The sequence below is a fragment of the Bufo bufo genome, chromosome 7 (assembly GCF_905171765.1).
Source record: "Bufo bufo chromosome 7, aBufBuf1.1, whole genome shotgun sequence".
Classification (NCBI taxonomy): domain Eukaryota; kingdom Metazoa; phylum Chordata; class Amphibia; order Anura; family Bufonidae; genus Bufo; species Bufo bufo.
The window spans coordinates 9,499,167-9,557,137 of NC_053395.1; the positions used below are offsets into that span (position 1 = coordinate 9,499,167).

The 57,971-nt window shown below is 46.7% G+C and overlaps 3 protein-coding genes across 3 annotated transcripts; 1 reads left to right on the plus strand and 2 right to left on the minus strand.

Annotated features, from left to right (window-relative positions):
- Positions 1–416: 416 nt before the first annotated feature.
- ZNF668 (zinc finger protein 668) lies at positions 417–4,248 on the minus strand. The gene is made up of 2 exons (XM_040441616.1): positions 3,948–4,248; positions 417–2,498 (listed from the first exon to the last, which is right to left on the minus strand). The coding sequence occupies exon 2, from the start codon at positions 2,483–2,485 to the stop codon at positions 815–817; it is 1,671 nt and encodes a 556-aa protein (XP_040297550.1). The 5' UTR covers positions 2,486–2,498; positions 3,948–4,248; the 3' UTR covers positions 417–814.
- A 224-nt stretch (positions 4,249–4,472) lies between these two features.
- Positions 4,473–20,121, plus strand: LOC121008879 (zinc finger protein 646-like). The gene is made up of 2 exons (XM_040441615.1): positions 4,473–4,742; positions 13,855–20,121. Exon 2 carries the CDS (start codon positions 14,026–14,028, stop codon positions 20,038–20,040), a length of 6,015 nt encoding a protein of 2,004 aa, XP_040297549.1. The 5' UTR covers positions 4,473–4,742; positions 13,855–14,025; the 3' UTR covers positions 20,041–20,121.
- A 13,624-nt stretch (positions 20,122–33,745) lies between these two features.
- On the minus strand, positions 33,746–39,279 carry LOC121007900. The gene is made up of 5 exons (XM_040440174.1): positions 39,252–39,279; positions 38,018–38,325; positions 36,849–36,998; positions 35,618–35,743; positions 33,746–34,430 (listed from the first exon to the last, which is right to left on the minus strand). Exons 2-5 carry the CDS (start codon positions 38,301–38,303, stop codon positions 34,147–34,149), a joined length of 846 nt encoding a protein of 281 aa, XP_040296108.1. The 5' UTR covers positions 38,304–38,325; positions 39,252–39,279; the 3' UTR covers positions 33,746–34,146.
- Between the last annotated feature and the right edge of the window lie 18,692 nt (positions 39,280–57,971).

Genomic DNA, 57,971 nt, shown 5'->3' on the forward strand with positions numbered 1-57,971 from the left:
CTGATATAACGATCCAGAGACATTACATCATATGTGACTGGTATCAGCCGCTCCTCTTATAACGCTCCAGCACTGATATAACCTCCAGAGACATTACATCATATGTGACTGATGTCAGCCGCTCCTCTTATAACGCTCCAGCACTGATATAACCTCCAGAGACATTACATCCTATGTGACTGATGTCAGCCGCTCCAGCACTGAGTGCTGGGAAGCTGAGTGACTAATATGGCCGCCGGGTCATCCAGCATGACTATTGAGTAACTGATCTAATATTCAGAAGCCTGGGAAGTGACAGCCCCTGGGAGCTGTAATGGCGGCCATATTGCCGCTCATCCAACTTTCTTGGAATCAGAGAAAAGTCAGAACCGGATCTACGGAATTAACGACTCTTACAACATGGCGGCTTCGCTGAGGGTAGATGAAGGCAAAATCTTTATTACTTTCACGAAAAAATACTGAATCTCATATTGCGGTCACACGACCTCTAGATGTGTGCAAATCTCCGCTTCACGTTCCTCTCTGAACACCCTGAAGACACGCGCCACGCCAGAGGCAAGCAGATACTGGTTTTACAAAATGGCCGACGACCTGCCGGTAGTACCTGGCAGTACTCATCATTTACACCTTCTTCAGCTTCAGGTGGACGTTCTGCTGACACACACAGGAGGCGGCCATTGTGGGAGATGATCACCCAACAGTTAGATCTGTTTGCTCTATGAACACCACTAAGGCCCCCTTCAAGATGGCCGCCTGTATTCTGTGTAGGAGACGTAGGGTCCATAATGTCTCGTTTGGTCACATTGGAGAACTTTCAGCTCGATGTAGGTGAGGGCTCTATCACCTCCATGTTTCCTTCAGCTACCTTCTCTAAGAAGGAGACCAAGGGGTCGAAGAGAGGCTGTGGCTCTACGGAGGCCGGATGGAGTGTCAGTGTGGTGATCTCCTCTTCATCCTCCTCTTCTTTGCCCTTGACCTCTTTGGCATGTGTCCTCTGGTGCTTCCGAAGGTCTGAGGGGACGTGGAAGCCCTTGCCGCACTGCTGGCACATGTGGGGGCGCACGTCACTGTGTATCCTTTGGTGCTTCTTCAGTCCGGCCTTGTCTACAAAACCCTTGTCACACTGGTCACAGCGGAACGGCCGGAGCTCGGGGTGTGTTCTCTGATGGTTCCTGAGGTCCATCACACTTTGGAAGGTGAGCGAGCACTTGTCGCAGGTGGTGGACTCTTCCTTCTTCTTGGTGGCTTCCTGCTCTGTCTTCACGTGGGTCCGTTCGTGTTTCCGAAGGCTGGAGGAGACGATGAACGTCTTCCCACACTCCTCACACTTGTAGGGTCTCTCTCCGCTGTGGGAACGTTGGTGTTTGCTTAGCCCTGAACGTTCGGCGAAGCCTTTGCCGCACTCCATGCACTGGAATGGCCGCTCGGTGCTGTGCGACAGCCGGTGCCTCTTCAAGTCCCAAGATGCCACAAACGTCTTATCACAGTCCGAGCATCGGAAGGGCCTCTCGCCCGTATGGATACGCTGGTGCATGGCCAGGTCAGCCGGCTGTCGAAATGGTTTGCCGCACTTGTCGCATCGGTACGGTTTGACGCCCTGGTGAGCTCGCTGGTGTCTCCGGAAGCTAGAGGGGTCGGAGAACATGCGGCCGCACTGAGGGCACAGGTAAGGCTTCTCACCGGAGTGTGTGCGTTGGTGGCTCTGGTAGGAAGACAGCTGGGTAAAGTCTTTGCTACATATGGGGCACTTGTATGGTTTCTGGGCAGCGTGGATGCGCTGATGACACGTGAGAGAAGACGCGCGGGAGAACGCCTTACCACAGTCTGAACACAGGAAGGGCTTCTCCCCTGTGTGGCTTCGTTCATGGTTCTTCAGGTCCTTCAGTTCGCTATACGACTTCTGGCACAGCTGGCACTGGTAAGGCCGCAGCCCGGCATGGCTCCGCCTGTGCTTCCGAAACACAGACGGGTCTGCAAACCCTTTTCCACAGTCGGAGCATGAGAACGGGCGCTCCCCAGTGTGCAGCCGCTCGTGGATCCGCAATTTAGAGGGCGTGGCGTAAGCTTTTCCACACTGTCCGCACTGGAAAGGGAGCTGCCCGTTGTGCGTGGCCATGTGCACCCGCAGGCATATGGGCTGCATGAAGGAGCGGCCGCACTCCTTGCAGACGAAGGGCTTCTCCCCCGTGTGGCTGCGCACGTGGCCCTTCAGCAATGAGGCGGTTTTGTAGGACTTGTCGCACTGCATGCACTTGTGCCGCTGCTCGTTCTTTGGTCCCGGAGTCTTGGGTGGCTGAGGCTGGGGGTCATTCACAAAGAGGTGCCCCAGACAGTGGCGCTTGGCGCGGGGCTTGTTGGGGAAGGTCTTGCGGCAGGACAGACAGCGGAAGCGACGTCCACATTGCACAAATCTGGGCGAGTCATTAGGCTCTTGTTCGATGGCGACCTCGATCTCTCCGACAGGATCCTCCTGCTCTGAAGACATCGTGGTGGGGGGCCTGGAGGAAGAAGAAGAGGCGGGATTAATACACGGAACCGCCGCACAGAGCGATCTGTGGACCGCCGTAATGATAAGCCCCTCCAAGTGCGGGAGTTCAGAGCGTGCCCACATCATCAATAACGAAGGTCAGAGGTCGACGCCTAATAATCCGGCATCCACCGCTGCGCCAGGCGGTCACATATTCAAAACCACAGGTCGCCTTGCTGCACACACTGGGATAGGATCGTAATGGCGGCCCTGACACAAGCAGCGGTATGGGGAGAAGGCTGCGGGGAGTCGCCAGGCACCGGACTATCGGGTAAATGACGCTTATTATACCGGATTATCGGGTAAATACCCGGTAATGCTGCGTGTGGCGATTCTTACACCGGATTATCAGGTAAATACCCAGTAATGCTGCATGTGGCGATTATTACACTGGTTTTCAGGTAAATACCCGGTAATGCTGCGTGTGGCAGTTCTTACACCGGATTATCAGGTAAATACCCGGTAATACTGCGTGTGGCGATTATTACACTGGATTATCAGGTAAATACCCAGTAATGCTGCCTTTGGCGATTATTATACAGGATTATCAGGTAAATACCCGGTAATGCTGCGTGTGGCGATTATTACACTGGATTATCAGGTAAATACCCGGTAACGCAGCGTGTGGTGATTATTACACAAGATTATCAGGTAAATACCCGGTAATACTGCGTGTGGCGATTATTACACTGGATTATCAAGTAAACACCCGGTAACGCAGCGTGTGGTGATTATTACACCAGATTATCAGGTAAATACCCGGTAATACTGCGTGTGGCGATTCTTACACCGGATTATCAGGTAAATACCCAGTAATGCTGCATGTGGCGATTATTACACCGGTTTTCAGGTAAATACCCGGTAATGCTGCCTGTGGCGATCATTATACCGGATTATCAGGTAAATACCCGGTAACGCAGCGTGTGGCGATTATTACACCGGATTATCAGGTAAATACCCGGTAACGCAGCGTGTGGTGATTATTATACCGGATTATCAGGTAAATACCCGGTAACGCAGCGTGTGGCGATTATTACACCAGATTATCAGGTAAATACCCGGTAACACAGCGTGTGGCGATTATTATACCGGATTATCAGGTAAATACCCGGTAACGCAGCGCGTGGCGATTATTATACCGGATTATCAGGTAAATACCCGGTAACGCAGCGCGTGGCGATTATTACACCGGATTATCAGGTAAATACCCGGTAACGCAGCGTGTGGTGATTATTATACCGGATTATCAGGTAAATACCCGGTAACGCAGCGCGTGGCGATTATTATACCGGATTATCAGGATAACATACTATAAAGTGCCGGACTACAGGAATCTGATGTGTATGTGATGATATAACCTCATAAGACACAGTTTATTACCGCCCAGTGTGCACAGACATGTAGAGGACAGGGCACCTACCTGAGGGCTGCTGACGGTAGTTACACCCTCTGCTCCCCACACTCAGCCTCAGCTCTCAGGCAGCAGACAAAGCTGAACATAACCGGACCTAGGACCCTGGGGGCTGGAGGAGGAGCCGACTCCGGAAGTCGCTGGTGCTTCACTAGAAGCCTCCCCTGTACGACCCCGAGACTCGGATTGAAGATGCAACTTGTGATCCGTACGAGAGGCCGAGAGGCAGCGCGACCACCGCGGCTCATCTACCGCCGACCCCTCACTGTCACCGGCTCAGGCTGAACGGAACTCTTTGTATCGACTTTTATTTCCAGTGGGTAGACAGAAGATGGCGCACAAGAAGAGAGGTAACCTTTCCTCTTCCCCGATTGGTCCGTCCGAGGTCATGCGCCCTTAACGTCATCTAACAGCCAATCCGGAGTCTAGGCGCTCCATTCCTGCTGGCTGTCGCGCCGCCATGTTTAGACCTGGAAACCCATCTACCGCCATTTTACAGCCGGGCACCCGAGGGAGGAAGACATTGAACGGCGCACTCTTCCTGTTTCCTAGTAACAAAAGGAAGTGTTTGTTGTGCAGGGAGATGAGATAAATGATCCTGGATTGATTCCTCGGGCCGGGCCTCTCACCCGAAGGCCCCGGGGGAATCACCTAGGAAGAGAGGAGAGTATCAACCGGGGCCCCTGGGTGTCCTGAGGGCCCCATTTAATGGCATCACGGATCAGGCTGGCACTGACTGACTGAGACCTCACACAAGGACTGGGAGCCCCAGACATTACTGTCACTGCTGTCACCGGACCCATGGTGAGTGCAGCTGTCATTATAAGTGTTATAGGAGGATGAGAGTGCTGAGGAGAGAGGATGAGAGTGCTGGGGGGAGAGGATGAGAGTGCTGGGGAGAGAGGATGAGAGTGCTGGGGAGGGAGGATGAGAGTGCTGAGGAGAGAGGATGAGAGTGCTGGGGGGAGAGAGGGATGAGAGTGCTGGGGGGAGAGAGGGATGAGAGTGCTGGGGGGAGAGAGGGATGAGAGTGCTGGGGGGAGAGAGGGATGAGCGTGCGGGGGGGAGAGAGGGATGAGAGTGCTGGGGGGAGAGAGGGATGAGAGTGCTGGGGGGAGAGAGGGATGAGAGTGCTGGGGGGAGAGAGGGATGAGAGTGCTGGGGGGAGAGAGGGATGAGAGTGCTGGGGGGAGAGAGGGATGAGAGTGCTGGGGGGAGAGAGGGATGAGAGTGCTGGGGGGAGAGAGGGATGAGAGTGCTGGGGGGAGAGAGGGGTGAGAGTGCTGGGGGGAGAGAGGGATGAGAGTGCTGGGGGGAGAGAGGGATGAGAGTGCTGGGGGGAGAGAGGGATGAGAGTGCTGGGGGGAGAGAGGGATGAGAGTGCTGGGGGGAGAGAGGGATGAGAGTGCTGGGGGGAGAGAGGGATGAGAGTGCTGGGGGGAGAGAGGGATGAGAGTGCTGGGGGGAGAGAGGGATGAGAGTGCTGGGGGGAGAGAGGGATGAGAGTGCTGGGGGGAGAGAGGGATGAGAGTGCTGGGGGGAGAGAGGGATGAGAGTGCTGGGGGGAGAGAGGGATGAGAGTGCTGGGGGGAGAGAGGGATGAGAGTGCTGGGGGGAGAGAGGGATGAGAGTGCTGGGGGGAGAGAGGGATGAGAGTGCTGGGGGGAGAGAGGGATGAGAGTGCTGGGGGGAGAGAGGGATGAGAGTGCTGGGGGGAGAGAGGGATGAGAGTGCTGGGGGGAGAGAGGGATGAGAGTGCTGGGGGGAGAGAGGGATGAGAGTGCTGGGGGGAGAGAGGGATGAGAGTGCTGGGGGGAGAGAGGGATGAGAGTGCTGGGGGGAGAGAGGGATGAGAGTGCTGGGGGGAGAGAGGGATGAGAGTGCTGGGGGGAGAGAGGGATGAGAGTGCTGGGGGGAGAGAGGGATGAGAGTGCTGGGGGGAGAGAGGGATGAGAGTGCTGGGGGGAGAGAGGGATGAGAGTGCTGGGGGGAGAGAGGGATGAGAGTGCTGGGGGGGGAGAGGGATGAGAGTGCTGGGGGGAGAGAGGGATGAGAGTGCTGGGGGGAGAGAGGGATGAGAGGGCTGGGGGGAGAGAGGGATGAGAGTGCTGGGGGGAGAGAGGGATGAGAGTGCTGGGGGGAGAGAGGGATGAGAGTGCTGGGGGGAGAGAGGGATGAGAGTGCTGGGGGGAGAGAGGGATGAGAGTGCTGGGGGGAGAGAGGGATGAGAGTGCTGGGGGGAGAGAGGGATGAGAGTGCTGGGGGGAGAGAGGGATGAGAGTGCTGGGGGGAGAGAGGGATGAGAGTGCTGGGGGGAGAGAGGGATGAGAGTGCTGGGGGGAGAGAGGGATGAGAGTGCTGGGGGGAGAGAGGGATGAGAGTGCTGGGGGGAGAGAGGGATGAGAGTGCTGGGGGGAGAGGGGGATGAGAGTGCTGGGGGGAGAGAGGGATGAGAGTGCTGGGGGGGAGAGGGGGATGAGAGTGCTGGGGGGGAGAGGGGATGAGAGTGCTGGGGGGGAGGGGATGAGAGTGCTGGGGGGGAGGGGATGAGAGTGCTGGGGGGAGAGGGGGATGAGAGTGCTGGGGGGGAGGGGATGAGAGTGCTGGGGGGGGGGGATGAGAGGGGATGAGAGTGCTGGGGGGGGGGATGAGAGTGCTGGGGGGGGGGATGAGAGTGCTGGGGGGAGAGGGGATGAGAGTGCTGGGGGGAGAGGGGATGAGAGTGCTGGGGGGGAGGGGATGAGAGTGCTGGGGGGGGGGGGGATGAGAGGGGATGAGAGTGCTGGGGGGGGGGGGGGATGAGAGTGCTGGGGGGAGGGATGAGAGTGCTGGGGGGGGGGGGATGAGAGTGCTGGGGGGAGAGAAGGATGAGAGTGCTGACCTCAGCACAGAACATTATCATAACCGCCCTCCTGTACCGCTATATAATCGTCCTCCTGTACTGATATAAGGCTATAACTTACTGCGTACTCTCGTCATGTTCCTAGACATCCCTGTGCGGTGTGGCGCCATCTTGGCGGATGTAGAACATTATAATACGTGTGCGTTGGGTGCAGCAAGGGGCGGGGCTTGTCTTGTAGGTGTAGAATAGCGTCGGGATCACGGGAGTATTTATAATGGTGTCAATAGATGTGTGAATGTGTCCTAAGAGGGGACTGAGGGCTCAGGCACACGGCCGTATGTATTGTGCGGTCCGCAAAAAATACGGATGACGTCCATATTGCATCTTTTTTGCCGATCTGTTGTAACACTGCCTATCCTTGTCCACAAAACAGACAACAATAGGACCAGTTCCATTTTTTTTTTTGTAGAAAAACGCAACGCACACGGAGTCATTTCCGTTTTTATTTTTTTGCAGATCTATTGCAGTGAATGGTTCCACATACGGGCCGCAAAAAAAACGGTGCAGACACATAAAATAGTACGTTCATGTGCATGATCCCTAGGAGCAAAGCTCTGCAACATAATAATTGACTTTTTGGGTCACCTATTTTCAAGATCTCTGCTTGCTGTCGGTGACTGGGAACATCCTTGTTTACATCCAGAGACTAAAAACCTGTCCTGACCTAATACTTCCCACAGATGAGGGTCTGTTACAGTGTGCCAGCCTCGGCAGTCCTCTGTGAGGTAAACCCATCAGCAGCACAAATCTGTTTCCTGTCCTGTGGGTTTGTTACAATGTATCAGTCTGGAGTTCAGTAACAGACAGTTGTGTAGCCTGGATACATTGTAACGAACCCTCAGCTGGGTGTAAAGTATGTGCCATCCCCCACAGGCCCACGTTTATTAAATGGTGTTTTATGCGCCCAGCAGAAAATAAAAAATGGTGAATTGCGCCAAATGTATTGATCGCCACACCGCTTTATAAATCTGACGCATTTTGGACTGTAGTAAAGCCAGAAAACGAGATCTGCCGGTGGCGGGAAGAGATTTGTGCTGAACTGCCGACCACGCCCCCTACCAGTAAGCCACACCCCATTTCCTTGGAGTGGTCGGAGAAGTTGCGCTCTCTTTCTGGGGTGCCCCATCACTTAGTAATGAATGTGGGCCATAGGGAGGGGCGGCCTCCTCCAGGGCGGGGGTCACCATATTAAAGTCCCCGTGAAGCGGGTGACAGGAGCGCTGCAGTCCTCGCCACACCCACACATGAGAGCAGATTTTTTAGGAGACCAAAAAAAACCCATTGTTGTCAGCAGCACATCGGCCATGTGCTCATGAGATGTGTAGACATCATGGAAGCTATGGGGGGCGGTCATTGCCGTGCGTCCTCTGACGGTCTACACCGAGCACCCGCCCGCTTGTTATACCGTCGGCACTCGTTATGACCGGGTCGACCCTGAGGTCACCTGGAGTCCTGAGCCTTCAGCCTCATCGTCTGTGGTGGGGATGAAACGACCTGCAGAAGAGACTCCTCTGGTTTCATGTATCCGCTGCACAGAGTAACACGCCGTCACTGGCCGTGGTCAGACCTGCGCCCACTTACTAGAAGGAGAACTGCACCCTTGGGTGTTGGCACCAGCTGCACCAACATCTCAACGATCTCCAGAATTCATCACCAGTGTGTTTGAGGCCTCGAAGACGAGGAAGACGTTTCCTCCGACTCGTAAATACCTTACAGCCCCACCAAAGAAAAGCTTCTTCCATCAAAATTGCAAAAATATATATATACTTTATTGAATTCATACAAAACATATAGATAAAATAGCAGCGAGACCCCAAGAGAGGGCAAAGAGGGAACTGCAGAGTCCGTCCGCCTCAGAATGGGATCCAGCAATGATAACACCATCACAATATGCCAAACATCACTAGCACCCGGGGCGCGGTGGCCACATATGGGGCGCTCTCAATATACGCCTATATGAGGGCAGGATAGAAAGGTAATTCATGTCTGGACCATCTGAAGCACGCCGACTCTGCAGTCGCCTCCTCCCAACGTAGTTTCGCCACACAGGCTTCTTCCGGGGATAAGGAATCAATCGAAAACCTCCTCAAAAATGATACAAAGCTGTTACCAGTTGTAATCACTCAAGGCATCTGTGGCGTATCACGTAATCGGGATCGGGTTGAACAGTGGTCAGTGCGTGCGCCGAGCTGAAAAGGAGGGCCATGACGTTTTGGCTCGGCGTGCGCACGCACTGACCACCGTCGTTCATCCCGATTATGTGATACGCCACAGATGCCTTGAGTGATTACAACTGGTAACAGCTTTGTATAATTTTTGAGGAGGTTTTCGATTGATTCCTTATCCCCGGAAGAAGCCTGTGTGGCGAAACGATGTTGGGAGGAGGCGACTGCAGAGTCGGCGTGCTTCAGATGGTCCAGACATCATATAGGCGTATATTGAGAGCGCCCCATATGTGGCCACCGCGCCCCGGGTGCTAGTGATGTTTTTGCAATCTTTGATTGATTTCTTCCCATTTATGTATTCAGTGACGCCCTGGCTCATAATTTGGTGTGTCTTAAAGAGATCTTAGAAGAAGGAGGTGGTGGAGACCAGATGACCCTAAACAATGTTCTCATCAGATTTTTTTGGGAAATTCAGTAGATTGTGGGCCACATGATCTGGAGTCTCCTGTGTGCGGGGGAGGTGTCGCTCCATCGGCTTTTGTTACGTAATATTACTCTGGTGAAGTTTAAGGCCGATCCTGTCTGTGTGCAGCCGGCGCCCGAGGGCAGGAGAACTCCACAGCCGGGAATGTGCTTGGTGAGAAGACGCTGCTGAGTGATCTCTTCTCCGCACCATTGACCTTGTTTACGTCAGTTTTATGTAGTTGTGTTTTCGCTGAGGCACCCGGCAGACATGACTGCACTGCTCGTGGGTTGGGTCACCCGTTATACGCGTTCTCCTCAGTCCTTCCAAAGGAACGTAAAACCAATTGCCACAGAGAAGACAACCCACCCACCAGTGATCAGACAGATCGCTGGATCTGCGGTAATGGAGGGTCTGCAACCTCTAGCACTCCAGCTTTGTGCAACTACAACTCCCAGCATGCTCTGATTTTCTGTGGGAATTCTGAGACCAACCAAACAAGTGTGCTCGCTGGGAGTTGTAGTTTCACCACAGCTGGAGTGCTAGAGGTTGCTGTCCCCCTGCAGAAGTGGGATGTCATGGAGCTGGGGGGGGCGTCATTAATATGGGCGTGCTTACTCATCGGCAGGAACGACCACTGACAACCCTTCAGGAAGGTGACCTGTCCGTCCATTGTTGGTTCCTGCCTCGCTGCTCTCACTGAAGTGAATGCTGCAGGGGTGCGGAGCATCCGATCTGTGGAAGCTTGGACCACCCCTTTAAGAGAAGGCTCAGAGTGAGCAGCGGCGGATATCGCCGTTCTGAGGATTTTGTGGGTGCTGTGACTGTACCCACAAGATGGATGGCGGGGGTACGGTTATTGTATTCGGCCTGGCTTCTGCTGCATCTGCCAGGATGGGGGGGGGAGCAGATGCCGGCTGTTAACCCTGTCAGTGCTGCCGTAGCGTGGAGACGTTGCCTGACCCGTAGATTCTCTTTTAGAGGATTCGTGTTTTTTTTATTTAAAACCTTTTGAATATTGATTTTTGACTTGTCAGACATTTTGATTGGTGGGGTCCGGGAGCCGTGACGCCTAACATTTCGTAAACCAACATTTGCATTCCTGGCTGCGTACAACCCTGATGTCTTCCGTTTTATATGTATAGATTGTGCGCTCGGATCAAGTGTCCTCCTGTCAGCCAGCAGTCACCAGGGCTCTCAACATCTGCGGTCTCTTGTCCCAGTATTGCAGTTTGCTGTGAACTGGATCCCAGTTCAATCTGTTTGCATTGAGTTCACAGGCGGCCTCATAGCAGGGTGCCACATTATGTGTATCCCCCCCCCCCCGGGGGTAGAGGGCGGTCATAGACCGGGCAGATGTGTCACAGACTTTCTAGAAACGCCCTGTACACCAAGCGCTGGCCATCGGAGGTGCTTCATTCCCTAATAGCTTCTTATCTTAATATTTTTCTAGTACCGGAACAAAACCTGGAATTACAAGAATGTGAAATACTTCAGGGGAGATGAGAACTTCCTTACAAGTCGCAGGAGAGTCTCGCCTTGTAGTCAACTAAATCCTGCCATGACGCGAGCCGGGGCTTCCGACTGGCTGTCTTCTCCTGCATGCCAGCTCTTGAAGGCCTTTAAGTGTGTTCACCAGGAATGCAGGCGGCTTCGTGCTGGATTTTATACGTTGGGTGTGTTCTCCATGCGGGGATGTGTTCCGGCTAGCAGAGGGCTATAATGCAGTGGAGGTGTATAGATCGGGTAGGGTCCAGACTTGCAGAACTAATCCTGTAATCTCTAAGATCACACAAAACCCGTACAGATGAGAAAGTGCTCGAAAAGCGTGTTAACGGGAAATGGGTAGTTCTGCTGTCACTTGTAGAGGTCAGCCATGCTTCCTGAATGGTTAGGCTCCTTCCCGATAGCTGAAGGTCTGAAAATGGAGCAGGAGAACCAAAAATCCTGACCTTCTACTATGCATTCTGTATTAAAGAATTCTATTATTTCCCCTTATAACCATGTTATAAGGGAAAATAATAAAATGATCGAATACTGAACCCAAACTTCTGTGTAGAAGTCCGGGTTCGGTTCTGGGTACCAAACATGCCGATTTTTCTCGCGCGCGTGCAAAACGCATTAAAACGCTTTGCACTCGCTGGTAAAATTGTGCATGTTCCCGCAACGCACCCGCATCTTTTCCCCCAACGCCCATGTGAACCCAGCCTTAGGGCCCTATTATACTGATCTATGTTTGATGGATCGAGTGATGACCCCTTTAACTTGGACCTTCCTGGTGAGGATTAGTTTTTTGGTCCTTAACCCCTTAAGGACACGGCCATATTTCACCTTAAGGACAAGGCCATTTTTTGCAAATCTGACCAGTGTCACTTTGTGTGAATTTTGACTTATCCAGGCCATTCTGAGATTATTTCGTCACATATTGTACTTCATGACACTGGTGAAATGGAGTCAAAAAAATTCTTTTTTATTTTATAAAAAAATACCAAATTTACCCAAAACTTGGAAAGATTTGCAAATTTCAATTTCTCTACTTCTATAATACATAGTAATACCTCCAAAAATAGTTATTATTTTACATTCCCCATATGTCTACTTCATGTTTGGATCATTTTGGGAATGCCATTTTATTTTTTGGGGACGTTACAAGGCTTAGAAGTTTAGAAGCAAATCTTGAAATTTTTCAGAAAATTTCTAAAACCCACTTTTTCAGGACCAGTTCAGGTCGGAAGTCACTTTGTGAGGCTTACATGATAGAAATCACCCAAAAATGACCATATTTTAGAAAACTACACCCCTCAAGGTATTCAAAACAAATTTTACAAACTTTGATAACCCTTTAGGTGTTCCACAAGAAATAATGGAAAATAGAGAATTTCTAAATTTCACTTTTTTGGCAGATTTTTCCATTTGAATCCATTTTTTCCAGTTACAAAGCAAGGGTTAACAGTCAAACAAAACTCAATATTTATATCCCTGATTCTGTAGTTTACAGAAACACCCCATATGTGGTTGTGAACTGCTGTACGGGCACACGGCAGGGCGCAGAAGGAAAGGAACGCCATTCGGTTTTTGGAAGGCAGATTTTGCTGGACAGTTTTGGTTTTTTTTGACACTATGTCCCATTTGAAGTCCCCCTGATGCACCCCTAGAGTAGAAACTCCATAAAAGTGACTCCATTTTAGAAACTACGGGATAGGGTGGAAGTTTTGTTGGTACTAGTTTAGGGTACATATGATTTTTGGTTGCTCTATATTACACTTTTTGTAAAAGTGTAATACGCTGTTTTGGCACCGTTTTTATTTTTTGTTATTTACAACATTCATCTGACAGGTTAGATCATGTGGTATTTTAAAAAAGATTCTTTAGTGTCTCCACATTCTGAAAGCCATTTTTTTTTTTTTTTTTTGGGCGACTGTCTTGAGTAGGGGCTCATTTTTTTTTCGGGATGAAATGACGGTTTGATTGGCACTATTTTGGGGTGCGTATGACTTTTTGATCTCTTGCTAGAACACTTTTTGTGATGTAAGATTGACAAAAAATGGCTTTTTTGACACCTTTTTTATTTTTTATGGTATTTATCGGACAGGGTGGATCATGTCATATATTTATAGAGGCGGTCATTACGGACGCGGCCATACCTAATGTGTGTGTGTGTGTGTGTGTGTGTGTGTGTGTGTTTTTTTTTTTTTTTTTTCTGTTTTGTATTATAAAACAAGGGGAAAGGGGCTTTTTTTTTTAACTTTATTAATTGTATTACTTTATTTTATTAAAAGCACAAACTTTTTTTTTTTTTTTTTTTTTTTTTTTCTTTACTTTATTTCTGATCACTTTTGGGGGTCTGATCCCCTCTGCAAAGCATTACAATACATTTGTATTGTAATGCATTACCTGTTCGTGTACTACACTGAGTCATACACTAATAGGTTGCCTAGGAGACGGCCCTGAGGCTGGATCTTCTCGGCTCCCGTAGAAGGCAGGTCCCGATGCCGTGCAAGGGATTGGGCAGCCTCTGCACGGCATCGGGTTGCCTTCTGAGACATCGAGTCTCTGCCACTGCAGCGCGGGGACTCGATGGGCTCCCTCAAACACAAACCCCTTCTATGCCACGGTCAGCGGCATAGAAGGGGTTAATCCGCAGCAATTGATTGATTTCAGCAGGCACCCAGTTCCGATCACCGTGCGAAGACTTTTATTCCATGTTCTGTACCCGTCTGATAGACTATTTATTCACGTTCAGGAAACTAGTGCAGTACGTTGAAGGACACAAATAGTTGTCCTGCAGACAAACAAGAGTACTTGTCTAGAGTCCATTTTCAATTTGTTTTAGACCTTGTTGTGTATTGATTCACACCATTAACCACGTTTTTTTTTTCTTTACAGGATGAAGATTTAAGAAGTGCAACGGACCCTGCCAATGATTGGGCCTGCGAGAGACGCATCAACCTTGAAACAATGCCACAGCTTGAAGTGATCTCTTGAAAATGTAGCTTCATCCCTGCTGATTGTGGGAGATTCCATGTTTTGGAAGACCTCCTACATTCCAGAACAAACATGGATGATGGGTCTGACCAAGCTGAGGGTTCTTCAGACCAAAATCTGATCTCTGACCAGAGCACCATGGCTTTCTGTGGTATGAAAGCGTTGGAAAGTCACCATGAAGATAGACCATATAAATGTAATCAATGTGACAAGAGCTATCGGCACGCAGGAAGTTTAGTCAACCATAAGAAGACTCATCAAATTGGTCTCTACACGTGTTTGATATGTCAGAAGGAGTACTCCAACCCCATGGGCTTGAAAAGTCACTTGCGCACTCACTCAGAGGAGAAACGTTTTAAGTGTGAACAGTGTGGAGAAGCTTTTCGGATGTCACAGCAGCTGTACAATCATCGGAGGTCTTTACATGGTTGTCAATCTACCCCCAGTGGGAACAAAATTTTAAGAAGCTCCAAATTTGAAGTGCAGTCCTCAGTACTGGTGGACAGTAATAATCTAATAAGTAACTTGGAGAACTACATTGCTGAATCCATGTTGCCTGTGGACTTTCCTCAGCTTGTCTCAAAATATTACCCAGATGAAAAAGCAGGAGATGAAAGCCCTGCAAAAGAGGACACAGAAGAACATGAAGTTTTTACAGATGAGAAAGATCAGCCAAATGACAGTAACGTAGAGGAATATCGGTACAAGTGTACTCAGTGTGGGAAATCTTATAAACATGCAGGAAGTCTAGCCAACCACAGGCAAAGCCATATGGTTGGTATATACCAGTGTGCAGTCTGCTATAAGGAGTTCTCAAACCTTATGGCAATGAAAAACCATTGTCGTCTCCATTCAGACTCTAGAGCTCGACGAAGTTGTAAATCCCCTCGATCTTCTGGAACAAGTGCTGGTGTCCATATAGACAGATCTGCGCCACCACAGATTGAGAAGACAGATAATCCACCTAGTTTACCTGATTCATCCGAGAACATCAAATCTGAAGATGATAAAGAAGCCATCCTCAGACCTCACACCTGCCAAGAAGATTTTGCATCTTCGTTAAGCCCTCTTGCAAAGCCTAACAGTGATGTGACCTATTCTACCTTCTGTTCAGACTCAATGATTGAGAGTAGAAATGAAGATGAATCCAAAGAAATGGCAAAAGACTTTCTAGTTGAACAACCAGACTATGAAGATGCACATGAAGAAGATACAGGTTTTGGAGATAGACCTTTTAAGTGTCAGGAATGTGGAAAGACCTACAGGCATGCGGGGAGCCTCATAAATCACAAAAAAACTCATCAAACTGGTGTGTACAGCTGTTCCTTGTGTTCCAAACAGATGTTCAATATGGCTGCCTTAAAAAATCATCTTCGGGCTCACTTTAAGTCTAGAGCAGGAAAGAGGCTAGGAGATGCCTACTTCTCTTCTGCTAGCTTGTCTGAGTTCTATCAAAACCAAGAAGATTTCTATCAGGGAAGAATCCGTGAGATTTCTGCCAATGAGAGCGACTTCTTACAACATCAGTTACTTCACCAGAAGCCAGAAATAGATAAAATATCGAACGAGAAACATGTAGAGAAGGTTCCTGAATCAGGTGTTTGGCAAGAAACTCTTCAAGGTAGCAGTGAAGATTCTGCATATTCAAGTGGACCTGGCTTTCCAGATGTCATCAAGATAGAGAAGGACAACTTAGATGATTCCTTAGCATCTCCACATGAAATAAAGCTGGAAAACAGAGATGATGGTGTCCAAAACACTGATGACAGTTTCGAGCAGCCTCAACCTGATCCGATCACCTCGAAAGAGCCTGAATCTTTGCCATTGGAAGAGCACCCCCAATCAACAGACGATCGTCCACATAAGTGTGAAATTTGTGGCAGAACGTATCGGCACAAAAGCAGCTTAATAAATCACAAGCTAACACACAAGACTGGAGTGTATCAGTGCTCTCTTTGTCCAAAGCAATACTCTAATCTAATGGCCCTAAGAAATCATGTCCGTTTCCATCGTAGATCATATACGGGAAGAAGAGGCAGAGCATCCAGACGAGGCCGACAGTTTTTTAGGACCAAGCCCAGATTTTTGCAGAATAAGAACAGCCACTTCCTGGCTGCCTCTTTAAAGGTAAATGATGATGTACCCCATGTAGCCACCACAATTAATAGAGCTGTTGAAGAACCTTTGAATGAGTCCCAAAGTCATTGCCCATGTGGAAAGTCATTTGACTGTTTAGAGCATTTCCAAACACATAGAAAGAACTGTCCAAGTGCAATAACTATATCTCCTGCAACGACCCTCACAAACATTCAGTGTGCACTTTCTATATCAACTACAGAAAAAGATCTTTCCAAAGTAAATGGACCTGTAAGACATCACGAGAAGGTTCCAAAAAGCTCAGAAAACCACAGAAGGAGAGTGTATGAATGTAACCTGTGCAATAAGTCATATAGACATTCAGGAAGCCTAATCAACCACAAAAGAACACATCAGACTGGTGACTACATGTGCCCGTATTGCTCCAAGCATGTACATAACATGGCTGCCTTAAAAAATCATATTCGAATTCACCACAAAGTTAAAAAAGCCCAGCAAGGAGAACTGCATGTCGACCATGCACTTCTATATTCCAATTTTTCCTATCCATCTGATGGTAAAGGCCTATACAGTTGTATCAGCTGTGAAAAAAGGTTCCACACTGAAAATGATTTGCTGGCGCACCAAATGGAACACACAGAGGAAAATCCGTGGGATCATCAGGGCCACCGGTCCAGCTCACCAGAGGTTAATAAAGATACAGCTTTTGGAGACTACAGCTGGGACCACTCCAATAACCTGAATTTCCAAGATGATGAACATAAACATCTGGGCTCTGCAGAAGACGAACAGCCCGAATACACCTGTGTAGAATGTGGAGAAGTATATGACCATATAGATGATTTAAATGACCATAAACGTAGCCATCAGGCGGGTATATACCAGTGCTCCTTTTGCCCCAAAGAATACCCTAACCTTCTTGCTCTGAGAAGTCATTTTGAGACCCACACTAAGCCTCAACCCCTCAGGAATACAAGCTTAGATGGACCTGAAGGGAGTGAATTTGTGGACAACCAGCTCCCATCCGATAACCACTATGACTGTGGTCACTGTGGTTTGATTTTTTCAAATGAAGTTGACTTCCACCAACACCAGGTTGCTCACGAGAAACATCAGGCCATGGAGGAATCTCTTCCAGAACTGCACAGCGAAGAACAAGAGGCAGAATTCTCCTTCTCCATGCATTCATCGGAAAGGGAACTATTAAGCAGAATAAAAAGTGAGATAGAGGAAACAGAGCACAGTGAAGCCAACGACGGGGGATCCCTGCTGTCCCACATCTGTGGTTTTTGTGGGAAAACCTATGATGATTTAGAGAGCTTACAGGCTCACAGCTTTAGTCACAGCCATGAGGAATCCTCTGCCAATGAAAAAATCCACCCTGAAGCAATTCAAGAAATCGATGAGAATCAACAGCAACACAGTCCAATATTAAAGAATAGTGAAGGCTCTGGCTCAACTGCTAAAAACGAAGACAGTCCAGAAAGCCGGCCTTATACGTGCGAACAGTGTGGAAAGACTTATCGACATGGCGGAAGTTTAGTAAATCATAAAAAGACTCACTTAGTTGGAAACTTCAAGTGTGTAGGCTGTTCTAGGCATTACCCCAACCTGGCTGCTTATACAACCCATTTGAGGCATCACCCAAAGTGTAAGCAGCCGGCAGCTTTGAGCAATCGCCATCAGCTACAATCCTCTGCTGTAAATGAGCGTATATACCGCAGTGGGGGCGAGAAACCGTTTTCTCCTCCTTCCAGTTTACCTTTGCCTTCTGACTTTGCTAGTCGAGGCAATGGCATTAAAAAAACAACTAAAGATGGTAGCTTGCAAGGTCATCCCACTTCCCAGTATTACAACCAAACACCAAAAAGTAAGACTTCAAGGAGACGGTTTTCTAGACGGATAGTCAGACTAAATGTAGCCCAGAACAGTAAGAAGATTTCTTCAGAGAGTCCATTAGTGAGCGAAGCTCTTAATGTGTCTGACGTAGAAGAGAAAAAGCTTCAAGTCTGCAATTTCTGTGGTATGAGATTTGGGGTGAAGGATCTAGCACTACATCGTTCTGGTAATTGTAGCTCTCACCCTGATAAACTCGGTGGTGCTCTAGTTGAGCACCATAAAGTTCAAGATCTTCCAGTCTTTGCCAACTCTGTTCTGTCACAAACTGAAGGAGAGACTGGATTTCATCGCCGTCCATTCCGTTGCGAAGTGTGTGGCAGGAGCTACAGGCATGCTGGGAGTCTTATTAACCATAAGCAGACTCATAAGACCGGAATTTTCCGCTGTTCCATCTGTCAGAAGCGCTTCTTTAATCTAATGGCAATGAAGAATCACAACCGCATCCATTTTGAGCTAAAGAGGCACAAATGCCTGGATTGCGGTAAAGCTTTTCGGCTGCAAAAACAACTAGATACTCACCAAAGAATACACCGGCAAAGGTCCTCAGCCAAAAAGTTAGGAAGACGCAACCGTAAAAGCAGATACCGAAGACTTTCTCAAGGGCATCGTCAAAAGTCACTGCAAGTTTCAAGTGAAAGCTCTTCTGTTGGTAATGTTAATGTTGCCGGAGAGAAAAGCTCTGATTCTCGTGTGAAGAGGGAAATGGATCCAGATTCTCGCCCATACCAGTGTGTGGAGTGTGGAAGATCCTACAGACATGCTGGAAGCCTGTTTAACCATAAGAAAAGCCACAAAATGGGTCAGTTCCATTGTTCAGTCTGTGACAAAACCTACTCTAATCTAATGGCTTTGAAGAACCATCAGCGCACTCACTATGAAGCAAAAAGACATCCTTGTTCTCAGTGCGGGAAAATCTTTAAGTGGAAGAGGCAACTGCTAAGGCACCAACTTGTTCATGTTCAAGAAGGATCCAAGTCTGACCCTCAGATACCATTAATAACAGAAGAAGCAAAGACCATAAACTCCCCTGTGGCTCCTGAAGCATCCAGCTTTAATAATGAGGATGTCTCCAATGATGCCGACAAGAGCAGCCATGAATGTATTGATTATGCTTCTCCATTAAAACCAGTATGTGTTACTTGTGGAATATCATTCACGGACTATGATGAGCTGGAGAGCCATACGTGTAGAGAAAATGGCTTGGACGTGTTTGCCTCTGCGGAGAGTGAGGGAAGAGAATCTACACAACCTAAAAACAAGGATGAACAACCCCGTGAGGGTAATGTTTGCAGCCGTCCCGGTCACCATGCTGGCAGTTTGCGCACTCAGAAGAGCACACATGAAAGTAGAAACTCCAAGTGCTCAGTGTGTCACAAAGAGTTTCTCCACCCCATCTCTTTGAAGACCCATCTGCGGACTCATGCTGCCGAAAAGCGCTTTCAGTGTTTGGATTGTGGGCAGTCATTTCCATCTTCCCAGAAGCTGTTCAAACACAGCTCAGTCCATACCGGAGAAAAAACATTCCATTGTCCGACCTGTAACCATCGGTTCAGATGTGAACTAACCCTTGAACATCACCAACGCACTCATGAGCCATTGTCTTCTTCACAGTCTTCCTCACTCGTTTTGCCAACACAGACTCTGCACAGTGAAAAAAAGGCGTCTCAATCTGAGGAAATGTTACAAAATGAAAAAGGCCGAGCGAGCCAAGATGATCGCAAGTACAAATGCAAGCAATGCGGCCGTTCTTACCTCCATGCTGGGAGCCTGTTTAACCACCAGAAAACCCATAAAATCGGAGTCTACAAGTGCCCAAACTGCCTCAAGGTGTTCTCCAATCTGTTGGCCTTCAAGAATCACCTTCGCATCCACAGATACAACTGCAAGGAGTGCGGAAAAGCCTTCCGTAACTCCAGTGACCTTGCTGCACACTCAAAGGTCCATGAAGAAGAATCCTTCACTTGCTCGCTCTGTAATAAACACTTTCTTTGCCGTTCCAGTTTTAAACGACATCAACGGATCCACAGCAACCAGGACGGTGACATTGTAGACCCTCAGGCGGTATCCAATTTTATGGTTGAAGTAACATGACTGTCACAGTGATGACCATGGTTGTCACATGTAGCATGAAGTCTACACATCCAAATACCGACAACACTTACGGATTCCATTTTTAAAAATTATTTTAGTGACCTCAGCAGTGTGCCATTAACCCTTCCCAGGCTGTCCAGCTGTAGATAATAACTTAATAATGGACAGGCCTACAGAACTGACGTGGTACAGGATCCTCTTCTGTTACATTGCCCTTTTTTATTTTTTTGCACACAGGACGGTGAGGGGTTAATATTCCCTTTGCAAATGCACTTCTTCTCTCCTGATATAATGGTGCTTTAATGAAACACTTGACACCAGGGTGTCTATTACAGCAACGCCACGTTGCATCCCCCCCCCCATCCCCCAACCTGTAGCTAGATTATCTGTTTACTTCCTCCGCACCATTCCAGGGGAGGATTAGGAACTGTTCTGGGACTGAAGTATGTTCTAAGCTGGGGTGGGCTACATGACGGGGCTTGAAACGGGTTTACACATCTGCCAAGCGTAGATCTTCCCTCGGACCCAGCACTTCTAGCAGATGGGTCTTTTTAATTTATATTGTACAGGGTTCCTGGATCCTGCACATGGATTGTGTCGGACGGGGAATATGCAGATAAAATCATGTGGAAATGCTGGCTTTGTGTGGTCTTTCTTTGTATGTGCGACGAGATGGAATCGGACAGAAGTGCGGATTTGCTTCTGGGTTTGAAGTCCTACAATAGCATGTAGACGCTGTATAACATTTATCATGGTGGCCAACCTGTGAGACAGATTCCAGAATTGATGTATTGACCACTATACGCACATGGGTAGGGGCAGCAATGCAGACTATTTATTTTTAGTGATCTGCTTTAATTGCTGAAATTGTACATTTCTATAAAAAAAGAGGAGGACAGGATTAGAATGAGGAGAACAGAGTAATGTAGAAGGCAGAGGACAGGTCAAGAAGGAGGAGCACAGAGTAGTGCTGTTTAGCCTTGGAAACTAACAGATCATTCGTGACTTTGGTTAGGGCAGTTTCAGTGGAGCAATTAGGTCTGAAGCTGGATTGCAACAGAGCAAAGAGTGAGCTGGAAGAGAGGTGGAAGGACAGTTCTAGACTGACATGATGTTCTAGCAATTTTGATGCGAATGGGAATAGTTGTGGGGTAGATGGGGCGATAGCTGGACATGGAGGATGTGTGACGGGCCAGCAGCACCGGGCCGGGGTCCCTACTTAGTGTTCATTTTTCTTTTTGTGTTGTCGTGACGCCAGTTGCAATAAAGCAACAAGGGACGTAGTCCCCTTAAGTTAATGGTGTTGGTGGTACCCAGGTGTAGGAATGCCAGAGTGGTGTAAGGGTAACCTATAATGTCCCTTTTGATGTGGCTGTGCACGTGTCATGGTGCTCCTACCTGGATATCCTGGAACCCAGGCGCTGTCGTCCGAAGCAGAGCAAGGGGTAGTTGATGAAGGGGGTGATGAAATAAAGTGAGTCCAGACTTGTGTTAGAGTTGATAATAGCTTTATTTGAATAAACTTCCATCAGGAAACAATCTTCCAGCTTTGTCTTGGTTACCAGCAGGCTTTGGCATCAATTCTGGCAGGCAAACACATTCGGCTCTGCTACATGTGTTGCTCTCTGGCTCTGCTGTGCTAACAGGATTAAATAGGAATCTTTTCCTTTATGCTGTACTTTACTTTCTGTAGTCTGGTCTGTCTTTAGTTGTACCCAGGGAACTTTACTCCTGGCTTCAGAGGCTTCAGGCTTTGACCTCAATATCCAGCAGAGCTGATGGTGCTCTAGCTGGCCTATGCAAAGCTCGTCCAGGAGGGACGGCTCCTGCTGCACACTCTCCCTTGGCAGGGGGTAGACTCAACTAACTCTGACTAGACTAAACTCCTCCCTTGAGGGAGCAAGCTAAAATGGAAAGAAGGGCTCCATTCTAGACAAGGTAGTACTGCCATTACTGCCGCCATCTGCTGGTGAACCAGGCATATCACACTTGAACATAACATTTACATGGAAAAGAATATGCACATTATACAGGACCTGGAAATGAATATGTAAGATGACATTGTATTAACCATAGAAGACAGTAGCAAGGCGCAAAGGTGGTAATGCCACTCTGGGGCGTTACAGATGGGTCCAGGGAGGGCTTCTTGAGTATGGGTGTAATGGTAGCATGTGTAAAAGAAGAAGGGAAGACATCAGAGGTTAGCAATAGGTGGGTTAGAACAGGGATAGCTATGGTGGTGAGGTTAGCGATGAGGTGGGATGGGATTGGGTCAGGTGCACAGCTGGTGAGTTGGGACCAGGAGATTAAGGTGGAAGCTTTTCCTCATACATGGTGGTAAATTGGGTTGTGTGAGAAGAGTACTGAGCGGTTGTGTAAGGAAGTGGTGGGGGTTGTTGGTTGAAGGCTTCTTGGAAGTTTGTCAATTTTATGTTTGGAATATGGGGCAAAGTCTTTGGACGAGTGTGGGAGGGGGCACTGTAGTACAGAGAATTAAAGCTTCCCCGATCCTCGCTGGGTCGGTCTGACTCTGGGGCCAAGATTATGGTTAGCCCGTTATTCTGTCAGGATATTGTGAGGGTAAAGTCCATGTTAATATTGCCCTTGGCTGGAAATATCTGCTGCAAAATCAGGATGTAAGGGCTCTTTCACACCTGCGTTCTTGTCTTCCGGCATAGAGTTCCGTCGTCGGGGCTCTATGCCGGAAGAATCCTGATCAGTTTTATCCTAATGCATTCTGAATGTAGAGAAATCCGTTCAGGATACATCAGGATGTCTTCAGTTCCTGAACGGAACGTTTTTTGGCCGGAGAAAATACCGCAGCATGCTGCGCTTTTTGCTCCAGCCAAATATCCTGAAGACTTGCCGCAAGGTCGGATCCGGAATCAATGCCCATTGAAAGGCATTGATCCGGATCCGGCCTTAAGCTAAACGTCGTTTCGGCGCATTGCCGCATCTGACGTTTAGCTTTTTCTGAATGGTTACCATGGCTGCCGGGACGCTAAAGTCCTGGCAGCCATGGTAAAGTGTAGCGGGGAGCGGGGGAGCAGTGTACTTACCGTCCGTGCGGCTCCCCGGGCGCTCCAGAGTGACGTCAGGGCGCCCCAAGCGCATGGATCACGTGATCACATGGACACGTCATCCATGTGCATGGGGCGCTCTGACGTCATTCTGGAGCGCCCCGGGAGCCGCACGGACTGTAAGTATACCGCTCCCCCGCTCCCCACTACTACTATGGCAACCAGGACTTTAATAGCGTCCTGGGTGCCATAGTAACACTGAAAGCATTTGGAAGACGGTTCCATCTTCAAATGCTTTCAGTACACTTGCGTTTTTCCGGATCCGGCGTGTAATTCCGGCAAGTGGAGTACACGCCGGATCCGGACAACGCAAGTGTGAAAGAGGCCTAAACTGTATGTAAGGCCGAGCTGTGGACATCGTACTTCACCATAGTAATAATTATTAAAGACGTTGCTAATTATCAAACGCTGATACTACATGATAAGGATGTGTTACTCGTCTAAACTCGATGTCCTGCATTTTGTAATCAGACTCTCTGAGGGTAGTTACTCCAAATTTTTGCTTAAACCCTGGTGTTCCTAGTCTTGTAATTGCTCCTCCGCCTATCATTCTGAGGGGCTTTCATGCGGCCACTTTCTTTTAAATTGTTTCTTAATTTTTTCTTTATGTTTTATTTTTTTTACTTTTACTTTTTCACTTCTGCTTTCAATGTGAGACAAATCAGATCAGATTATCACAGTTCTCCACAACTGGTGGACAATGCGGTCACATCCACCGGTCTGAGGTTCAGTTCAAGTGACCGAGGATCCTCAGGACGGGGACATTTCTTACCAGTCTCTCATCCTCCTCTGTACATCTTGCTCTGGGGACCACTGTCGATCTTTCTAGGGCAAGTCGTTGGTTAATCTGTTCATGCACGGCTGACCTGATTGCGGAGTTTGGGGTTGGGACGCCCCTCGCACGCCGTGGCTTGGACTGGCAGTTACTTGTCCATAGGCTGCATGTTAGCAGGTTGTTTGGGTCATTACTGAGACGTCAGCATTGCAGCCCCATTATGTTGTCTCCACGCAGAGTTTCTCCCATTGCTGTAGTAATCTACTGTCTGGCACGTTGACTTGTAGTAGGTTGTAACTCCACCAGTCTGGGCAACCCTTCCATGGTTTTTGAATGGTGTGCACATTATTTGGCATGTGGAGAATATTTCTGGTAGACGCAGGTTGTGGTGTCTAGGAGTCCACCTACCGGTGCCAAAGGTAGGTGTCACTGGTGGTGGTGGAGCAACGGTTGTACTACTCTCGAGACGAGGGAGGTGCCTGCAGACTAAGCATTTGACAATGGTCAGATGACACTCCTGTCACTGAGGTCACTCCTCCCTTTTCACTTTCCAAGTAGGACCTATCCCGGGTGTAGACGCTCGTGTGCAGTTATTATGTCGGATCCTTTTGTTGTCATTTTATTTTTATTCTCCAGCCGTTATCATAGCAGAAAACAAGTAGCGCCGGTGATGCCTCTACCTAATCTCCCATTGACCAGCTTTCTGTAAATTTTTAGGAAATCTAGGTTTCACCTGTAGACGTACGTGACATCGGGCGATGGGTTGAGTGTATCTTCTATTTAGTTAAAATATGGACCGTGGCACAAGGTGTCACCAGAACAGGTGTTCTTTCAGCGATTATGTGGAAGTAGAATATCCAGAAGACGTACGTTACTTGGATTATACTCAGGTTTAGATGTTTTTTATTCTTTTTGAAGCTTCTTGCATGTTGTCTAAGATAGCGGGGCCTCCTGAGCCCGCAGATGGATCCTCGCTCAGAAGTCTGACCACTTCTTTATGACTAGTTAATCATTCATCTGCTGTAATTATAGGTTGAAGTTCATGTAGAGCAGTGTCTCCCCGAACAGCCTGAGGGCTTTAGTGGCAGTGATAAGGACTGGGCCGGGGGTGCGTGTGTCAGAGTATCCGTGTGTCTGCCGCCATGAGAGCCAAAGCAAAGGAAGGTAAACGCTGTAGATAAAGCAGACCTTTCCCTTTGTACGTGTTTTATAGTAGAAGCCATTGCTCCATGGTAATGGGGACTGTGACGTCCTCTCCTTCATTGCCTCACAAATTCAGGGAAGTTGTCTATTTCCTTTTTTATGAGAAGGCAGCAGCTCCTCCCACAACAATGGACGACGTGTAACCGGATGCTTTCACAATGTCGATGCCTCGCGGTTTTTTGTTCAATAACTATAATAAAGATTAGATAAAAATACAGGGTGGAGTCGATCGCCTGCAGCTCTCAGTATTGTCTCCCTCTCCGTGGCCGGTTCCTCTCAGTAATGTCTCCCTCTTCGTGGCTGGTTCTTCTCAGTAATGTCTCTCTCTCCATGGCTGGTTCCTCTCAGTAATCTCTCTCTCTCAGTGGCTGGTTCCTCTCAGTAATGTCTCCCTCTCCGTGGTCGGTTCCTCTCAGTAATGTCTTCCTCTCCGTGGCCGGTTCCTCACAGTAATGTCTCCCTCTTCGTGGCTGGTTCCTCTCAGTAATGTCTCCAACTCCGTGGCTGGTTCTTCTCAGTAATGTCTCTCTCTCCGTGGCTGGTTCATCTCAGTAATCTCTCTCTCTCAGTGGCTGGTTCCTCTCAGTAATGTCTCCCTCTCCGTGGCCAGTTCCTCTCAGTAATGTCTTTCTATCCGTGGCTGGTTCCTTTTAGTAATATCTCTCTCTCCATAGCTGTTTCTTTTCAGTAATGTCTCTCTCTCAGTGGCTGGTTTCTCTCAGTAATGTCTCTCTCTCAGTGGCCTGTTCCTCTCAGTAATTTCTCCCTCTCCGTGGCCAGTTCCTCTCAGTAATGTCTCCCTCTCCGTAGCTGGTTCCTCTCAGTAATGTTTCTCTCTCCGTGGCCAGTTCCTCTCAGTAATGTCTCTCTCTAAGTGGCTGTTTCTTCTCAGTAATGTCTCTCTCTCCGTGGCCAGCTTTCCCGTTCTTCAGCGAGTACCAAAGTGAACATGGAAGTGCACATGGCTGTACTGTTTCACAGCTGATGTTACCATGTGGCAGGTTCCAGCAGCAGGACCCCCACTGATCTAATAGTTATCCCCTTTCCTGTGGATAGAGGATAACTTCACATAACTGGAATACCCCTTTAAGTCTCAGAAACAGGAGAGAAAAATCAGAAAGAGTAGGTTCAATTCACATTTACTTGAAATAAGGCATGGCGGTTACATGTCTGAGGTGCGAGGTTCACATTTTTAGCGGTTACATGTCTGAGGAGCGAGGTTCACATTCTTAGTGGTTACATGTCTGAGGAGCGAGGTTCACATTCTTAGTGGTTACATGTCTGAGGAGCGAGGTTCACATTCTTAGCGGTTACATATCTGAGGAGCGAGGTTCACATTCTTAGTGGTTATATGTCTGAGGAGCGAGGTTCACATTCTTAGCGGTTACATGTCTGAGGAGCGAGGTTAACATTCTTAGCGGTTACATATCTGAGGAGCGAGGTTCACATTCTTAGCGGTTACATGTCTGAGGTGCGAGGTTCACATTCTTAGCGGTTACCTGTCTGAGGAGCGAGGTTAACATTCTTAGCGGTTACATATCTGAGGAGCGAGGTTCACATTCTTAGCGGTTACATGTCTGAGGTGCGAGGTTCACATTCTTAGCGGTTACCTGTCTGAGTGAGGTTCACATTCTTAGCGGTTACATGTCTGAGGTGCGAGGTTCACATTCTTAGCGGTTACGTGTCTGAGGAGCGAGGTTCACATTCTTAGCGGTTACATGTCTGAGGTGCGAGGTTCACATTCTTAGCGGTTACATGTCTGAGGAGCGAGGTTCACATTCTTAGCGGTTACCTGTCTGAGGAGCGAGGTTCACATTCTTAGTGGTTACATGTCTGAGGAGCGAGGTTCACATTCTTAGTGGTTACATGTCTGAGGAGCGAGGTTCACATTCTTAGCGGTTACATGTCTGAGGTGCGAGGTTCACATTCTTAGCGGTTATGTGTCTGAGGAGCGAGGTTCACATTCTTAGCGGTTACATGTCTGAGGAGCGAGGTTCACATTCTTAGTGGTTATATGTCTGAGGAGCGAGGTTCACATTCTTAGCAGTTACATGTCTGAGGAGCGAGGTTCACATTCTTAGCGGTTACATATCTGAGGAGCGAGGTTCACATTCTTAGCGGTTACATTTCGGAGGAGCGAGGTTCACATTCTTAGCGGTTACGTGTCTGAGGAGCGAGGTTCACATTCTTAGCGGTTACATGTCTGAGGTGCGAGGTTCACATTCTTAGCGGTTACCTGTCTGAGGAGCGAGGTTCACATTCTTAGCGGTTACCTGTCTGAGGAGCGAGGTTCACATTCTTAGCGGTTACATATCTGAGGAGCGAGGTTCACATTCTTAGTGGTTATATGTCTGAGGAGCGAGGTTCACATTCTTAGCGGTTACATGTCTGAGGAGCGAGGTTCACATTCTTAGCGGTTACATATCTGAGGAGCGAGGTTCACATTCTTAGCGGTTACATGTCTGAGGTGCGAGGTTCACATTCTTAGCGGTTACCTGTCTGAGTGAGGTTCACATTCTTAGCGGTTACATGTCTGAGGTGCGAGGTTCACATTCTTAGCGGTTACGTGTCTGAGGAGCGAGGTTCACATTCTTAGCGGTTACATGTCTGAGGTGCGAGGTTCACATTCTTAGCGGTTACATGTCTGAGGAGCGAGGTTCACATTCTTAGCGGTTACCTGTCTGAGGAGCGAGGTTCACATTCTTAGTGGTTACATGTCTGAGGAGCGAGGTTCACATTCTTAGTGGTTACATGTCTGAGGAGCGAGGTTCACATTCTTAGCGGTTACATGTCTGAGGTGCGAGGTTCACATTCTTAGCGGTTACGTGTCTGAGGAGCGAGGTTCACATTCTTAGCGGTTACATATCTGAGGAGCGAGGTTCACATTCTTAGTGGTTACATGTCTGAGGAGCGAGGTTCACATTCTTAGCGGTTACATGTCTGAGGAGCGAGGTTCACATTCTTAGCGGTTACATGTCTGAGGAGCGAGGTTCACATTCTTAGCGGTTACATGTCTGAGGAGCGAGGTTCACATTCTTAGTGGTTACATGTCTGAGGAGCGAGGTTCACATTCTTAGCGGTTACATATCTGAGGAGCGAGGTTCACATTCTTAGTGGTTATATGTCTGAGGAGCGAGGTTCACATTCTTAGCAGTTACATGTCTGAGGAGCGAGGTTCACATTCTTAGCGGTTACATATCTGAGGAGCGAGGTTCACATTCTTAGCGGTTACATTTCGGAGGAGCGAGGTTCACATTCTTAGCGGTTACGTGTCTGAGGAGCGAGGTTCACATTCTTAGCGGTTACATGTCTGAGGTGCGAGGTTCACATTCTTAGCGGTTACATGTCTGAGGAGCGAGGTTCACATTCTTAGCGGTTACCTGTCTGAGGAGCGAGGTTCACATTCTTAGTGGTTACATGTCTGAGGAGCGAGGTTCACATTCTTAGTGGTTACATGTCTGAGGAGCGAGGTTCACATTCTTAGTGGTTACATGTCTGAGGAGCGAGGTTCACATTCTTAGTGGTTACATGTCTGAGGAGCGAGGTTCACATTCTTAGGGGTTACATGTCTGAGTGAGGTTTACATTCTTAGGGGTTACATGTCTGAGGAGCGAGGTTCACATTTTTAGCGGTTACATGTCTGAGGAGCGAGGTTCACATTCTTAGCGGTTACATGTCTGAGGAGCGAGGTTCACATTCTTAGCGGTTACATGTCTGAGGAGCGAGGTTCACATTCTTAGTGGTTACATGTCTGAGGAGCGAGGTTCACATTCTTAGCGGTTACATGTCTGAGGAGCGAGGTTCACATTCTTAGTGGTTACATGTCTGAGGAGCGAGGTTCACATTCTTAGCGGTTACATGTCTGAGGAGCGAGGTTCACATTCTTAGCGGTTACATGTCTGAGGAGCGAGGTTCACATTCTTAGCGGTTACATATCTGAGGAGCGAGGTTCACATTCTTAGTGATTATATGTCTGAGGAGCGAGGTTCACATTCTTAGCAGTTACATGTCTGAGGAGCGAGGTTCACATTCTTAGCGGTTACATATCTGAGGAGCGAGGTTCACATTCTTAGCGGTTACATTTCGGAGGAGCGAGGTTCACATTCTTAGCGGTTGCACGACTGGCAGCAGCATCCCAGTGCTTGTTGTATGGCACTGAGACCGAACCCTAGAAGATCTGTGACTGGTGATAGCGGAGTTTTATGTGTTTCATTGCGGCCCCAAGTTTATATCGCTTGAGGTTAAGTAAATGTATGAAAACAACAAGGTTATGGAAGTCCTGGATAATGTGGTGTTAGGAGGAGAAGACCACTAGTGGTCAGCACTGAGGTTGTGTTACGTGATGTTGCTCCTTGGTGTCAGCCCTCCCTGTTTGTCCTTGGGTGTGATAAGCTCGTTGGGTGAACTTCTAGGAGCTCATTAAGGCAGCAATTAAAAGGGTTAACCGAAAATAAACAGTGTTGGGAAACTGTGATGATGGTCACGTGGATGGCTGCAACCATTCAGCTGTTCTCACTGAAGTCCACTGTGAAGGCATTGGGGAGCAGACAGATGGACAGACATCCAGGGAGGAGCAGAGCCAGCGGGGAGCCGAAACACAGGAGCTGCAGCCTAGCATAAAGTTAAGTCTGGCAAACAGAGGTGGGAGAGATCATAACCGATCTGATGAAGTCCGAAGTGAAGAACATTCCCACTTATGAACTGACTGCAGGTTGACGCCCCCTTGGCAAGCCAATGACTGATTAGTAGATTGGGTGCCAGAACTAGCGGCTGGTATATCTTAGTAATGGGAAGGAGGGCAGCAATACATGGAGGTAAGCAGTTTAAAGATTTACGGGGTCATTTATTGTAGCTGGCCAGCTAAGACCTGTCCTAGGTTGCTAGTATAGCTTATATGTGTATACAGCTAGACCTGCCAATAGCCTTAATACAGTTCCTATATTTATGTGTTAAAGACAAAAGCAGAGTTACAGTGGGATGCGAAAGTTTGGGTAACCTTGTTAATCGTCATGATTTTCCTGTATAAATCGTTGGTTGTATAAATATATCATATAGGAGACACACACAGTGATATTTGAGAAGTGAAATGAAGTTTATTGGATTTACAGAAAGTGTGCTATAATTGTTTAAACAGAATTAGGCAGGTGCATAAATTTGGGCACCACAAAAAAGAAATGAAATCAATATTTAGTAGATCCTCCTTTTGCAGAAATTACAGCCTCTAAACGCTTCCTGTAGGTTCCAATGAGAGTCTGGATTCTGGTTGAAGGTATTTTGGACCATTCCTCTTTACAAAACATCTTTAGTTCATTCAGGTTTGATGGCTTCCGAGCATGGACAGCTCTCTTTAAGTCACACCACAGATTTTCAATTATATTCAGGTCTGGGGACTGAGATGGCCATTCCAGAACGTTGTACTTGTTCCTCTGCATAAATGCCTTAGTGGATTTTGAGCAGTGTTTAGGGTCGTTGTCTTGTCGAAAGATCCAGCCCCGGCGCAGCTTCAGCTTTGTCACTGATTCCTGGACATTGGTCTCCAGAATCTGCTGATACTGAGTGTATTCCATGCGTCCCTCAACTTTGACAAGATTCCCAGTCCCTGCACTGGCCACACAGCCCCACAGCACGATGGAACCACCACCATATTGTACTGTAGGTAGCAGGTGTTTGCCCTTGGGTAGGTAGCCCTTGTTATGGCCAAATAACTCAATTTTAGTTTCATCAGAAAAGGCTTCCTCTGCATCACTCGCATACGGCATCTCTTTGTGTAAAGTGCGCCGAATGGTTGAACGATGCACAGTGACTCCATCTGCAGCAAGATTATGTTGTGGGTCTTTGGTGCTGGTCTGTGGGTTGACTCTGACTGTTCTCACCATTCGTCGCTTCTGTCTATCTGAGATTTTTCTTGGTCTGCCACTTCGAGCCTTAACTTGAACTGAGCCTGTGGTCTTCCATTTCCTCAATATGTTCCTAACTGTGGAAACAGAAGCTGAAATCTCTGAGACGGCTTTCTGTATCCTTCCCCTAAACCATGATGGTGAACAATCTTTGTCTCAGGTCATTTGAGAGTTGATTTGAGACCCCCATGTTGCTACTCTTCAGAGAAAATTAAAAGAGGAGGGAAACTTACAATTGACCCCCTTAAATACTCTTTCTCATAATTGGATTCACCTGTGTATGTAGGTCAGGGGTCACTGAGCTTACCAAGCCAATTTGAGTTCCAATAATTAGTTCTAAAGGTTTTGGATTAAATAAAATGACAACAACAGTGCCCAAATGTATGCACCTGACGAATTCTGTATAAACAATTATAGCACACTTTCTGTAAATCCAATAAACTTCATTTCACTTCTCAAATATCACTGTGTGTGTCTCCTATATGATATATTTAACTGACATTTTTTATCGTAACAACCAACGATTTATACAGGAAAATCATGACGATTAACAAGGTTGCCCAAACTTTCGCATCCCACTGTATTTACTGTGACATCATGTTTTTGGATGTCATATAACTGTTATATTTTGTGTTCAAAGAAGCAGAAAAAGATAATATGCCTTTAAGATTCATTTTGTAATGTAAGGTAAACTCAGTGACACAGCAGAAACAACAGAAAGCATAGTGTTAATCTGTTCTTGCTGGGCAGAAGTCTAGATCAATCACAGCCAGCTTCTCACACAGCAAGAGTTTTCGCCAATCACAGCCAGCCTTACACACAGCCTGTCTGGGAATTCCTCTAGCAGGAGCTGCTAGAATCATTATTTACCAGAGACAGGAGCTGAAGAGACATTCACTCCGCTGAGAGCTGTGTTTTTATGGAAGCAGAGAAATAGGTATTTAAAACAGTTATATAATTGTTCCTACTGTTAATATGTTCCTATACTGTGCCATACAATAATACAATCCATACAAATTGAAAAAGCAAACTGTAATCTGCAGTAGAACTATTAGTTAGCCCTCAGAGAAATCATAAAGTGCTTAAATAACTTAAAGTGAGAGCACAGATACTCAAGAGAGAAATATATCCACCATTTTATGTTGAATGACAAGATTGAACAGTTGAACCACCATCTTATGCATACCGCCATTTTGTGATATCTTTTCAACACGTGTTTTGTACATGGACTATCTGCTGCGGAGGCGGCAGTGTTATATATGAAAAAAAGTTACTAAAGAAGTTATTTCAAGCATTTGGTGTGCTCTTTAAACCTACTGTTTCCATAGAATGGCGAAAGAGGAATTACAGAGTAATAGACAGTCTGGTTAGACTAAAAGTCAGAGATATCAAAATTCTTCTAATGCCAAAGTGCAAAATGCACTTCATATTGCTGCGCCTGCCACATTTATGACCAGTTATACACCACTTTTGTGGCGTATATCTGGTGCAGATTCTGTTGCACGCCATGGTGCGCAGAATCTGTGACTTATTCCCCGCTCACGCCAGGTTTAAAAAAGTGGGCCTAGCGGGGAAGGGGACGGGCCGTCTCATTCATCATTTTCTACACCTGGTTTAGACGTAGAAAATGGTCTAAATGTAAGACAGTTTAGAAGCTACATTTAGAAGTGGAGGTAGATGTGCCGAAGTTACGTAGAGGCCGGCGCTGCTTCATAAGTTCGGCGATCCACCTGCAGCTATAGGGGATATCAGGACTGGCATCTAAAATGCCGGTCTTAATAACTGACCCCCTTAGACTCTAGATGTAGTCTATAGCGGTGAGGATAGTAACTACTGGACTTCACTACTTCTAGAACAGGGATGCCCAACCTGTGGCCCTCCAGCTGTTGCAAAACTACAACTCCCAGCATGCCTGGACAGCCTACAGCTATCAGCCTACAGCAGGGCATGGTGGGAGTTGTAGTTTTACAACAGCTGTAGAGCCACAGGTTGGGCATCCCTGATCTAGAAGATCTACAAACTGTATAAGATGCAGATTAGTGTTGATCGCAAATATTCTATTCGCTAATGTTTATCGCGAATATCGACGCTTTGAGAATTCGTAAAGATGTAGAACATAGTGCTATATATTTGTAATCGCGAATATTCTATTTTTTTTTTTGCAGTAACCTCCTTTCTTGCTTGTGGGCCAATGAGAAGGCTGCAATATCTTTGTCTGAGCTTAGCAACATCCCTAGCAACCAATAGGAAAGCTGCACCTCCCCCTTACTATATAAGAACCTCCCCAGCAGCCATTGTCTAAAGTTTTTTTGCAGTTCTGAGAGAGAGAGCGGTGACATTGCTGTGCTCTGTGCTTTCATCTGGATCCTATTCCTTATCCAATTACATTAGATAGTTAGTTAGTTATTTAGTTAGTTAGCTGATATATATAATACAGATAGTTAGTGGGAGATAGTGTAGGTTATATCCTGATATAGTGGAGCTGATAGGGTCCAGTGCAGGGTGTTAGGTAGTGTGATAGGGATTACTGTTTCTCTGCGGTCCATACATACAGCTACAGACATAGCGCTCTGATGTCACAACAATACTTAGTGCACCAATCAGCAATATCTACTCAGACCTGATAAAATGTGAAGTTGCACGTATTGCGCAAAAATATGTGCATCATTAATTGCTGATTTGTGCAATCGCAAAAATAATGACTGGAGATCACGAATTCTAGAATTTGCGAATTTATTGCAAATACTAAGCGAAACATTTGCGAAATATTGCAAAAAAAAATATTTCCTATGCCGCTCATCACTAATGCAGACATTCACTGCGGGCCTGCGGCCATAGTAATGTGTGATATTACTGCCTTGGGAGCCATCTACATGAGCAGATACACGGGGCAATGATCAGGAGCAAACAGTTTATTCCCGACCATTGGCCACTCGTTAGCTGCAGTTATCTGGAGCAATGATCGCTGCTGTTACTACGATCGTTCCTTCCCATACAGGTTCATGGTTTGTCAGCAGCAGACAAACGAGGATTTTCTGTGTCCATTATCAGGAACGAGCGTTCACTCCAGTCACCGGTCTGATCATCTGCTCATGTAAAAGGCCCGCGAGGTACCTGAAAGCCGAATCACGGGTCTCCTGCGTTCAGGCGTCTACTTCTTCTTTGCTTTTGATTTGCCTAGGAGATTCTTAATGACAACGGGGTTATGCTTCTCCAAAATCTCAAGTAGCATGTCCTTTTCTTCCAAGTCCAGCCAGGAACTGACGTATCTGTAGAGTTCTCGCATTTTGGCCTGGCTGGTCTCTTTTTTCACAATGACATCGTATTGCTCCTGTGTCAGTAACTCTTTCTGCATCAGATCATCCAGAACCGGCTCCACGTCTGTGATCAGCGTTATTAGGTTGGTTCGATTTTGCTTCACAAAATGCTCCTCATCTGCAGTAAATGAAGACAGAAAACATCATTACAAAAGGCTGGCAAGTTTTTTTTTTCATTCTGAAATGTATTTCTTATTTATTTACGTGTAAGGTTTTTTTAAAGTTTTTTTTTGGGTGCTGCGTATAGAGATGAGTGCGTCAGTCATATGAGTTTTGTGGGAAATTTTATGTATTCAGACATTTACTCAGTGGTAGAGCCCGCCCACCAAACGTAGATCACCTCTTTGAGAAGACCACCCCCATCTAGACTAATTTTTTTTCATGATGGATTTTGAATGTTACTATGTTCTGTGTATTTTGGCATCTTACTTGAGAGAAACACCCCCAAGAGCCCATTTTCCACTGTCATTTTGGGTGGTTGTCTCAAGGACGCTGACTATGTAGAATCTGATCACAACCAGACATGCGCTTTCGGAGCGGTCTGGGCTCTGATGCTGTGTCCTCCTAGGTCTGTGTCTGATGGATTGTCCCGTCATGTCTCTTTCCATCTACGTTCCTATCTCTGGTCAAAAACCATTAAATAAATAAAATGCAACAAAACTTCAGAAATTGTGAGGATATTCACAAAGGTTCATTTACTGCTTGTTGATGGTTGTTGTTAGGGATGAGACCTGAAACATCCGAAGTCGATTCGCATAAAATTTTGTTTCAATACTGTACGGAGTGAGCGCAATTTCTGAAGTTATTATGCAAAGTCTCGTGAGACTTCGCAAAGTAATAAATTTGGCTCATCGGAGCCAATACATTCTAATACTGTACGGAGCGCTCGCTCCATACAGTATTGAAACAAAGTTTTATGCGAATCGACTTCGGATGTTAAATCCGAAGTCAATTCGCTCATCCCTAGTTGTTGTGTTACTTTCAGTTTTACATCTTTCCTGCTTTTCTCCTCTCTCGTTCATTTCCAGTCCTCAGCTCCACCTGAGGTCTCCACTTTCACAGCTGGCGTCCCTGTGGTTTTAGACTCTGCACAGACATAAGAGGGACCTGACTGACACGCCCCATGAATACCATTGTCATCCTCATGGCAGCTGGCTGCTTCTCGTCTTCCAGCAGAAGAGAATCTGATCAACTTTTTAAAATTCAAATGAAATAAAATGTCCATAATGTGAACATTACTCAAAAACAAGCAGTCCAGTCCAGTACCCCCCCCCCTCCCCCAATGCTCTACATAGCTGTTCTTACCAGTTTTTTGTCTTAGTCTTCTCTTCGGTTTTACATCGTCCCCTCTTTGCTCCTCTTCCACTCGTTTACGGTTCACAGCTCCACCTGAGGTCTCCGCTTTCACGGTAGACTTTGTGGTTTTAGACTCTGCACAGACATGAGAGTGACGCCCCATGAATAACATTGTCATCATCACCGTAGCTGGGTGGTGGTCATCACCCAGCAGAAGAAGTTAAATCTGATGGAACTTTTTAAAATGAGGGCGGGTTTACACGCTGCACTGTAAAGCCGATTGTCGGGAAGAAAGTGTTCCTCGCTCAGGGGAGGAGATGTGCAGTGATCTCCTTCACAGTACGAGGATGAGGGATGGCTATTGTGATCGCTCATCCCTGTACAGAAGCATTGTTTCTTGTCGGCAGATCGCTGTTTAGACCATATGAACTACTGCCCAGAAGCCATGATCGGTGGTGTCTGCACGAGCGACAGGATCACCCGATGATCGAGCATTTCGCTGGTTCATCAGGTCATCGGCAGCACATTTACACTGCATTTTGTCGGGAACGAGCGTTCACCGGGCAGTGTAAATACTTTTGCATGTAATTAAAATTGAGCATAGCCACCAACTTATTCAATAAGATGGTTCTGTACAGCGCCACCCATGAGTTGTTCTTTTTCTTATTTTTTTGTCCTGCTCACTGAGATTGCCGCACATGCTCAGTTTCATCCTTCAACTGCCCCCTGAGCTGTGATAGGGAGAGAGCTGCAGCTGAATGGACATGCCCACTGAGCTGTGATAGGGAGAGAGCTGCAGCTGAATGGACACTCCCCCTGAGCGGTGATAGGGAGAGAGCTGCAGCTGAATGGACACACCCCCTGGGCTGTGATAGGGAGAGAGCTGCAGGAGAATGGACACGCCCCCTGAGCGGTGATAGGGAGAGAGCTGCAGCTGAATGGACACGCCCCCTGAACTGCAGCAGAAAAGATGCCTCTCTTGAGCTGCCAGCTAGATATCAATCCAGCAGGACAATGAATGGGGAGATCTCTGGATCCATGTGAGGTACAGGGCTGGTTCTAGCTTTGTTAGCTTTGTTCTATATGATGTCTGATTTTCATGTTTTACATTAATCATGGGAGAACCCTTTTAAGAAATGGAATCCAATTTCCATAATGTGAACATTACTCAAAAACAAGCAGTCCAGTCCAATACCCTCCAGTACCCACCTCCCCCAATGCTCTACATAGATGTTTGTACCAGATTTGGGTTTTCTGCCTCTCTTCGATTTGATGACCTCACACGGTTGTTGGCTTTTCCCCGATGGACACCCTGCAGCGCTCTCCGCTTCTGCACCAGCTTCCCCCCTCTGGTCTGTTACGTTGGCCGGGCCACCACTCATCCGAGAAGCTTGTACATAGAGTTGAGAAAAAAGAAAAACACAAGAACCTTGAAGTCACTTCATAATACAAAAAAATTATGAAAAAATGAACAGTTTATATCAACAATGAGTCGTCCCTTATGACCCAAGCCTGGGCTTACAACTTCATGTAACGGAGAGGATCCTCCTGGAGCTGCTGGCGTTGGGACATGACGTCCCTCGGCTGCATGTTTGTTGTGTTAGGGCCCTTTGACACAGGATGAGCAGGAGATTAAAGGGGTTTTCTGGGATTTTCATTAATATGAGATCGGTGGAGGTCCTGACTCCCAGCATCCCTGCCGATCAGTTGTTTGGCTCCGGCCTCCTCACAACATGCCAAGCACAGTGCCATCCATTTGGTAGTGCCTGTGCTTGGTATTGTATCACAGGGCCAATCACTTGAATGTCATGTGACCAATGACCATGATGTCATGTGACCTAGGAAGAGGCAGGAGGCTCACGGAGCACCACAATCTCTTCATACAGCTGATTGATGGGGCTGCTGGGAGTCGGAACCCCACCTATCACATACTGATGACCTATCTTGAGGATAGACCAGGGATCAGCAACCTTCAGCACTTCAGCTGCTGTGACACTACAACTCCCAGCATGCACACTTTCTTGGCTGTTCTTTTAACTTCCATAGAAGTGAAAGGAGGGAGTTGTAGTCTCAGAGGAGCTGCAGTGCCGAAGGTTGCTGAGCTCTGAGATAGGCCATCAATATGAAAATCATGGAGGACCACATTAATCCCTTTTTTCTCTGTAGGATTTCTCCAGAACTGTCAGGATCATGCAGATGGACAGTGAGGGCGACTGTATTTCTTGCTCAGTTTTAGCATTCATTTCTACATCTTGTGTTCCTTTCATCTTGACTTGAGGCCTTAAGGCCCTCATAAAATTGTTCACCTTTCAATGGATGGGTGGTTGTCCACGTGTCCCCCACTCTGCGTCTCCTCTATGACCAGTGGACGCTCTTGGACTGGATGATATCTATGGTTTTGCTTCTTACCTTCTCTGAGTTCTTTCTCCAGTTCTGTCCGGATCTGATTTTGATGGCTGTTCTTCAGAGCTTGTCGGACTTTAGCTGGTCCATACCTGTTGGTGTAGATTCTCATGATGAATTTGGCCATCTGCTTTGGAGTTTTCCCTTCCAGATGTTCCCTCTGGATTTGGTTGTATCCCCTAGGAGGCTTAAGGTCACAGAGGGCTACAACAAAGTCTTCTAAGCCGGCCTTTGACAGCTTTTTCAGGTGTTTTGTCAGAATTATGACGATATTAGCATTATCTTTACCCATAGTTGTAGAATTAGTGAAATCCCTGAGAAATAAAGATTCTGTGAGCGAAGGATTTACTTGATATTTCCTCTATGAAAAAATATCGGTTAAAAAAACACAAAAACTCTGTTTTTATAAAATCTGTAAGTTCTATTTCAGATGTTAAACCATCTTTAATTTTCAGGTTAATGAAGTTCAGAGACTAACGGGAGATTTATCACAATCTGTGTAAAGTAGGACCGGCTCAGTCGTCCATATCAACCAATCAGATTCCGCCTATTATTTCCTGAAGGAGCTCTGAAAAATGAAAGAAGGGATCTGATTGGTTGCTATGGGCGACTGAGCCGATCCTACTTTACACCAGTTCTCATAAATCCCCTCTAAGACTTTTTGTCTTTTTGGCATCTGTATAGAAAAGCGGACAAACGTGGGGAAGGCAGCACTCCGAAGAAGGTGAAGTTTATTCACCCAACATCAGCAACGTTTCAGCTGCTCAATGCAGCCATCCAAACATGGAAAACAATCAAGTATATATAAGTGAAGCTTAATTAACATCAATTAAATAATATAGAGTCAAAACGCATCTAATATCATCCACAAAATAAATTACAATAAGGTGAATGATAAAGAAGTGTAAGTCCATAAGTGCATATAAAAACATTAATTCTCCCAATCACTGATCATTAAAAACAGCTGAAGAGAACACATGCACACACATACAGGAATGTATACATGCACATATCTGTGAATACATGCATGCACAAGCATGTGCACCTGTGTGTAAATGCCCACAAACAAGTGAAGGACTGCATATGGAGGAACAGTGATTATTCTGAGGACTGGCAATTAGATGGTTAACAATTCCAATGGTTATAAACACTGGCAGTGTGCTGTAAATGGAGGCGCTTGTTGCTGTGATGTATTCCTAGATTCAAAGTATAATAGAATTAGGGATATCAGTATTATTACCTGAGGCTGTAAATCCACGTGCGTATAGCGCGTTTTTCTCAGCTTGTGTGACAAAAAAGGCGCGCTCTATGCAGAATAAGGAAGAGGAAGGGACTCAGCCTGGGAGATGGGACTGTATGCTGGGCAAAGGGCGTCAGCGGGGGAATTCCCTTAGCTCAGGGAGCAAGTGTCAGATCACTGCTGCTTAGAGAATGGAGATAGTTTGTTGCAATCTTAGTCTACTTTCACACCTGCGTTAGGTGCGGATCCGTCTGGTATCTGCACAGAGGGATCCGCACCTATAAATGCAAAAGCTGGTATCCGTTCAGAACGGATCCGTCTGCATTATTCTGTCCAAAAAAAGGGCTGTTTCACACGAGCGGATGCCGTGCGTGACATCCGCTCCGTGAATGACAGCCAAGCCCCACTCCGGAGAGCAGAGACCCCGAGCAGTAACATGACTGATAATGCTCCGCGCCTCTCTGTGATCTCTTTACTACGAAATCACAATGACAACTTTATCTCCCTGTGATTTCGTAGTAAAGAGAGGCACGGAGCGTTATCAGTCATGTTAATGCTCCGTGCTTCTGCAGTCTGCATCAGGTCTTGGCTGTCATTCACAGAGCGGATGTCACGCACGGCATCCGCTCGTGTGAAACAGCCCTAAGTCTAAGTGTAAGTCAAACGGATCCGTCCTGACTTACATTGAAAGTCAATGGGAGGCGGATCCGTTTACAATTGCACCATATTTGTGTCAATGTAAACGAATCCGTCCCCATTGACTTACATTGTGTGTCAGGACGCATCCGTTTGGCTTTGCATCGCCAGGCGGACACCAAAACGCTGCAAGCTGCCTCCAGAGCGGAATGGAGGCGCAACGGAGCCAAACTGATGCATTCTGAGCGGATCGTTACCCATTCAGAATGCATTGGGGCTAAACTGATCCGTTTGGGGCCTCTTGTGAGAGCCTTGAAATGAATCTCACAGGCGGACCCAGAAACAGCAGTGTGAAAGTAGCCTTAGATTACCAGCATAATGCTGCTGCAGCAGTAACATATGCTAAAATTGATGCAGCAGCATTATGCATAAAGCAATCTTTAGTTTCTTCATATACTAGTGTTTTCCTTGAGTTTTTTCCTTAGTTATGGCTGAACACACCAAAAATTAGCACCAAACACATGTATATATAAACATGAAAAAGTCTTTATTGACTTAATTTACAATGTATAAAAATATACTTTGTAAAAACAGCAGCAAGGAAGGGGAAACCTTCAGTGAGGAAAAATCAACCCTAGAGGAGGCTGATGGGTCAACACACGAGGGTATACACAGGGTGGGCCATTTATATGGATACACCTTAATAAAATGGGAATGGTTGGTGATATTAACTTCCTGTTTGTGGAACATTAGTATATGTGAGGGGGGAAACTTTTCAAGATGGGTGGTGACCATGGCGGCCATTTTGAAGTCGGCCATTTTGAATCCAACTTTTGTTTTTTCAATAGAAAGAGGGTCATGTGACACATCAAACTTATTGGGAATTTCACAAGAAAAACAATGGTGTGCTTGGTTTTAATGTAACTTTATTCTTTCATAAGTTATTTACAAGTTTCTGACCACTTATAAAATGTGTTCAATGTGCTGCCCATTGTGTTGGATTGTTAATGCAACCCTCTTCTCCCACTCTTCACACACTGATAGCAACACCGCAGGAGAAATGCTAGCACAGGCTTCCAGTATCCGTAGTTTCAGGTGCTGCACATCTCGTATCATCTGAAGGCAATCGTCTATGCTGTGAAGATAAAAAGTTGGATTCAAAATGGCCGACTTCAAAATGGCCGCCATGGTCACCACCCATCTTGAAAAGTTTCCCCCCTCACATATACTAATGTGCCACAAACAGGAAGTTAATATCACCAACCATTCCCATTTTATTAAGGTGTATCCATATAAATGGCCCACCCTGTAGATTGCAGAGAGAAGCCACACACAAGCAGGCCAGTAAGACAATAGAACCTATCAGACATAAAAATCCAAAAGTAAGGCATAAACAGACCTATGTGTGGAAAGAATAAGCAAATAACTACCCAAGAATGCGTGTGGAACCCTCAGCCGCCTCCTCCCGATGTCGTTTCGCCAGTAACACCTGGCTTCTTCCGGGCTTCTTCCAGTAACACCTGTCTTCTTCCGGGGAAGTTTCTACGTATCCGCTTGAATTGACTAAAGGGTATCTTGTTCTTCCATTTTTTGTGATGAGAGCTTTGGTAGTCCAGGTAGCTTTTTTTTTTTTTTTAGAAATTTATTTTTAATTTATTAAATAGTACAAAACAATATAAAATTAAACAGTACAAAATCTAATTTTGTACACACTATCCAAAACATTCGTTATGGTATATTAAATGACAAAATAAACACAAGCAAGCCAAAATATACAGTATTTTTCGCCCTATAAGACGCACCTAGGTTTTTGGGGAGGAAAATAAGAAAAAAAATTTTTTTACCAAAAGGTGTGCTTTTGGTGGGTTTGGAACTAATGGTGGTCTGTGGATGGCACTATTACTGGGGATCTGTGAAGGACACTGTTATGGGGGGATCTGTGGATGACGCACTGTTATGGGGGGATCTGTGGATGGCACTATTACTGGGGATCTGTGAAGGACACTGTTATGGGGGGATCTGTGGATGACGGACACTGTTATGGGGGATCTGTGGATGGCACTATTACTGGGGATCTGTGAAGGACACTGTTATGGGGGGATCTGTGGATGACGCACTGTTATGGGGGGATCTGTGGATGGCACTATTACTGGGGATCTGTGAAGGACACTGTTATGGGGGGATCTGTGGATGACGGACACTGTTATGGGGGGATCTGTGGATGACGGACACTGTTACGGGGGGATCTGTGGATGACGGACACTGTTACGGGGGGATCTGTGGATGACGGACACTGTTATGGGGGGATCTGTGGATGACGGACACTGGATTGGGGGATCTGTAGATGACGCACACTGTTATGGGGGGATCTGTGGATGATGGACACTGTTATGGGGGGATCTGTGGATGACGGACACTGTTATGGGGGGATCTGTGGATGACGGACACTGTTATGGGGGATCTGTGGATGACGGACACTGTTATGGGGGGATCTGTGGATGATGGACACTGTTATGGGGGGATCTGTGGATGATGGACATTGTTACGGAGGATCTGTGGATGACGGACACTGTTACGGGGGGATCTGTGGATGACGGACACTGTTATGGGGGGATCTGTGGATGACGGACACTGTTATGGGGGGATCTGTGGATGACGGACACTGTTATGGGGGGATCTGTGGATGACGGACACTGTTACAGGGGGGATCTGCGGATGACGGACACTGTTACAGGGGGGATCTGTGGCTTGCACTGTTACAGGGGGGATCTGTGGCTTGCACTGTTACAGGGGGGATCTGTGGATGGCACTGTTATATATGTGCCATCCACAGACCACCCACCCCATAACAGTGCCATCCACAGACCCCCCAGCCCATAACAGTGCCATCCACAGACCCCCCCCCCTTAACTGTGCCATCCACGGATAAGCCCCCCCCGCCGCCGCCCCCCCCAGTATACAAATATAAAATGTCTTATTCAATTAAAATGTATTACATATGCCCCCTCACTCCTAAATTCCTAATAGTACCTTACATCCTATTCCTAATAAGTTCTATACAATGCCGGCAGGCAGGCCGGGCGGCCGGCGCGTCACTCACTGACGTCACTTTCCTGCGCCGCCTGCTTCATTCATAAAGTAGGCGGCGCAGGCACGTGACATCAGGAAGTTACGCTGCCGCCCGCCCGGCCTGCCTGCCGGCATTGTACAGAACCTATTAGGAATAGGATGTAAGGTACTATTAGGAATTTAGGAGTGAGGGGGCATATGTAATAAATTTTAATTGCATAAGACATTTTATATTACTATACCGGAGCGGCGGAGCTATAGTACACTGACTGCACCGCCCCGTCGCTATTCCCGGCCCCCAGCTCCTCCTCCCAGTCCCTCCCCCGGCCCCCGCTCACTCGTACATCGCATCCAGCGATGTTAAACTGTCAGCATTCGCCCCATAAGACGCAGTGGCATTTCCCCCCCATTTTTGGGGGGGAAAAAGTGCGTCTTATGGGGCGAAAAATACGGTAACATTTTACTCAGAGCTCTGTTCCTCCACTGTTTTAATCCCCTACCCCCTTAAATCCCCCCCCCCCCCACCCCATGATGTTTGTCCTGGTGAACTCCATCAACAAGCCCCCTAAGGGGTTCATATTATTATTATTTTTTTATCTCTCTAAAATCCGCAGCCTCTTTTCTACATTTCCAACAGTTTGATTCTCGTTTTTTATAGATCTTACTTAGCAGTAATGGGGTCATGTATGTTCTATGGATAATATTAAAATGGATTATCCTAAAGTTACTGGAAATCGTTATCTTTTTTGTGTTTTTGTATATATTTCGCCATTCTAATGTGTTCATTTTTCCTCACTATTAAACTTTACTACCTTACTCAACCCCTTCCTTATTATCCTATAAACTTGAGAAGTAGACACCCTAGTTGTCGTATAATGCCGACAAAACTCTATAAATTTGTGTTTTGTTGTGATAAAATAATCCGATTTTGTGTCTCTTCAAATGCGTGTTTTAGCTGGTGAAACCTAAACCGACTTATTAAGTCTAAGTTTGTTCCAGGGCATAATTCTTCTAATGATCTTATTTCCCCGTTCTTAACTAACTGTGATGCATAAATAATACCATACTTTTCCCAATATTTATATCCTGTGATTGATTGAAACTCTCTAATTTTACTAATACTCCACAAAGGTGAATAATGTGAAGTGTTAACGATTCCCAGTTTTCCTTTTATATTTCCCCAGGCCAAATCCATCATTCCGCATATTGGACATTTTTTCCCTTTACTTTTGATAAAGCCCGTCTCCAATATACTAAATATATTATATTTTGTCCCATTAAAGCCCCTTTCTAAATATTCTTTTATATTATTTTCCCCAGATTTTAACCACTGGATTTGTGAGGCTAAATAGTATCCCTGAAAAAAGGGAACTGACAACCCTCCATCCTCTTCTGCTAACCAGAGATATTTTTGTTTTAATCTCACCCTTTTTCTTCCCCAGATTAAGTCGTTCAGCAGCCGTTCCAGATGGTTGAAGAAATTATCCTCTATCCAAACTGGGCAGGCTGCCAAAATACACAAAATCTGGGGAAGTAGCACCATTTTTATTAATGCAATTCTATCAGCCAGTCCTATCGATAACTTCTGCCATACACTTATTTTATTTTTACATCTAGTCAGCAAAAGAAAAACATTCAGTCTTGTGAACTCTAGTATATTTGTGCTCAGCTTTACACCCAGATATTCGATAGATTCCGTTGGTTTTAGTATCCTAATTTCTAGGGGCGTCTGTGGGGTTACCTGATCTAACAGTAGTAATACTGATTTTGCCCATTTGATTTTATATCCCGAAAATTCACTGAACGTATTTATTAATTCCATAAGGTGTGACAGCTGGGATGTTGGGTTCTCCAAGAAGACCAAGATGTCATCCGCATACATGCTGATCTTATCCGAGACCCCCTTCATACCAAAACCTTTAATCCCTTCATCCGCTCTAATTTTGGCTGCCAATGGTTCGATAAATAAGGCAAACAGTAAGGGGGAAAGAGAACATCCCTGTCTTGTTCCTCTGAACAGCTCTATTTGTTCCGACCATACTCTATTAATATTAATTCTAGCTTTGGGATGGTTGTATAGAATCTGGACCCACTTAATAAAGTATTGGCCCAGATTCATCCTATGCATTACTTTCCAGAGGTATTCCCACTCCACCCTGTCAAGCGCCTTCTTGGCATCTAATGACAGGATGGAGCGGGAGCCTCCCCCCTTCTCAACCTGCATGTTCAAAAAGGCTCTACGTATGGGGGCATGGCCTGACCGGGGATGTGAGCGGCTGCAGTGTGTGTCGGCTCCCGCTCATACTGTTTAAATAGCCTGCTCCGTGGGCTTTATCGGCGGCACAAACCTATTTAAAGTTAATCCTTGCAAGTATACTTATTCCGGTCTGCATTTGAAAGAAGCCCCATGGCTGGTGGAGCCGGCAAGAAGCATAAGGAGGCGGCTGGTGGTGCCGAGCGGGAGACACAAGATGGCGCCGGCACGCTTCCAGTGATGAAGCATGGCAGAGCGGGAGGTACCCCGGCCGCAGCACGGAGACAGCTTCCACAGGAGGAGACCACTCTGATATGGAGGTTGGTGAAGCGGGGGTTGTAACGGCTGAGGAGGAGGTTGGACATGTCTACCCACAGTGCAGAGCCCACATTGAAAGATGTCCTCCAGGCTGTTACTCGATGTGGAGTGACCCTGACTGCACTACAACAGCAAGTGGGGTCCCTAAAGCAAGAACTGTCCTTTATATGCCATGATCTACAAAAAGTTAATGAAAGAATGGGGGAGGTGGAGGGTCGTGTCAGTGAGGTGGAGGATAAGCTACCCCCTCTATCCAGGGCGTCCCGCATCCATGATCAGCAAATTTCAGCACTAATCGCCAAGTCTGATGACTTAGAGAACCATCTTAGACGCAATAATGTGCGACTTCTGGGGATCCCTGAAAAAGTTGGGGGGCAAGACCCTACATCATACTTTGAAAATTGACTTAAAGAAGTATTTGGCACTGAGGTGCTTTCACCGTTGTATGCGGTAGAGCGGGCGCATCGAGTTCCCACCAGGCTGCTGCCACCGGGAGCACCCCCGCGTCCTGTTTTTATTAAATTACTTCACTACCGGGACCGAGATGCCATATTGCGGGCAGCCAGAAACCGCCCCGACATTGCTATCAATGGGCAAAAGGTTGCGTTTTTTCAGGACTTTTCCTCAGAGGTCCAAATGAAGCGGAGCCAGTTCCTAGATGTCAAGTGGCGACTTCGTTCCTTACAAGTGTCCTACTCTATGATGTACCCGGCACATCTGCGGGCGGCTGCTTTGGGATCTGTTCATTTCTTCAATGCACCGAGAGATGCGGCCACGTGGAACGACCAGCATGAACGTCAGCTGCGACAGGAGGAGAGATGATGGTCGTCCGTTTCCTACAAGTTTCCATCCTTAGTTTTTACTAGGTGACCTGTTGGAAAGTTATCCCTCTACTGTTCTACTACTGAACTGCCCACGGAGCACGTGTATCCTTTTATGGCGCGGGACAATCTCGCTCAGCAGAAGTAGAGAGGTTGTAACGTTACTGTTGTACCCGGTTTCATGGAGGACTTGTGCCTCATCCTGTTGGAGGACGCAATACAGGCGCGATTTTTTGGTTCCAGTTTTTGTTTTTACAATTTTTTTGTTTTGGGGATTATTTACAGTATATCTGTGATGATGCTCTGTATCTGTGATATCATGCTTGCCTGTCGGTGCACTACTGCCATAGTATTGTTTGTACCTACAACACTCACGTTACATTATGTTATTAGCTGGGTCATGTTCCTAGTATTTAAATATGGCTAATGTATTTATTATTGTTAGCTGGAATGTGCGCGGCCTGGGTGATCCGTCAAAGCGATTTGCCGTGCTGGATTATCTACGCCCGTACTTTCCCGCTATTTTATGTTTGCAGGAGACCCATTTTCTGCAGGAAGGGGCGCAGGCATTCCATAGGTCATGGATGAGCCATACATTTCACTCAGTGTTCTCTACATATTCTCGTGGGGTTAGCATCCTGGTTCATAAGTCAATCCCTTTCCAGGTCCAGTCGTCCAGTGTCGACCCTGACGGCCGCTTTGTATGTATTCACTGCACTATCTACACGCAGGAGTACCTGCTGGTATCACTATATATACCTCCACCTTATAGCAGTGTGGCGTTGAGAGGCGCCCTGACATTTATTAATAGTAACCCTGACATTCCAGTTATTATGGTGGGGGACTTCAATAACACTGTACACCCCTACTGGGATAGACATGGGGGGACGCAGGTGGACGCTGAGGGTCCTGTTTCATCCTTTGGTAGATTGCTGGAGGAAGTGGCCCTGACAGATTTGTGGCGTGTCCGTCACCCTAAAGTGCGTCAGTTTTCTTGCTATACCAGATCGCATGAGGCCTTGTCACGCATTGATCTGGTGCTGGGATCTGAGTTGGTGTGTAGGCAGGTGGAGGAGGGGAAATACCTGGCTAGGGCTTTGTCTGACCATTCCCCTCTGCTTTTGCGATTGTCCACCACACCCGTGGTTCCGATCTCTCAACGGTTGTAGACATTTAACTCTTTTTGGCTGCAGGTGATTGATTGTTCCCATGTTAGCTCCACTATACAGGAATATTTTACTTTAAATGTAGGCTCAGCTGCAGGCGGGGTGGTGTGGGATGCCATGAAGGCTTGTCTAAGGGGTACGCTTATTCAAGGGATTAGTAGGGCCAAACTTAAAAGCAGACAATTTGGAGAGTTTTTGAGGGATCGGGTGGGGGTGACGGAGGCGCAGTATGTGGAGAAGGGGGATCAGTTATTTCTATCCGTCTGGAAGGAGGCACAGGACACATATAACTCGCACGTTGTGGACAGGGCCGTCTTTAATATTGATTGGACCCTGGGCAAGAATTTCCTTGGGCCCCCTGAAATGCTAAGGTCCATCCGTCTTCATGAATGATTATCGCAGGGAAGGCAGGTTAGTTAGTGTACCCGAGCATTCGATTTTTAGACGCCTGTGGCCACCGCGGGGGCACAGGAGGCAGAAGCACAGCTCTTGCACAGCCCGTCTCCCCTTTTCAAATAGAAGACGGGTGGCCCTTAGCAACGCTCATTTCAGAGAGCGCTGCTAAGGGCCATTTCAGCCACAGTTTTCTACTAAAATTAAACGTATGTATGGCAGTCCCAGTATCATAGTGCCATCTCCCCCCCCCCCCAAAAAAAGTGCCAGTATCAAGAGCCTCTCCCCCCCCCCATGTCCCAGTATCATAGTGCCATCTCCCCCCCCAAAAGTGCCAGTATCAAGTGCCTCTCCTCCCCCCCATGTCCCAGTATCATAGTGCCATCTCCCCCCCCAAAAGCGCCAGTATCAAGTGCCTCTCTCCTCCCCCCCATGTGCCAGTATCAAGTGCCTCTCTCCTTCCCCCCAAGTGCCAGTATCATAGTGCCAACCCCCCTCCCCCCCACATGTGACAGTATCAGGTGCCTCCCCATGTGCCAGTGCCATGTGTATCATAGTGCCAACCCCCCTCCCCCCATGTGCCAGTATCAAGTGCCTCCTACTCCCCCCATGGCAGGTATTCATTAAAAAAAAAACACTTATACTTACCTTCATGTCAGCGATGCGATGCAGCCTCTTCCTGTGTCCCGCCCTGTATGTCCATATATGGAGTCAGTGCTTGTGTATTCTAATTTAGCCTGTATTTCAGAAAAGTTTCTGCTGGGATTCAAACCCACGACCTTCTGTATCAGAAGCAAAGCACCTAACCACACAGCCATAAGAGATGCCTTGCCACTGAATGAAAAAATATGAGACTTCTACTGTTATAGCTGGCTAAGTGTACAGCTATACACATGACAGCTGCCCAAACACACCCAGCTCTGCTACATCCAATACACATGACAGCTGTTCAGATCACCGTTCTGGCTTTCCGTTCTCCTGCTCCGTCTAGGAGCAGGAGAACGGAAAGGACGGAAAAGGCACATAACTGACGCCAAACTGAGTCAAACGGAGCCTTTAGGACCCCATAGATTATAATGGGGTCCGTTATGTTTCCGCTCAGAAGATGATTTTTAAGCGGAGACAAAACTCCTGCATGCAGGACTTTTGTCTCCGCTTAAAAATCATCTTCTGAGCGGAAACATAACGGACCCCATTATAATCTATGGGGTCCTAAGGGCTCAGTTTGACTCAGTTTGGCGTCAGTTATGTGCCTTTTTCGTCCTTTCCATTCTCCTGCTCCTAAACGGAGAAGGAGAACGGAAAGGCTGAACGGTGATGTGAACGTAGCCTAAGTATTGCTATACAGTAGATAGATATATAGAGATATAGCAGAGCTGAGTGTGCTGGGGCAGGTGTCATGTGTATAGATGTAGCAGAGCTGGGTGTGTTTCGGCAGCTGTCATGTGTATAGATGTAGCAGAGCTGGGTGTGTTTGGGCAGCTGTCATGTGTATAGATGTAGCAGAGCTGGGTTTGCTGGGGCAGCTGTCATATATAGAGATATAGCAGAGCTGAGTATGTTAGGGCAGCTGTCATGTGTATAGATGTAGCAGAGCTGGGTGTGTTTGGGCAGCTGTCATGTGAATAGATGTAGCAGAGCTGGGTTTGCTGGGGCAGCTGTCATATATAGAGATATAGCAGAGCTGAGTGTGTTAGGGCAGCTCTCATGTGTATAGATGTAGCAGAGCTGGGTGTGTTGGGGCAGCTGTCATGTGTATAGATGTAGCAGGGCTGGGTTTGCTGGGGCAGCTGTCATATATAGAGATATAGCAGAGCTGAGTGTGCTGGGGCAGCTGTCATGTGTATAGATGTAGCAGACTGGGTGTGTTTCAGCAGCTGTCATGTGTATAGATGTAGCAGAGCTGGGTTTGCTGGGACAGGTGTCATATAGAGATATAGCAGTGCTGGTGTGTTAGAGCAGCTGTCATGTGTATAGATGTAGCAGAGCTGGGTGTGCTGGGGCAGCTATCATATATAGAGATATAGCAGAGCTGAGTGTGCTGGGACAGCTGTCATATCGAGATATAGCAGTGCTGGGTGTGTTGGGGCAGCTGTCATGTGTATAGATGTACTTCAGAAAAGTTTCTGCTGGGATTCAAACCCACGACCTTCTGTATCAGAAGCAAAGCACCTAACCACACAGCCATAAGAGATGCCTTGCCACTGAATGAAAAAATATGAGACTTCTACTGTTATAGCTGGCTAAGTGTACAGCTATACACATGACAGCTGCCCAAACACACCCAGCTCTGCTACATCCAATACACATGACAACTGTTCAGATCACCGTTCTGGCTTTCCGTTCTCCTGCTCCGTCTAGGAGCAGGAGAACGGAAAGGACGGAAAAGGCACATAACTGACGCCAAACTGAGTCAAACGGAGCCTTTAGGACCCCATAGATTATAATGGGGTCCGTTATGTTTCCGCTCAGAAGATGATTTTTAAGCGGAGACAAAACTCCTGCATGCAGGACTTTTGTCTCCGCTTAAAAATCATCTTCTGAGCGGAAACATAACGGACCCCATTATAATCTATGGGGTCCTAAGGGCTCAGTTTGACTCAGTTTGGCGTCAGTTATGTGCCTTTTCCGTCCTTTCCGTTCTCCTGCTCCTAAACGGAGAAGGAGAACGGAAAGGCTGAACGGTGATGTGAACGTAGCCTAAGTATTGCTATACAGTAGATAGATATATAGAGATATAGCAGAGCTGAGTGTGCTGGGGCAGGTGTCATGTGTATAGATGTAGCAGAGCTGGGTGTGTTTCGGCAGCTGTCATGTGTATAGATGTAGCAGAGCTGGGTGTGTTTGGGCAGCTGTCATGTGTATAGATGTAGCAGAGCTGGGTTTGCTGGGGCAGCTGTCATATATAGAGATATAGCAGAGCTGAGTATGTTAGGGCAGCTGTCATGTGTATAGATGTAGCAGAGCTGGGTGTGTTTGGGCAGCTGTCATGTGAATAGATGTAGCAGAGCTGGGTTTGCTGGGGCAGCTGTCATATATAGAGATATAGCAGAGCTGAGTGTGTTAGGGCAGCTCTCATGTGTATAGATGTAGCAGAGCTGGGTGTGTTGGGGCAGCTGTCATGTGTATAGATGTAGCAGGGCTGGGTTTGCTGGGGCAGCTGTCATATATAGAGATATAGCAGAGCTGAGTGTGCTGGGGCAGCTGTCATGTGTATAGATGTAGCAGACTGGGTGTGTTTCAGCAGCTGTCATGTGTATAGATGTAGCAGAGCTGGGTTTGCTGGGACAGGTGTCATATAGAGATATAGCAGTGCTGGTGTGTTAGAGCAGCTGTCATGTGTATAGATGTAGCAGAGCTGGGTGTGCTGGGGCAGCTATCATATATAGAGATATAGCAGAGCTGAGTGTGCTGGGACAGCTGTCATATCGAGATATAGCAGTGCTGGGTGTGTTGGGGCAGCTGTCATGTGTATAGATGTACACTTAGCCAGCTATAACAGTAGAAGTCTCATATTTTTTCAGTCAGTGGCAATGCACCTCTTATGGCTGTGAGGGTAAGTGCTTTGCCTCTGATACAAAAGGTTGTGGGTTCGAATCCCAGACACATCTCTCCCCCTCCTGAGGATGGCAATACAAATAACTATGCCTGAGCGTACATACTGTAGGGACGCAAGGGCAGACCCGGGTCGGAGGTCGGGAGGAGGAGCTAGCATGGCACTGGCCGGCAGACTCGGCAGTAAGTAATTGTAATTGATAGACAAGTCCTTCACTAATGCGAGCAGCGAACCACACGCCGCTCGCTCACAAGTGAATGTGGTAGTTGGGAAACGGAGCTGCCCTGGGCCCGCGGCAGCTGCCCCTTTTGCCCTGCGGCAAAGACGGCCCTGGTTGTGGAACTTGCACGTACAAAACAATCTTTTCAGCGACAGAAGTATTATGATGAGGGAGAGAAGGCGGGCCACCTACTGGCAATTTTGGCTAGGGCGCAGTCCGCGTCAGCATATGTTACAGCTTTACAGGGGGAGGATGGAAGGGAAATAGTGGATAGCCAGGCCATAGTGTCAGTGTTTCGTGCCTTTTATGCTGATCTGTACCAATCGCGTCTAGATTATAATAGGGAAGATATATCAATGTATTTGCAGGTGGTATCCCTGCCTATGTTGTCAGACTCAGATAGTGCATATCTAAATGGCCCGATACAATTACTGGAAATCGAGGAGGCAGTGGCCTCTATGGCAAATAATAAATCACCAGGTACTGATGGGCTGCCGGTGGAAATCTATAAAAAGTTTGGAGACATCTTGCTGCCCCAGCTGCTGAAGGTTTACCAGGAGGCCTCAGAGACTGGGTTGCTTCCTGCGTCAATGCAAGAGGCTATTATTGTGGTTCTTCCAAAAGCTGGGAAGAATCCACTTCTTCCGGATTCCTACCAGCCAATCTCATTGTTACCCACAGATATAAAGATACTGGCCAAGGTGCTAGCTCTGTGCCTTTCTAAGGTAATCTCTTCCATTGTACATATGGATCAGTCAGGATTTTTACCGGACAGATCTACAGCGATTAACATCCGACGCCTCTACCTTAATATGCAGATCCCGGTAGATAACCCAGGAGATAGAGTCATCTGTTCCTAAGGCGTTCAATAGTATAGAGTGGGAGTATTTGTCGGAGGTACTGGAGAGGTTTGGTTTGGGGGATAACTTCATAGCATGGGTACGGTTGTTATATGGTGGGCCTACAGCTCGAGTACGGGTGAATGGCTGTTTATCAGAAGGATTTCGGCTTTATAGGGGAACTAGGCAGGGCTGCCCCCTATCTCCATTGCTATTTGCCCTGGCTATCGAGCCATTAGCGGCTATTGTTCGGAGTCATGCTGACATCATAGGGTTTAATCGGGTCGGGTCTCAGGAGAAAATAGCATTGTATGCGGACGATGCCTTACTGTTCTTGGCTGAGGCTAGAGAATCCCTTCCAGTAGTTATAGATGTGATTGGCACTTTTGGGCGGTACTCTGGCCTGGTTATCAATTGGAGTAATCGTCCCTCCTTCCTATAGATCAGGTAGATCACCCTGCGGATTATGCTCAGTCGGGATTACAGGTGTTGAGTGAATTCAAGTATCTGGGGGTGGTGGTGTCTAGGAAGCTTACTGATTATGAGAAACTAAATTTGTCTCCCCTCATGGGCAGATTCAAACAAAAGCTTCATGTCTGGTCTAAGCTGCCGTTGTCAGTAGTAGGACGGATTAATCTCATCAAGATGATCTGGATGCCGCAGCTGCTTTACTTACTACATAACTCCCCCATATGGTTACCGCTCAGGCTTTTTCAGGGAGCTTATATGGAGGGGGGGCTCAGAACGACTGCGGCTGGAAATACTGCAGAGAGGTAAAACTGATGGGGGATTGGCTCTTCCAAACCCGTGGGTGTACTTCCTAGCTTCCCAACTTCAGCATATGAGGGGCTGGGAAAGGGGAGAGGGAGATACCCAACATAGGCTACTGAGAGACTTTTGGTGGTATCAAATCTCTATGAGGCGTTAGAGGCAGATAAGCTAAAGCTGTCGGGTGTGGTGTTCCCTACGCTGCGCCTCTTGCATAAAACGTGGTGGAAAGTGAGGGACATGCAGGGCATTAAGGGCGTAACGCAGTATACCGCTATATGGGACACTCCGTGGTTGCCTCATTTAGGCTCTTTGCAGGAAATGGGGGGTTGGCGTAACAGGGGCATTATTAGAGTCCACCAACTTATTGATAATAATGGTCTTAAATCTTATGAGCAACTTCAGACGGAAACTGGATTGCCGTCCTCCGATTTCTATAGGTATTTGCAGCTGCGCCATGCCTTCCAGGCTGACCAGGACGGCGGTATGTTGAGCATGGTACTTCAAAACAAGATTATTGCGTTTATAGAGAAGAGGGATTCCTCCTCTGGAGTTATTTCTTTGCTCTATCAGACCTTGCTGGATCTATTTCTGCAAGACCACCCGATAAATAGTAGGACAAAATGGGAAGCGGAGATGGGGCCGTTAGAGGAAAACCAGTGGCAGGAGATATTGGAGAGGATTCCGCAGCTATCTCTCAGCGAGGCTCATAGGCTGTCGCACCTATATCTAATTCATAGGGTTTATAGAACTCCTCAGTTTCTGTTTAATATTGGACTTCGGTTGGACTCCAAATGCCAGCGATGTGGGGAGGAGGATGCGGGTATGCTGCACATGCTGTGGTCATGCTCGGCACTGGAGGGTTTTTGGCGCACGGTGCTGCATCTCATTAATTCTCTGTATGAAGTTACGCTGGATGTGACTCCATTTGTCTGTATATTGGGGTATGTGGAGGACTTGCCAATCACTGAACCCGGGAAGATAGCAGTGGCCAGAATGTTGTATATGGCTCGTAAGCTGATTGCTCAACATTGACTGGACGAGGGTAGTCCTAGTAAAACCGAATATATAGCCAAGATTAACTGGTTACTTAATCTGGAACGAGGGGTCTATAAGAAGAGGGGTGCCATGGCCAAATTTGAAAAGCTCTGGACTCCTTGGATTGATGCCCCCGGGCTGGCGTCCAGGGAACTTCAGAGATACCGTCTGGGATTAGTGTGAGGGTACTATGGCTTATTGTACATATATGGCTCGGTGATTGGCGATTTCTTACAGGAGGCATGGAATGTTTCTACGATATGTAATGTAAAGTGGGGAGGTTATGGCCGATAACAAATGTATATTCCAATTATAAGATCACAGCTTTTCTTTCAATATTTTGTGGGGTTGTTGTAAGGATGGGGCCTGTGCCTGTGTAATTATCATGCGGTGGTGATGGTGTAACCGAATGTTGAAGCTATGGAAGATGGAGGGCATCCCAATGATAGTTTGTGGGGGGAGGGTATGTGGGGGTTGGGGCCTTATGTTTGTATTATTAAAATGCTAATAAAAAATTACTTAATTAAAAAAAAAAGGCTCTATCTATACTGGACTGTACTAATCTCTTGGGTATAAACCCAGTCTGATCTGGATGTATTAGCCTGTCAATGACTCCCTTTAATCTATTAGCAAATATTTTAGCACTAATTTTATAGTCTTTATTTAAAAGAGAGATCGGGCGATATGCACCGATCTCTCTTGGATCCTTACCCTTTTTTGGAATTAATGTAATTACAGCTTCGGATAAAGATAAAGATAAAGGGAGTTTACCGGTCTGATAAGTCTTATTTAGGACCTGTAATAACATTGGCAGGATAATATCTCCATATTGGCGATATATTTCAAACGGGAACCCATCTGTCCCTGGGGAGGAGTTTCCCCGAATGGACTTAACAGCCCCAAATAGTTCATTTAAGTCTATAGGTCGATTTAATATTTTACATTCCTCCTCTGTTAGTTTGGGTAGATTGATATTCTCCAAGAACTTTTCAACATCTCCGTCCGGCTGTTTTTTGTTGTTTGTATATAAGATTTTATAGTACTTAACAAACTCTCGCTCAATCTCCTCTGGACTCACAGTTACCTTCCCACTTTCCAATCTAATATCATTTATTCTGTTAACATTCTTTTGATTTTGGATCAGAGATGATAGAAGATTTCCAGGTTTCCCTGCCTGAGAAAAATATTTGGCTCCTGTAAAAAAAAAAACTATGTTGTGCTTTTTCTAGTAGGTAATTTTTATACTCCAGTCTGGCTTCTTCAAATTGTGATTGTGCGGCGATGTTTAGGTTGTTCACCATCTCTCCCTGTAGGGACTGGACCCTTGTTTTTAAAGCAAGTTCTTTCGCGGCATATTTTTTTTTTCAACTAACTTTAGCCATTTACACTCCGCGCAAGAAAGCCTTAAAAGAGTCCCAAACAAACTGCATGGGTGCTGATGGGGCATTCAGTAGCCAAAATTCCCGAATCTCCTTTATTATATTTTCCTGATCCTTTACCAACTTAATCCAGTGGGGATTTAGTCTAAAACTTCTTGTTTTATACTTCAAATGCCCCATTTTTACCATTACTACTATTGGAGAGTGGTCAGATATCGTATGTATTTCATACTTCATTTTAATTACACAATCAAGAAAATCTGGGTTGGCAAAAGCTAGGTCTATTCTAGACATGACCGTATTGCCCCAGCTAAAGCAAGAAAATACTTTTTTTCTTTGTTTGGTTTGTAGACATGATCCTTAGAGTTTCTGTCGTTGTCTAGGTTCATAACATCATTAAAGTCCCCGGTTATCAAAACCGGGCACCTTACTCTAGAGCCGACAAAGTCCGCCGGGCATGACATGACAGACATAGAAAACGGTGGAGGAACATAGACAAATTCCAATATACAAACACTACCATTTAAGTAACAGTGCAAAAAAACAAATCTACCCTCTCTATCAATTCTGTGGGCGATTGGGACATAATCCACACTTCTATGGACATAGACACTTAACCCCCGGGAATAGGCCGAGCAGCAAGCATGGTAGTCGTATTTTGCCCATTTCTTTTTTGCAATACTAATGTTCTCATATGTAAGGTGTGTTTCAAGAAGACATATTATTGCAGGAAGATGTCTCTTAACTACATCAAACACGACCACCCGTTTCGCCCTTTTGGCCATTCCCCGTATATTCCACGTAAAAATTCTATTCATATGTCCTCGTACTCAGTGATTTGTCCACCAAATCCCTACATAGGGGGGTGGGGGGAGGCCAGAAAGAGAGAGAGAAAGAACGCCTCACAATAATCACCAGGACCACATCTTCCCACCCCACCCATCCCTCCAATTACCCTCCACCTCCCATCCCCATCCTGGCCAGCCGAACTGGACAGTTCGCCAACCTCTTACATTTCACCCCTCCCACCTCTCCAACCAGCCCCCGCTAAGCATAATCTTAATCATATCACCTGTAAGTTATGAAATGCCTATCCCCTTACTGTCCAACCACTCCCGAACCTCATCTGGTTGAGTAAAGAAATGTGCTTGGTCCTGATAGATCACTTTCAGTTTGGTGGGATAGAACAAAGAGTATTTAATCTTAGCTGCCGCCCTTCTCTTTTTAACCTCTTTAAATTCTCTGCGTTTAGCTTGAGTTGCCCTCGAATAGTCCGGGTATATTTCTATTTTCCCTCCATTATATTCTAAAGGTCTGCACCGAACACTTTCTGTAGCCATTGTTGAATAAACCCACTTGGGTCTTCTTTTTCAGCCCCTTCAGGGAACCCGACTAGGCGTACATTTACTTTACGGGATCTATCCTCCATTTCAGTAACTCTTTCCTGTAGTGTTTTCTTTTCTATTTCTATTACTTCCATTCTATTCTTCACCCCATCTATCTCCACCTTTAAATCTCTTGTAGCCATCTGAAGATCTTTGACTTTCTCCCATACTTTGTTCATCTCATCTTTAATGACAGATATATCTGCTTGTACATAAGAGATTTTTGCTGACAGATCTCCCATTGCTAAACTCGATTGTTGTACCGCATTCAGGATATCTGTCAGTTTCTCATCAACCGATTCTATCCTCTCCTCCATTGGCACGTTCTTATTACTTTTCCCCTCTGCCCGCTCACTTACTTCCTCTATGTTTAATGGATCTATCAAATCTGTTTTATTTTTTTTACTACCCTTCTGGTTTGTCCTAGTCTCATACTGTGGTGATTTAAAAAATGTATCCATTTTTTAAATTGGGCTACCCCCACCTGCACCCAGAGACTTCCTATTCTGTATTTTCGGTGGCATTATATTAGCGGAAGTCAGCCCAGATGAAGTAACCGACAAGAAGGGAAGAGGGAGATAATACAAGACTACAATATAGAGAGGACATTTAAAAAAAATAAAAAAATAAAATAAAAATAAAAATATACAATTATAACTTAGAACAAAGTCCGCCTCTTAACAATGATGGTCCGCTGTCTTCGCCTATATTAGCACGCCCAGCAATCACACAATCACTATAGGCAGACAATACTAATAACATGCATTATACATTGCGACGATCTTTTTTTGCGGCAAAAAAAAGCTCTCTTCCTGGTTAATTGCATGCAATTAGTAAGTGGAGATTCCACAGACAGACAAAAATGTTAGAAGGTATTA

Coding starts and splice junctions, on each gene's coding strand:
- LOC121008879 (XM_040441615.1), top strand. CDS start 14,026: ATGGATGATGGGTCTGACCAAGCTGAGGGTTCTTCAGACCAAAATCTG.
- LOC121007900 (XM_040440174.1), bottom strand. CDS start 38,303: ATGGGTAAAGATAATGCTAATATCGTCATAATTCTGACAAAACACCTG. Junction 36,999..38,017: donor GGAGAAAGAACTCAGAGAAG/GTAAGAAGCAAA, acceptor TCTATGTACAAG/CTTCTCGGATGAGTGGTGGC. Junction 35,744..36,848: donor AGGCAGAAAACCCAAATCTG/GTACAAACATCT, acceptor ATGTCTGTGCAG/AGTCTAAAACCACAAAGTCT.
- ZNF668 (XM_040441616.1), bottom strand. CDS start 2,485: ATGTCTTCAGAGCAGGAGGATCCTGTCGGAGAGATCGAGGTCGCCATC.